The sequence below is a fragment of the Rana temporaria genome, chromosome 6 (genome assembly GCF_905171775.1).
Source record: "Rana temporaria chromosome 6, aRanTem1.1, whole genome shotgun sequence".
Taxonomy (NCBI): Eukaryota; Metazoa; Chordata; class Amphibia; order Anura; family Ranidae; genus Rana; species Rana temporaria.
The window spans coordinates 3,173,978-3,246,066 of record NC_053494.1 but is presented as its reverse complement, the minus strand read 5'-3'; the positions used below and the strand labels follow the sequence as shown (position 1 = coordinate 3,246,066).

The 72,089-nt window shown below is 43.6% G+C and overlaps 4 protein-coding genes across 4 annotated transcripts in view; all 4 read right to left on the bottom strand.

Annotated features, from left to right (window-relative positions):
* The window catches only part of LOC120942558, an 8,140-nt gene extending 5,101 nt beyond the window's left edge, over positions 1 to 3,039 (bottom strand). The window contains exon 1 of the mRNA XM_040355535.1: positions 2,750 to 3,039. Within this exon, the coding sequence (XP_040211469.1) occupies positions 2,750 to 3,026 (277 nt within the window). The 5' untranslated portion in view covers positions 3,027 to 3,039. The remainder of the gene's footprint in view (positions 1 to 2,749) is intronic.
* Positions 3,040 to 13,564: 10,525 nt separating this feature from the next.
* LOC120942821 (olfactory receptor 24-like) lies at positions 13,565 to 18,035 on the bottom strand. Its single transcript, XM_040355747.1, has 3 exons — positions 17,902 to 18,035; positions 14,543 to 14,820; positions 13,565 to 14,436 (listed from the first exon to the last, which is right to left on the bottom strand). The coding sequence occupies exons 1-3, from the start codon at positions 18,033 to 18,035 to the stop codon at positions 13,565 to 13,567; spliced, it is 1,284 nt and encodes a 427-aa protein (XP_040211681.1).
* Positions 18,036 to 22,803: 4,768 nt separating this feature from the next.
* LOC120942820 (olfactory receptor 1J2-like) lies at positions 22,804 to 23,871 on the bottom strand (the record flags this gene model as incomplete). The annotated part of the gene is made up of 1 exon (XM_040355746.1): positions 22,804 to 23,871. A coding segment is annotated over one exon (957 nt), but the record flags the coding sequence as incomplete, so codon positions are not given.
* Positions 23,872 to 42,259: 18,388 nt separating this feature from the next.
* Positions 42,260 to 43,192, bottom strand: LOC120942819 (olfactory receptor 1361-like). Its single transcript, XM_040355745.1, has one exon. The coding sequence runs from the start codon at positions 43,190 to 43,192 to the stop codon at positions 42,260 to 42,262; it is 933 nt and encodes a 310-aa protein (XP_040211679.1).
* Positions 43,193 to 72,089: the final 28,897 nt, after the last annotated feature.

Here is a 72,089-nt window from a genome sequence, read left to right as displayed (position 1 = left end):
GCGAACAATGGTGGAAACTCCTAGCACAGCCAAGGCTGGAACAGAGGCTACATTTTCCTTAAATCACATTAGTCTGAGCCAAACAACAACTCAGAACCCACTAACTTTAGAGCAGTGCCTGATCAACAAGAGCAGGGCGCTACACAGGCATGAGAACACACCTGAAATCCAGATGCATTTCGTGTATGTAAACACTTCCTCAGGGGCGGAGGTTCAAATTTAATACAGGGTGGAATGCAATGGTACGTGGTAGACGTGGGTCCAGGACCAGAGAGTTGTCTCTCCTGAGAACTGAGGTGTACTGAAGCAGCGCACAAGTTTAGCGCCTGTGTACTTATCAGTACAGGTGCTATGTTAAATTTAGTGGGATGAGAGACTTACTTACTCTCATCCATGTTGATTTATTTAAATTCGGCTGTCGCCAGCCCTGAACTGTCCTGTGGGTCATTCTGTTCTGCAGAGATGCCGTTTCATCTCTGGATGGTAGGTGGCGCCAGAGGGGTCCAGGCGGAGCCGCTTCTCCCCAGCAGCCAATTAGAGGAGTTTTTCCTCGCAGAGCATGCTGGGGAGGGGCATTTCTGTTGCAGGGCATTGCTTGGGGTTCTTCGCGGGTTCCTAGTTCCAGGTGCGGCACCCACCTTTAAGGTGTGCGCACATCACGGGCCCCGGCGATATGGCCTACCAGGCCGGGGCGCACATGCTACGCGGAGTTCCTGACTCTGGGCCCTCATGGCACAGAGCATCTGATGCTGTAAAGGAGCCCCAGTGACTTACTGGGTCCCCCACCTCTATTGAGAAGATCCCAAGCGAGTTGTGCTGTTTGGTGGGGGATCGGCCTGAGGTGAACCCGGAGGTAGGTTATCCAACAGGGCTTGAACGAACCATCGGGGATCTGGGTACTGGACACTGGCAGGTTGTATGCGGCAAACTGTCAGTCGGTAGCCCCAAATTATGCACTGGGAGGATTCGCTCTACTATCCAAACTTTTAAAGTACTAGGCCTGTAGCAGAGGTCTCATCCTAAGATCCTAATTCCATTAGAACCAAGTCTGTGGCAGAGACTTGTTCCTTCCCAGGAGAGCTAAGTGACACTCTGGCTGCCAGGCCTGTGAGAGGGGCCTGTCCGGGGGCACTTTACTCACTCCGGCTGAAGTGGCGAGGTGGAAAGCTTTGCTGTTGGAGGCAGGACTGCTTCTGTTCATCCATTGCCTGTATCTGAAGGTTTATTCCTTTTCATTAATCTGTCCTATCTACCTCAAGTTGACTGTTGGTCGTGTTGGGCCAGAAATAAAGCATTGAAAACGTCAACCAACAGTCTGGACATTCCGTTACTGCTCTCATTGCCATCATCACCATAGACACATCACAGAGGTAATTTAAATACGCCGATCCCAAATCTAATCAGCGGCTCCTTCGGGGGTAGCGCTACACAAGCAAGGCACAGATTGCCGATCTTCATAATAAACCGGAAATGGTGGATACAATTGATAACTGCCGAGGAGTCTTGAGTGACAACATAGGCACAACCGCTCCAGTGACACGTAGCATCTCTGAGTGTATGGCAAGGTTGAACCGGGGGTGGAGGCACATACCATGTGCTTCATTTAAAGTCCCCAAACTCCCCCCTATTATTTTATTTGGTAGTAAACTCTGTTTTATCACTTATCCCATAATAAGGCTTACATGTAGCTACTGTGAATGTCTCCTACACTTGCACCATTTAAGAGATATTCAGATTACATGCAGCCGGGGACGACACAGGCGTATGCACTCGGAAGGTCCAGCTTACCGTGCCGGACCTTAAGAGCCTATGCCTAAACTGCTGCCCTCCTTTGTGTGTGTTGGAGTGACGTCATCACGCCCCCAGCCACTCATGTAGCTGTGTACTTGGAAGGAAGACCGGGTGAAGATGGAAGACCTTAATTTCATCATCATATCCATAGATGTGATCCAAGTATTTACCTCCCTGACACTGGCCAACTACTACTAGACACTCAAGATAGAGGGCCGGATTCAGATACATTGTAGTATCTTTTGGCGCAGTGTAATGTATCTCAGATACATTACGGCGCCGTAAATTAGGGCGCAAGTTCCGTATTCAGAAAGAACTTGCGCCCTTAGTTACGGCGGCGTAACGTATGAGGTCCGGCGTAAGCCCGCCTAATTCAAATGTGGATGATGTTGGCGTGTTTTAGGTAAATTACATGTGACCCAGCGTATTTGACGTATTTTACGAACGGCGCATGCGGCGTTCGTGAAAAAATCCCAGTGCGCATGCTCGAAATTATGCCGCAAATCGTCATTGCTTTAGACGTGAATGTAACTTACGCAAACGACGTAAAATTTAAAAAATTTGACGCGGGAACGACGTCCATACTTAACATAGGATACGCCTCATATAGCAGGGGTAACTTTACGCCGGAAAAAGCCTAACGTAAACGACGTAAAAAAATGCGCCGGGCGGACGTACGTTTCTGAATCGGTGTAAATACCTAATTTGCATATTCATCGCGGAAATATACGGAAGCGCCACCTAGCGGCCAGCGTTAATATGCAGCTTAAGATACGACGGTGTAAGAGACTTACGCCGGTCGGATCTTAGGGAAATTCTGGCGTATCTTGCTTTCTGAATACAGAAAGAAGATACGCCAGTGCTTCGTAGCACTTACGCGGCGTATCAATAGATACGCCGATGTAAGGGCTATCTAAATCAGGGCCAGAGAATTTAAGTAATGTGAATGTTCTCTCACCCAGCTCATCATTCAGGTCCTTCAGCTCTTCATCATAGAGGGAGTCTGGGACGTTGGCGATGTTGAGGTGGCCTCTCTTCTTGGTGTGGTATAAGATGGCGAAGGAGCATTCTTTCAAAGCTTCGGTGAATATTCGGACGTCATTCGTGACGTAGACATTGAGAACATATTCCACCAAGCTCTGAAACATGGCCGTCCGGAGCAAATTAACCAGCCATTTGTAATTTTCTTGCCCATCCCTCGAGAAGATCCCAACCGTGAGTCTTTGGGCCGCCATCTGTTTTCCTCTTTCCTGCAGAAATAAATAAATATATATATATATATATATGTGTACCCGCCCTCTGTAGTCATGTGATGAGAAACGTTATCACAAGTTTATTGTGTTGCTAGGAAACGAGAAGTAGATGAAGAAGTCGAATCGCATTCTTCCACGAAACAACCAGAATTGGAATCCCATCCAGAATTCCGTGCTATTTTTTGTTTTGTATAGATTAACCACTTACTGGGAACTTTCACCCCCTTCCTGCCCCAGACAATCTTCAGCTTTCGGCGCTCTCACACTTTGAATGACAATTGTGCGGTCATGCAACACTCTACACATATGAAATCTGTATGATTTTTTTTCACACAAATAAAATAGAGCTTTCATTTGGTGGTATTTAATCACCTTTGCCTTTTTTTGGGGGGGGGGGGAGGACTGACATAAAAAAAAAAGTGGTGGTGGCTCTACCTGTTTGGGACCGATGATTGGTGATTTTTTCCTCCCATTTTTCCCATCTTCTGTTTACATCACGTGATCAGCTGTCATCAGCTGACAGCTGATCACGTGATAAGGGGGAGGGATCGGGCCCATACTCCAATCTATGATCAGCCTCGCTGTCATTACTAGTGTAGTGCTCACCCCTGAAGGAGCCGCTGATTAGTTTTGGGTCTACTCTCTGACCTATCCACCCCTCTAACCCTATCCACAGGCTCGAACCCTCCTTTGGCACACCAGATAAATGCAATTGTATTGCGAGTCCCCTGCTTGGCTGGGACCACAATAACACATGTGAAATATACAATGACAATGCAATAATGTCGTCACCTTCTTTAACGTGCAGCTCTCAGAAGTAAACACACCTCACACAATCAATATAGTAAACCAAGGGTAACTTTACTTGGCATGTGATAAGAGAGATAAAGAGATTAAACAACAGATTGAACACACATAAATATATGTATATGGTTGACTCTGCAAACGTCCTTGCAAGAGTCAATAAAAAAAAAAAAACTAAAATGTTAATACTATTAAAACGGAGCTCCACCCTAAAGTGGAACTCGCACTGATTGGAACCCTCCCCCCCTCCGGTGTCACATTTGACACCTTTCAGGGGGGAGGGGGGTGCAGATACCTGTCTAAAGACAGGTATTTGCACCCACTTCCGGCCCAGCATTCACGGGCAAAAGACGGGCATTGCATCACATCCCGTCGCCCCCCCCGTTGTGTGCTGGGAACACTCTGCTCCCAGCACACAGCGGGAGCCAATCGGCGGGCGCAGCGCGACTCGCGCATGTGCTGTAGGGAACCAGGCAGTGAAGCCGGAGCGCTTCACTTCCTGGTTCCCTCACAGTGGATGGCAGGGGGCAGCAGAGTGACGAGCGATCGCTCGTCCTCTGCTGCGGACGGCGCTGGACTCCAGGACAGGTAAGTGTCCTAATATTAAAAGTCAGCAGCTGCAGTATTTTTAGCTGCTGGCTTTTAATATTTTTTTTTGGCCGGACATCCGCTTTAAGTCTACAAGTAGCTATAGGTAGTCTATGCTTGCGAGCTCCCCCTAGTGGGCAATTCTGTAAAACACAGTTGCAGGTAATCTTGACCAGGCCTGGCCCAGACAACTCCGGAATGTTCCTCAGTGGTAAAGTCTATAGTGGATACGTTGGTGCACTTTAACTTATTTGTAATCCAAAAGGTATGCAGGCCTTGTTAAAGGGTATGATCAATACAGGTGCTTGTGGACCGATCTTCAAGTCAGCATCGGTCAACTTGGATAGCGTGACTTTCAGATGTTAGGCCTCTGTGTTAGATCAGTGAACAATACGTTGCTCTGGTATGTGGAGCACTACGAGTCACAAGGCTGAGATAATATTGAAACTTGGGCAAGTGCCCTCTCACCCGAGCAGGCCCAGTCCGCCTGAGTCCCTCATGAAAGATACGCTGATCAGTTGCCGCTCTGCAACGCACAGTCTCCAGTATCCTGCTCTCCACTGTTACCACCGTCAGCTGGTTAGTTTCTCCGGTATCTTGGAAGCACGAGCTGGAGGCACTTGATCTGGTCTCACTCCGGATGGTTGGATCCCGCCCCAGGCTTCAGGCCTAGTTGCTTGGCTGTAGTGCTCTGCCTCGTTCCGCAGAGGGGAGAGCGCTGATCCCAAGAGAGCGAATTCCGCTCCTCCCCGCCTTTAAGTAACCTCCCCCATAAAGCTGTGCGGGGGTGCAATGTTCTCTGGGAAGCCGATGCATTATGGGAACCATAGTCTATTTCTACTAATGTCAATGGAGTCCGTTTTCTCCCAATCCTTCAAATCCCACAATGCATTGCTTTAGGAAAAAGTATAACATATTTATACAACGTGACTGTAACTCCCGGGGTATTTAGGTATGCATAACTATCAAATAGTCCCTGATGGTATGACCCCGCTACACAAGCATAAAACGTAAATAAATAAAAATTCCAGCATATACCCCATAGCTTGTAGACATGATAACTTTTGCGCAAACCTATCAATATACACTTATTGAGATTGTTTTACCTAAACATGTAGCAGAATACATAACAGCCTAAATTTATGAAGAAATTCAACTTTACTTTTTTTATTTTTTATTGGATATGTTTTATAGCAAAAAGTCGAATTTTTTTTTTTTATTGTTTGTCATTTTTTTTTTGTTTATAGCGCAAAATAAAATAAAAAAATCTTAGAGGTGATCAAATCCCACCAAAACAAATCTCTATTTGTGGGGAAAAAGGACATAAAATGGATTTGGGTTCAGCGTCGCACGACCGCGCAGTTGTCAGTTAAAGTAATGCAGCACTGTATTGCAAAAAATGGCCTGGTCATGAAGGGGGGGTGGTAAAACCTTTCCGGGGCTGAAGTGGTTAAACAGCCCATAATATTGCAGAGAGACCTCTGACCGGCTATTGTAAACAATAGCTTCTTCCCATGTATTGATTAGATCTCTCTGCACCTTTCTGTCTATTACGTCTATTGAAAAAATGTGTGGTAATGTTTTAGGTAAGGTAATGTTTATTTCATTTTACACAAAAAGAAAACTTCCAACTTCTCCACTTTTAAAATCCACAAGAATTAGTGTGATTGGGAAATAAGCAATACAGTTAAAAATATAAAACAAATAATACTTAAAGTAGTTAAAGTATTTTTTTTTTTTTTTTTTTATAGGTAAGGTAATGTTTATTTCATTTTACACGAAAAGAAAACTTTTTCCACTTTTAAAATCCACAAGAATCAGTGAGATTGGGAACTAAGGAGTACAAATAATAATAATAATAATAATAATAATAATACTTAAAGTAGAACTATAGATAAAACTTTTTTTTTTAGGTAATGTATTGTTTATTTAATTTTACACAACAATACATTTTCTAACTTCTACTTTTAAAATCAACAAGAATCAGTGTGATTGGGAAACAAGCAGTACAAAAAAAAATAAATAATAATAATACTTAAAGTAGATCTATAGGTAACATTATTTTTTTTTTTAGGTAAGGTATTATTTATTTAATTTTACACAAAAAGAAAACTTCCAACTTCTCCACTTTTAAAATCCACAAGAATCAGTGTGATTGGGAAACAAGCAATACAGTACAAAAAATAAATAAAAATAAAATAATACTTGAACTATAAGTAAAACTTTATATATATTTTTTTATAGGTAATGCATTGTTTATTTTATTTTACACAAAAAGAAAACTTCTAACTTCCACTTTTAAAATCCACAAGAATTAGTGTGATTGGGAAATAAGCAATACAGTTAAAAATATAAAACAAATAATACTTAAAGTAGTTAAAGTATTTTTTTTTTATTTTTTTAGGTAAGGTAATGTTTATTTCATTTTACACGAAAATAAAACTTCTAACTTTTCCACTTTAAAAAAAAATACAAGAATCAGTGAGATTGGGAACTAAGGAGTTCAAAAAATAATAATAATACTTAAAGTAGAACTATAGATAAAACTTTGTTTTTAGGTAATGTATTGTTTATTTAATTTTAGACAAAAATAAAATTGCTAACTTCTATTTTTAAAATCCACAAGAATCAGTGTGTTTGGGAAACAAGCAGTACAAAAAAAATAATAATAATACTTAAAGTAGATCTATAGGTAAAATGTTTTATTTTTTATTTTTTAGGTAAGGTATTATTTATTTCATTTTACACAAAAAGAAAACTTTCAATTTTTCCACTTTTAAAATCCACAAGAATCAGTGTGATTGGGATACAAGCAATCCAGTACAACAAAATAAAAATAAAATAATACTTGAATGAATGAATGAAGAACTATACTACTAAAATAGAACTATAGGTAAAACTTTATTTTTAGGTAATGTATTGTTTATTTCATTTTACACAAAAATAAATCTTCTAACTTCCACTTTTAAAATCCACAAGAATTAGTGTGATTGGGAAACAAGCAATACAGTACAAAAAAAAAAAAATAACACTTGAACTATAAGTACAACTTTATATATTTTTTTTTATAGGTAATGTATTGTTTATTTTTATTGTTTATTTTATTTTACACAAAAAGAAAACTTCTAACTTCCACTTTTAAAATCCCCACGAATTAAAGTGATAGGGAAACAAGCAGTACAAACAAATACAAATAATAATACTTAAAGTAGAACTATAGGTATTTTTTTTTTTTTTTTGATAACCCCTTTCAGATTTTTTGTTCTTCTTTATTGTGGAGATTTCCCCGCACTTCCTGTTCTATAGCCAAACAGGAAGTGCAAATGAAGGGAATTCCTTGGGAATCACTAGAACTCGTGTCCCCATTGGAAGATTTCCCATTACTTTCCCATCATTTGGGATTTTCTTTTACTTTCACTTTCAATGATAATTGTAAACAGGAGGAATAGAGAGGAGGAATAGAGAGGAGGAGTAGAGAGGAGGAGTAGAGAGGAGGAGTAGAGAGGAGGAGTAGAGAGGAGTAAAAGAGAAAAATCATGGACAGCTCTGTTTCCCTTTTTATAGGAGGTATAGATCATTAGCTCCCCAGTTCTGACGAAGTTCCTAGTCTTAAGGAACGAAACATGTAAACTCTTGGGGAATAGGGACCCCCCGATGCACATTTTGAGCCTCATTGCTTCTCCTTTCATGAGCTCGGTAACATGGGTAACTTGAGCTATTAAGCAAATATATGAAGGATATCGCATGGCGACATGAACGGCACTCTATGGATATAACCAGTACGCTCGACCCGGAGCTACTGCTTTTAGGAGACCGAATATTCTTTATTCTCAGTTTGGATATTGGCAACATCTAATATCACCAGAGACACCGTATAATTCAAGTCCTATACTGGATATTTAAATATCAATTCACCTACAACCGCTGCACTGATGAATAGTGCTTCAAGTTCTGTGTAAAGCACACAAATGGATGGATCGGCTGCAATCCCTCTTGGCAGCACGTGAGTACAGATTGGATGCGATAGCTACGATTCTGAGCTACAGATGACAGCTTAACAGTGAGTAATACTCCAATTTTTCATTGTTGTGGAACACTATCCTATTATCTGCTCACCAGCTCATACATCTATCATGTATTTGTGCTTATCTGCTACTAGCTCACGGAGTACGAGCAGTTTAACAAGACACAAGCATCATATGGACATGCCTATCTGAAATCCTTGAATGGACTTTACCCATACGCTATGGGAATCCGTTTATTATCAGTGGCAACACTGTTGCATTCCTCTCAAGTGCAGTTTAGCCACTAGCCGACCGCGCACCGCCGTTCTACGTCGGCAGGTCGGCTCGGCTGGGCGAGAGCACGTAGTATAACGTCCTCTCTCTCTTAGCCGCCTCCGGCGGCGCACGCGCGCCCCCCGCTCGCCCCCGACTCCCGTGCGTGTGCCCGGCGGGCGCGATCGCCGCCGGGCACACGCGATCGCTCGTTACAGAGCGGGGACCGGGAGCTGTGTGTGTAAACACACAGCTCCCGGTCCTGTCAGCAGGGGAAATGCTGATCTTCTGTTCATACAATGTATAAACCGAGGATCAGTGTTTCCCCTAGTGAGGCCACCCCCCCCACAGTAAGAACACACCCAGGCATACTTAACCCCTTCCCCGACCCCTAGTGTTAACCCCTTCACTGCCAGTGGCATTTTTATAGTAATCCAATGCATTTTTATAGCACTGATCGCTATAAAAATGCCAATGGTCCCAAAAATGTGTCAAAAGTGTCCGAAGTGTCCACCATAATGTCGCAGTACCGAAAAAAAATCTCTGATCGCCGCCATTACTAGTAAAAAATATATATTAATAAAAATGACATAAAAATACCCCCTATTTTGTAAACGCTATAACTTTTGCGCAAACCAATCAATAAACGCTTATTGCAATTTTTTTTTAAGAAAAATATGTAGAAGAATACGTATCGGCCTAAATTGAGGAAAAAAAATGTTTTTTTTATATATTTTTGGGGGATATTTATTACAGCAAAAAGTAAAAAATATTATTTTTTTTCAAAATTGTCGCTCTATTTTTGTTTATAGCGCAAAAAATAAAAAACGCAGAGGTGATCAAATACCACCAAAAGAAAGCTCTATTTGTGGGAAAAAAAGGACGCCAATTTTGTTTGGGAGCCACGTCGCACGAGCGCGCAATTTCTGTTAAAGCGACGCAGTCCCGAATCGCAAAAAGTTCTCTGGTCTTTGGGCAGCAATATGGTCCGGGGGGTAAGTGGTTAGGTGAATTTTGACTTTGAAGATCTTTATTACAGTGCCTCCAATACATATTCTTTGAACGTCTCCTTAATATTTACTGTTTGATGGAATTTGGACATTTTACTACGCCAGACGTGGCGATCTATTTGAAGAGGATAATTCCCAGCTAGCTGACAAGCTTATGGTCCCCCATATTTCTTTCATTGTCTTTTCGTTTGCCATTAACCATTAATGGAGCAGTGCTTATATACCACTAATTAGTGGAATCTATTCATGTCCCCATTTTGAGATATCCTTTCTTATTGCATTTTCCCACTTAGACAGTGGCATTTTTCACCTGTTGTTACAGGGAACCACTGCCTGGTGTGGAAATTATTAGGAAATTGTGAGTAGTTGGGTCTCGTTTGTGCTTTTGGGCGGGGGGTCTCTGTATGTTGTGTGGAGGGTGAGTGGGCTACATATAGCCTCTGATCTCCTATTGGGATGATCAAGTCTTTTTCTCTTGTTAGTCACTGGTAAATGCCGTCTTTTTGAGTGGGTATTTTTGGGGTACTCCATGGGTAGGCTTATCCCATTTTGGGTAACCTGTGTTTTTAATGCCTTACATACGTATGTTCTGTTTTGATATTTACCATAATAAATTTGTAGTAAACTCTTCAGGGTGTGCAGCAGTCTATTTTTGTTTTTTGTTTTATTTTTTTGTTGCAGGAGTAGAGAGGAGGAATAGAGAGGAGGAATAGAGAGGAGGAGTAGAGAGGAGGAATAGAGAGGAGGAGTAGAGAGGAGGAATAGAGAGGAGGAATAGAGAGGAGGAATAGAGAGGAGGAATAGAGAGGAGGAATAGAGAGAGGAATAGAGAGGAGGAGTAGAGAGGAGGAATAGAGAGGAGGAGTAGAGAGGAGGAATAGAGAGGAGGAATAGAGAGGAGGAGTAGAGAGGAGGAGTAGAGAGGAGGAGTAGAGAGGAGGAATAGAGAGGAGGAATAGAGAGGAGGAATAGAGAGGAGGAGTAGAGAGGAGGAATAGAGAGGAGGAGTAGAGAGGAGGAATAGAGAGGAGGAGTAGAGAGGAGGAATAGAGAGGAGGAGTAGAGAGGAGGTATAGAGAGGAGGAATAGAGAGGAGGAATAGAGAGGAGGAGTAGAGAGGAGGAGTAGAGAGGAGGAGTAGAGAGGAGGAATAGAGAGGAGGAATAGAGAGGAGGAATATAGAGGAGGAGTAGAGAGGAGGAGTAGAGAGGAGGAATAGAGAGGAGGAATAGAGAGGAGGAATAGAGAGGAGGAATAGAGAGGAGGAGTAGAGAGGAGGAATAAAGAGGAGGAATAGAGAGGAGGAATAGAGAGGAGGAGTAGAGAGGAGGAGTAGAGAGGAGGAGTAGAGAGGAGGAGTAGAGAGGAGGAATAGAGAGGAGGAATAGAGAGGAGGAGTAGAGAGGAGGAGTAGAGAGGAGGAGTAGAGAGTAGAGAGGAGGAGTAGAGAGGAGGAATAGAGAGGAGGAATAGAGAGGAGGAATAGAGAGGAGGAATAGAGAGGAGGAGAGAGGAGGAATAGAGAGGAGGAATAGAGAGGAGGAGAGAGGAGGAATAGAGAGGAGGAATAGAGAGGAGGAGTAGAGAGGAGGAGTAGAGAGGAGGAATAGAGAGGAGGAGTAGAGAGGAGGAGTAGAGAGGAGGAGTAGAGAGGGGGAGTAGAGAGGAGGAATGGAGAGGAGGAATAGAGAGGAGGAATAGAGAGGAGGAATAGAGAGGAGGAATAGAGATGAGGAATAGAGAGAAGGAATAGAGAGGAGGAATAGAGAGGAGCACCGTCACATGCCACCGCCGCTCCCCTTCCATGGGTGATGGACAGGAAGGCAGCCTTACCTTAGGAAATGAGAAGAAGGGGTAGGGCTGCTGCTCCTATCTCCAGCCGAGGGAAGAACCGGGACTCCTCCAGGCCGAACAGACAGGCTTCTCCTCCTGGGCCAAACAGGAAGTGGTCCTGAGACTCCCTGGATCTGCTATCTGATTGGCCAGGAGAAGCAGGAAGACATTAGTGAATAAACACATAGAAATCCATGCGTCTGGTGCCCTGCATGTAGATTAGGGGCCGGGCGCCCATGCGCCCCCTAATAGATGGGCCATCACTGGTCAGACCACACTTGTGTGCCTTTCCTTTAGACACCTGTACCTCCAACCAACAGTAAGCAAGCCATTCATGACAGTTTTGCTTACATTGTAATCATGCGATCGCTATGATTGGTCATAGCAATCACATGGTACCCTGGCTGCTCACAGCAGCAGGGTACTAAATGCCGTGATCTTCTGTGTCACAGGACCTTGTTGCTGAGTGCTCCAAGGGTCTCTGGGCATCTCAGGGCAGAGCACCCTCTGTCTCCAACTCCAGGGGTACTCTTCTCTCAGCCGCAAGGGGAGCCCTCTCGTCACCTCAGCCTCCAACCTGGTACATAACATGTATATATATGTGATCCTGCTCTTGCACCTGCAGGGGACACATATGTGCCAGTGACAGGCTACTTATGCTATGATAATTCACAGCAGCAGCCGATCTGTAGGTGCCAGGCACTCAATGCTCTTCGGCACCCGCCAATCGTTGGTAAACTACACAAAACAGGGATCTGTGAACAAGGCTGTTCAAGTAGAGGTGCCCCATGTGTAAGGCATTGACCCCAACCAACATGCCTAGTGTATCCTAGAAGAATCCACCCCAGGGTAGGGCTCTCATGTGACCCTTGCTTGGTACCCAACGAGTAGGGAAGCATGGCGGATGTGACAATGCCTACGACCCCTGCCCTACTACCCTACAAGTGGCCACAATGTGCAAAGATTAAAGGGGATCAAGGTTAATAACAAACATTTTTTTATTATTACTACAGTAAAACCTTGGTTTGAGAGTAACTTGGTTTGAGAGTGTTTTGCAAGACAAGCAAAATGTATACATACATTTTGACTTGATATACAAGCAATGTCTTGATAAAAGAGTAGAGTCATGTCACAACTGAGTATAAAAGAGAAGAGAGGCACCTCTAAGTGTAGCAATATGTTTACTTTTAATGAAGATACAACATTTAACAATATATTGCTACACTAATGGGCCGTACAGACGACCGAACATGTCTGCTGAAACTGGTCCGTGGACCAGTTTCAGCAGACATGTTCGGTCGTGTGTAGGCCCGAGCGTGCAGGATTCCAGCAAACATTTGCCCGCCGGGCCTTTTCCCAGCGGGCAAATATTCCTGGACTTGTTTTAAAACAGCCCGCTGGAATCCTGCCTGCTCGGACATGTTCGGTCGTCTGTACAGACCTACCGTACATGTCCGAGCGCCCGCCATCCCTCGCATGCGTCAAATGACTTTGACGCATGCGTGGTAGCATTTAACTGGCAGGGCCGCCCCGCGTATTGTTTATGCGCGGATTTCTGTACGATGGTTAGTACAGCCATCGTACAGAAATCCCCGGGCAGACATGTACGGTGAAAACGGTCCGGCGGACCGGTTTCATCGTACATGTTTGCCGGTGTGTACGCGGCCTTAGAGGCGCCTCTCTTCTCTTTTATACTCTGGAGCTCCTGCTGGATTTTGTTTCTAATCCCCTTGTGGAGGCTTCCATTTGTGGATGGACATTTTATGGTCACACAACCAATCACATTGCTATAATCTTTTTATATGGACTATAAACTGAAGGACATTATGAATAAATGGTTGTGGAACGAATCATCTGAGTTTCCATTATTTCTTATGGGGGAACTCTATTTGATATACAAGTGTTTTTTTGATTACAAGCATGTTTCTGGAACAAATAATGCTCGCAATCCAAGGTTTTACTGTATTTAAATTACTATATTGTTATGCAGTTCTTCTTTAGTGACAGTTCATGGTATGGAGTCCAATCTAGATATCATTTTTTGAAGAGCTCCTTTTAGGTCCCTGTTTCTCAGGCTGTATATAATCGGGTTGAGGAGAGTGGTGACAACTGTGTAAAATACAGACAGCAATCTGCCTACCAGAAAATCCTTAGTTTTGGGATGAAAGTAGTTGAAAAAAGCCGTCCCGTAAAAGATGAAGACCACCATGAGGTGGGAGCTGCAGGTGGAGTAAACTTTCCGTCTTCCATCCTTCACTTTCACTTTCAGGATGGTTTTGAATATATAGACATAGGAAAGCAAAGTAATGAAAAAGCCAGTGGCTCCAATACTTATAGCATCAACATATATAAGTAAGTAATTGGGGAAAGTGTCAGAATAAGACAGTTGAATCAGCTGATATAATTCACAGAACAAGCCCGGGATGGTGCTGGGGTCAGGGAAGGCCAGTATAAGTGCAAGAAACATGTGCAACAAAGAACAGACAAATCTGAAGAACCAGGAAAAGAACATCACCTGAACACACAACTCGTGGCTCATTATGGTTGCGTACCGCAAAGGATGACAGATGGCAACATAGCGATCATAGGACATCACTGTAAGTATGGAGGACTCAGTGCTGAGGAACCAGGTGAAGAAGAAGACCTGAGAGATACAAGTTGGGTATGAAATCAGCCGGTTTCCAGTAAAGATGTTGAAATTCAAATGAGATGTGGAAATGGAGGAGTTGGAGATGTCTAAAACTGAGACATTTCCCAAAGAAAAGTACATGGGGGTCTGTAGATGGGAGTCTGAGACCACCAGAGAAATGATGAGAAGATTCCCAACCACTGTGGCCACATAGATGAGGAGAAATACCGGGATCTGAGAATATCTGAGGTCTGAAAGGCCAAGAAAAATGAATTCAGACTGAGAAGTTTGATTTCCCATCAGAACCAAATAATTCAGAGAGGAGCGATGAGGTGAGGAATCAGGAAGACATTGTACCGGAGAAGATCTTGTACTGGAGAAGACCTTGTACTGGAGAAGATCTTGTACTGGAGAAGACCTTGTACTGGAGAAAACCTTGTACTGGAGAAGACCTTGTACTGGAGAAGACCTTGTACTGGAGAAGATCTTGTACTGGAGAAGATCTTGTACCGGAGGAGACCTTGTACTGGAGAAAACCTTGTACTGGAGAAGACCTTGTACTGGAGAAGACCTTGTACTGGAGAAGACCTTGTACTGGAGAAGGCCTTGTACTGGAGAAGACCCCCTTCACTGGACTGTAAAGGATCGTTCACATCAAGATTTTAAAAACAAATAAAATGCAGTTATAGAATTTTATACTTTAGATCAAGTTGAATGTTTTGCATGGAATTAAAAACAAAATGAGTATCAAAATCTTCTTCACTGAAAAAAGGATGAGGTCTGTGTACGGGAATGCAGGGGATGGAGATGAGGAATATATAACACTGTATGATTGTCAGGAAGGATCGATCACAATGTAGAAGAATATTTCTTGAATAAAACAGCCGACACCTTCCTGTTGTAGACGGATACAATGTGTCCTGTAGAGGTCGTGATATCAGGTCTTGTGTTGGTCGGGTTCCTTCAGCCAGTTCTATAGAGGAGATCGGAGTGTTGGGTAGAGAGGACACACAGGTTCTCCCCCCATCCTGCACCATCTCACCGTATATAAAAGCATTCAGAATCTCCCTGAGACCTCCATCCATATCCCCTCATGTCTCATTACACTGCCGAGATCTCACCGAGGCCTCATGTGCCAGACGATCCAAAAATATCTTTGTGTTTCTTTTTTTTTTTTATAGAAATGTATTTTCCTCTTTACTGTTATTGTAAATAGTGAATAATGTACTTAATTGGGCATGGGGTAAATTAGGGTCTCCATCCATTGTGTTATAAATAAATGTCATGTTTCATGGGTGAAGCATGGAGGATGTTTTCGGTAGCCTTGAGGTCAGTGCTCTGTGAAGGACACTCAAGTCCCTTCCACCCCAGACTCTTCCAACCATGTATTTTTGGAGCTGATGTTTTTCATAGGACATAGTCATGCTGGAAGAGAAAAAAGGTCTTGTCCAAACTTTTACCCCCATATCTGGAAGGAGCACAATCATCTAAAATGTTTTTGCATGTTGTAGTTCTATCAGGGCTCTTCACTGGAGACACCTGAACTCCATCAATTGGAGGAGGAGTGTTCATATATTGCCCATACAGGGGGTCCCAGAGTTACGAACATCCGAGTTGCGAATGACTCCTACTTACGAACGGGGTGTTAGTGAGGAGTTCCAAGAATTCTGCACTTCATCCTTAGCCATCTGTGCACATAAACGCTGAAAAACAACCTAATTACCTGCCTGCCTGTTCCTCTCCATACCCTGATGCGTCCTGTACCTGTATTGCAGCGATCCCGCACACCCGCCACCATCTTCCTGGCCTGTGCCTTGCTAAAGTGACCCGTTCCTGGCCTGGCTGCGAGTTAAGGCCCCCCCCCCCCGTCATCCTGCCTGCCCATCCACAGGCCTGGTACAGTCCGGTGGCCTGCCGGGCCGCTAAACCTGCCTGTCGCAGCAGCGGCCTGGTCCGGCCTAGTGCAGCCTAGTGAAACCTTCAGATCACCGTTCTTTCCTGCGCCGCTGTTCCGACTTACAAACAAATTTGACTTAAGAACAAACCTACAGTCTCTATCTTGTTGGTAACCCGGGGACCCCTTGTATAGAGTCCACTATATATTTGTTTATCTACAATATCAACATATTAGTGTTATTAAGAATTTTATTTTAAAGAACAACTCAAAATCTGTGATTCTACATTTCAAACATTCCCCCACCCCACACACACTTTGCCAGAATCAATGAGGTCTTTTTTGAAGGTGGGTCACATGTTCTTTCCTCTCTCCAGCATCCCAGGACTGATAGGGAGAAATTAAAGGGATTGTATTGTTTTGTTTTTTAAATAACAAACATGTCATACTTACCTACACTGCGCAGCTTGTTTTGCACAGAGTGGCCCCGATCCACGTCTTCTGGGGTCCCTCGGCAGCTCTCTCAGCTCTTCCCCGCTTCTGGTACCCCCCCCCCCCAGGAAGCAGGGTTTCCTTGCATTCACGCTCCAGAGTCCTGTATCCGGCGTCCATAGCCGCTGACTACAGGACTCGGCCCTGCCCCCGGCCCTTACATCATTGGAGTTGATTGACAGCAGCGCGAGCCAATGGCTGTGCTGCTATCAATCTGTCCAATGATGAGCGGGCTGAGAAAAGGCAAGAAGCAAGCGCGTTCAAGGGCTCAGATAAGTAAATGGTGACTCGGGGGGGGGGGGGGCTGGGCGTAAGTAGCGGATGTTTTTTCACCCTAATGCATAGGATGCATTAAGGTGAAAAAACATGGAGGTTTACAACCCCTTTAATGACACCAGAGGCGGCTGGTGATATTTTTTTTGGGGGGGCGGAAATCAACGCACCCACAGCCACCCCCTAACCCACACCACCTCCCCGGTCAGTTGGTCACTAACCACGCACTTACCCCATCTATGTCGCTTCCTTCAGGTGGTGGCTTCCCCTGCATCTCCTCCTCCTCAGTAATCACAAGGGCTTCCCCCGTGCATCTGTTCCCTTCTCCTCCTAGGCGCCCAAAAGGATCGCTTCTCAGGAAGACAATAGCAAATATTAATTCGCTATTGTCACACAATTGGGTGGGCTGGGGCACAGTGCCCTGAGCCCACCCTTTTCTAAAAACAATAATAAAAAAATATTAATTATTAACTAAAAAAGAGATGGGAATTTATGCGCCCGGCACCCTGCATGTTGATTAGGGGCCGGGTGCATGGATTTTGGGGGGTGGTTCACCTGCGCCCCTTATGGACTAGCCGCCACTGAATGACACCGTTATGCCACAGTAACCTGCAGCCTATTGGAAGGCTTGAGGGTGGGATGAGTAGAGTTTATGGGTTACTACTATGATTAATGGGATTGTAGGATTGAAGCGTACATCGCTTTGCCTTGTTTACTTTTGGTAAGTTAATATTCACATTGCAAAGTGAAAATGTTCTATCCTGTGAGTAACCCATACCTTATGTTTGCTTAGCTTCCACCCTTTTATTACCCTGGCAATCTCCCTTTAATGTTGAACTCCAGGAAGATATTTAAGACACAGATTATTACAGCTTTGAAATTAAAACTAGGTAGGCAAGCATTCCATTGTGACCTCTTCCTCCATCTCCACCTGTTCTATCCCCCCCCCCACCCCTTCCTCCACTTCCACCTCCAGAGTCATGAGTTTCTCCATGTGGTATCCAAAAGGTTGGTACTTTTACTTTTACTTCAGTCTTATCATGGTAAAAGTACCAACCTTTTGGATACCACATGGAGAAACTCATGACTCTGGATTACAAAACTTGGTATAGCACCTCCATGAGACAAGTCTACAGCAAAGGGCTCGTACTCCTCCTCATTCCTCATTTTCTCCATCTCCTCCTGCTGCATCCACTAAAACAACTGCAGAGGAGGATTTCAGAGGCATGTAAACAAGGCAGATTGCCGTTAGGACAGGGGAGAAGATTGAGATCTTGGGCCAGATTCACGTAAATCAGCGGATCTTTAGATCCGCTCGATCTACCTGATTTAAGATCCGCTCCCGCAAGTTTGCGAGGCAAGTGGGTAATTCACAAACCACTTACCTCCAAACTTGCGGCGGCGGATTGTAAATCCCCCAGCGGAATTCAAATTCCGCGGCTAGGGGGAGTGTACTATTTAAATCAGGCGCGTTCCCGTGCCGATTTAAATGAGCATGCGCCGTCCGCGGAATTTCCCAGGGTGCATTGCTCCCACTGACGTCGCTAGGATGTCAGTGGTTTCGACACTTACGTAAACGACGTCCATCCGTATTCGAGAAAGACTTACGCAAACGGCGTTAAAAAATTTAAAATTGACGCGGGAACGACGGCTATACTTAACATTGGCTGCGCCTCATAGAAGCAGGGGTAAGTAAACGCCGGGAATGCTGCTACGGAAACGTCGTAAGAACACTGCGTCGGGTCCGCGTACGTTCGTGAATTCGTGTATCTCGCTGATTTACATATTATTCAACGTAAATCAGCGGGAACACCCCCGGCGCCATTTTCAAATTGAAAATAAGATCCGACAGTGTAACACATTGTAACACTGTCGGATCTTAGCCATATCTATGCGTATCTGATTCTATGAAGATAGATAGGACCAGTTTAAGTCAGAGATACCATGGTGTATCAGGAGATACACCATCGTATCTCTTTGTGAATCTGGACCCTTGTGTTTCTGATAAACACCCACAGTTACCAAGCACCTCCTAGGGACACACTTATTTTTTGATCGCCCCTGGTGTTAACCCATTTCCCAACCAGTGTAACTTTATTAGTGTCACTGGTCCCCAAAAAAGTGTCAAAAGTGTCAGTTAGGTGTCCGATTTGTCCTTCGCAATATTGCAGTCCTAAAAATCGATGATTGCCGCCATTACTAGTAAAAAATAAATAAATAAATAAATGGCATAAAGATATCCCATCATTTGTAGACAGGATAACTTTTGTGCAAACTAATCGATATGCGCTTATTGGGATTTGTATTACCATAAATATTTACCAGAATACATATCGGCCTAAACTTATGAAGAAATGTGTTTCTTTTACATTGTTTGGAATATGTATTATAGAAGAAAGTAAATTATATATATATATATTTTTTCAAAATCGTTAGTGTTCTTCTGTTTATAGCTCAAAAAATAAAAACCGCAGAGGCGATCATATACCACCAAAAGAAAGCTCTATTTGTGGGGAAAAAAGGACGCCAATTTTGTTTGGGAGCCACGTCGCACGACCGCGCAATTGTCAGTTAAAGTAACACAGTGCCGTATCGCAAAAAATGGCCTGGTCATGGAGGGGGGTAAAATCTTCTGGGGTTGAAGAGGTTAAGGACATATAAGGGTTTTTTTTTTCATGAATATTGTCCTGCAACAATGTTTTTTTTTCTCAACCCTAATGCCCCATACACACCATCACTTTATGTGATGAAAAAAAATGACGTTTTTAAAAACGTCACTTTAATTGACTGTGTGTGGGGGAAAACGTTGTTTTATGTCTTGTAAAAAACGACCAAAAAAAATTGAAGCATGCTTCAATTTTATGTGTCGTTTTTCAAAAGTGCACTTTTTACTTCACAGAAATTGACCGTGTGTAGCAAAAAACGTCGTTTTCTAAGACGTTTTTTCATCCGCGCATGCCCAGAAGCTACTTATGAAGCGAGCTTCAATGGTAAAACGTGGTGAGAACGTAACCTCACTTTGCTAGAACATTGTGAGAAAAACGATGGTGTGTAGGCAACTTCGTCTTTGAAAATTGAAGTTTCAAAAACGTCATTTTTTACTTCACAGAAAGTGTCGTTTTTTTTCATCACATAAAGTGATGGTGTGTATGCGGCATTAGACAATTAAACATAATAAAACTAAACAAAAGCCACTTCTTTTTTTTTTTTTGAGCAGTGTTAGTTTAAAAATAAATAGAGTTACTGCACATACAAAGTGTGTGTTTTATTCTGTAATTTATTGTAGATTAAAATAACATTAAAAGTATGATTCTGGCACAACACAATGCACATTTATTTACAAATGAAGTAAAGAAGTTTTTGTTTTTTTTAAATGCTGTGCTTTTTTTTCAGTGTGATACGTGAAAACATATTAATGAACAAAGCAAACAAATACAGAAAAAAAGTTTAAATATTAGTTAATAAAATAGAAAAAAAAAAACATTTTAATTGAAAAGAGAAGGAGAATAAGGAGTTAATTAGGACTCATTAGAGTTAACTAAGGGTTAAGGGGTTCAACAGAGGAACATTTAATTTTAAAAAGTCTTTTTTTATACTTCTTCCCTTTGATCTGTAAACAAAAAAGATAAAAAATGAAACAGTGTTTCAATGTAGCTTTCTGTATCTGTGGCTGAGCAATGTTGTTGATAATGGCAAAAAACAAAAGAACAAAAGCTGGACAGCCGCACTCCAAAATTTTCTTTAAAAGAGATGTCTTTATTTTCAACTGTGCATACAGTCACTGCAAGCCCACAAAAATCAGTATGGCCAACGTTTCGCACTGGCGTCAGTGCTTAGTCTTAAGCCATGACTAAGCACTGACGCCAATGCGAAACGTTGGCCATACTGATTTTTGTGGGCTTGCAGTGACTGTATGCACAGTTGAAAATAAAGACATCTCTTTTAAAGAAAATTTTGGAGTGCGGCTGTCCAGCTTTTGTTCTTTTGTTTTTTGCCATTACCGCATTGCCAGCACCCTGGTGGTTCAACAACCCCTGATCATCACGAGGCTCACCTGGAGCGGTGAGAATTCTGTCAATGTTGTTGATAAACATTGCCAGACTTAGATAGGAAGTGAACAGAAGTCTCCTTGTGGGTGTCACAGGCAGCAGTTCACAGATTTTTTTTTTGTTGATGTCCTTCACATCTTCTATTAACAAAACCCATTTGCTGGACAAGAATTGGGGGGACAATCTTCCCCACACAGTCATGTAAACATTTATTTTCTTTTAGCAATCTCTTAAATGGTAAAGAAACATTTCTCTTCAATTCCTCTTGAAATTAATTAAAACATAAATACAACATTACATTTAGCTATTCTAAAAATGATTTCATTTAAATAAAAAAAAAAATCCCAGTTGGCCGCTTCCTCTGTTGAGGTGAGGGAATAAACGGCGGGAAACGAGTTCATGAAAAAGATGATATTGTATCATAAAAATATCACATAAAAAATAAATACAAACAATTCATGTCTTATCTGTATTTTACTAATTCCTACCGTGTATGATGAAATATTATTTTATATACAGTATAAAATTTTGATAAATCTTAGCATTTATGTGATCAATATTTTTTTTTACTGATAAATCTGATAACAATTTTAACAATATTGACCACATAAAAAATGCAGTCCAGTCCAGTCTATCTGCTGGATTCACGTAGGGCGGTGTATGTTTTAGCCGGCGTAGCGTATCGTATTTACGCTACGCCGCTGTAAGTCAGAGAGGCAAGTTGTGTATTCACAAAGCACTTGCCTCCTAAGTTACGGCGGCGTAGCGTAAATGGGCTGGCGTAAGCGCGCCTAATTCAAATGTGGAACAGGGGGGGCATGTTTTATGTTAATGATTCGTGACCCGACGTGATTGATGTTTTTAACGAACAGCGCATACGCCGTCCGTGGACATATCCCAGTGTGCATTGCTCCAAAGTACGCCGCAAGGATGTATTGGTTTCGACGTGAACGTAAATTACGTCCAGCCCCATTCACGGACGACTTACGCAAACAACGTAAAGTTTTCAAAATTCAAAGCGGGAACGACGTCCATACTTAACATTGGCTAGGCCAGCTATTTGTTCGACTAACTTTACGCCTGAAAACGCCTTACGTAAACGGCTTATCTTTACTGCGACGGGCAAGCGTACGTTCGTGAATCGGCGTATCTCGCTGATTTACGTATTCTAGGCATAAATCAGCGTTCACGCCCCTAACGGCTGGCGGAACTAGACAGCTAAGATACGACGGCGCAGGCAGTCGTATCTTAGCTACATTTAAGTGTATCTCAATTTGAGAATATACTTAAATGTACGACGGCGCAGATTCCGAGTTACGACGGCGTATCTACTGATACGCTGGCTTAACTCTTTGTGAATCTAGCTATATGTCTTTCTAATCCCAACTGTATATGATGAAATAACTTTTTTTATTTTATATACATCATTGTGTTAAACATTAACTGTTATGTTTTCTTTTTTAATTATGGTAAATCTGAAAATTATTTTTACAATATTGATCATATAAAAAAGTCCAGCCCAGTGCAGTCTAGTCCTAGATACAAAGTGAAAACACACAATAAATGATTGAAGGGGGGGGGGATACATTGGGACTTTATATGAGGTAATGGGGTCAATTACCTCCATCCCTATAAATTGTATGAAAGAGAACAGGAAAGAGCGGGACTTTGTATACATCTGGTCCATGGCCGGGTCTATAGTAACATGGCAGAACCACCGGATTGCATACTGTGGTCCTCGATCACAAGGGAGAAGGGTGAGCAGTGGGAGAGAAGCATCCCTTCCCATTACCTGTAAAAGCAATCCAGTGGCTAATCAGCTGCTAGGATGCCTTCTACAAAAAAGAGAACCGCTGCCTGAAAATAAAGATACCAGAATGAAGTCTGTAGCTGCAGGCATCATCCCATTATAACCACCTCAACCTAAGCACGTCCATGGAAGTCCTACGGTTGAGAAGTGGCTAATTACATGCCATCCTCAGACTGTGAATATTGTTGTGCCGTTCTCCTTCCATGACAGTTCATGATCTGGAGTCAATTCTGGATAGAGTTTTCTGAAGAGCTCCTATCAGGTCCCTGTTTCTCAGGCTGTATATAATCGGGTTTAGGAGAGGGGTGACAACTGTGTAGAATACAGCCAGCCATCTCCCTGCCTGAAAAATCGTAGTTTTGGGTTGAAAGTAGTTGAAAAAAACAGTCCCGTAAAAGATGAAGACCACCGTGAGGTGAGAGGTGCAGGTGGAGTAAGCTTTCCGTCTTCCATCCTTCATTGTAATTTTCAGGATGGTTTTGAAAATGTAGACATAGGAGAGGGAAGTAATGAGAAATCCAGGGACTGAAAAACAGGCAGCTTGAAAATATATAAGAAAGTAATTGAGGAAAGTGTCAGAAGATGACAGTTGAAACAGTTGATATAATTCACAGAACAAGCTTGGGATGGTGGTGGGGTCAGGGAAGGCCAGTCTTAGCGCATAAAGTGTATGCAACAAGGAACAAGCAAAGCTGAGAACCCAGAATAAGAAGGCCACCTGAACACACAGGGGAAGCCTCATTATGGATGTATAATGCAAAGGATGGCAGATGGCAACATAGCGATCATAGGACATTATATCAAGTATGAAGCACTCAGTGCTGCAAAACCAGGAGAAGAAGAAGACCTGAGAGATACACGTTGGGTATGAAATTAGTCTGTTTCCAGTAAAGATGTCAAAAGACACATGTAATACGGAAGTGGAGGAGTTGAAGATGTCTAAAACTGAGAGATTTCCCAAGAAAAAGTACATGGGGGTGTGCAGGTGGGAGTCTGAGACCACCAGGGAAATGATGAGAAGATTCCCGGCCAGTGTGGCCACATAGATGAGGAAGATCAGCAGAAATACCGGGATCTGAGAATATCTGAGGTCTGACAGGCCAAGCAAAATTAACTCAGACTGAGAAGTTTGATTTCCCATCAGAACCAAATAGTTCACTTTACGAAGAGAGGGAGCGATAATGTGAGGATTCGCATTGTATTATATAGAGGAATGGAGAACGGCACCTGCTAAATAAGATGGATGTCAGGAACCAGAACCCCGCCCTCCAGGCTCAATATAGAAGTCCAAATGAGGGGTTGAAGCATAGAAAGAGTTAATTTAGGTTCAAATATAGCAATACATGGCAACAGATTTGGGCAATAATCCCTTAGTCAGGCCAAAAAGGAGATCCACAATAACAATCAATAACAGTGAACATATACTAGCAAGAGTGTAAGCCCGGGAATAACATGTTCCAGTTTATTCCATCATTAATTGATACAAATCAGGAGAAACAAACTAACAATGAGTTGAAAACAGAAAGTAAAAGCTGACAACTGCTGTCATACTCCCACCCTCATTGAACAACAATATCCGGTGATGGTCTAGTGAGAGTAATATATGCAAAATGTAATTTTAAAAGTAATAAACTTATACCATTTTTTCAAGCAGCTTGGTCCACCCGTAGCTTCTTTCAAAGGGGGTTGTTCTTCTTGTCTCACCCTTTCATTTTTTTGGATTATATAAATAAACCTAAAAAAATAACAAATTACCATATAAATAATCAAAAATAAATCATGAGAATCAATATGTTATACAAGTACAAATCTAATTCATGATTCAAACCCAATGGATATCACAGATTTAGTTGGTGGATCCAGAAATCTCGTTTTTAGAAGCAATTCCCGGTCACCTAGTCCTCTTTAACTTGGGAATAGAACCGATAAGAATATATTTTATCTGGGATACCAAATGTCCAACATCAATGAAATGTCTCTCTACAGGTTGTCTATACATTTCTCCAGGGCTTTTTTTCTTACAGAATAGGTGCAGGAACTCCCTTCCCAGTCACCTGTTGTGTCCCCCCCCCCTACCCACCTCTGAGCACCATTCCTTGGTTCCACCCCCTACCCACTGCTGAGCACCATTCATTGGTACAACGCTCTACCCACCTCTGAGCACCATTTGTTGGTTCCACTCCCTACCCACCTCTGAGTGAGTGAGTGAGTGAGTGAGTGAGAAACGTATATAGCGCAACACATGCAAACTGAATCGCCTCTGAGCACCGTTCCTTGGTTCCACTCCCTACCCATCTCTAAGCACCATTCCTTGGATCCACCCCCTACCCACCTCCGAGCACCATTCCTTGGTTCCACTCCCTACCCACCTCCAAGCACCATTCCTTGGATCCACCCCCTACACACCTCCGAGCACCATTCCTTAGTTCCACTCCCTACACACCTCCAAGCACCATTCCTTGGTTCCACCCCCTACCCACCTCCGAGCACCATTCCTTGGTTCCACTCCCTACCCACCTCTAGGCACCATTACTTGGATCCACCCCCTACCCACCTCCGAGCACCATTCCTTGGTTCCACTCCCTACCCACCTCTAGGCACCATTACTTGGATCCACCCCCTACCCACCTCCGAGCACCATTCCTTAGTTCCACTCCCTACACACCTCCAAGCACCATTCCTTGGTTCCACCCCCTACCCAACTCCGAGCACCATTCCTTGGTTCCACTCCCTACCCACCTCCAAGCACCATTCCTTGGTTCAACCCCCTACCCACCTCCGAGCACCATTCCTTGGTTCCACCCCCTACCCACCTCTAAGCACCATTCCTTGGTTCCACCCCCTACCTAACTCTGAGCACCATTCCTTGGTTCCACCCCCTACCCACCTCTGAGCACCGTCCCTTGGTTCCACTCCCTACAAATCTCCGAGTACCATTCCTTGGTTCCACCCCCTACCCACCTCTCAGTAATGGATACAGAACCAAGTATCAATTAGTGGTGCTAAGTAATTTGTTAATGATAGGCAGTAAAATAGCTCCCCTATAGCCAGCAACAATGAATCTCCCCCAGCAACAATAGACTCTGAACAGCTAGCAACAATAGACCCCTCCCTCAACAGTTGATGTCTCCCAGCAATGATTGTCTCCCAGTAGCTAAGAGCCCCCAGCAACAATAGATCCCCTACCAGCGACGACTGACCTCCCCAGCAACAATAACCCCCCCTCCCCCGTAAAAATAGGTCCTGTCCAGCAACAAAAGATCCCCCAGCAGCCACCATTAATAGACCCTCTAGTACACCCCAGCACCCCTTGCCATTACATACATTCAGAGCCGGAGGTGCCGGAACTGCGTTCCCCCGCATTCCTGCTGAAAAAAAAAGCCCTGCATTTCTCTCTAATGACATACTTACAGGTGTATCTCATAAAATGAGAATTTCAATAATTCAATTAAAAAAGTGAAACCCATAATTATTATATTACACACAGATTGATATACAGTATGTCAACAATGTCATTCTTTTAATTTTGATGATTATGGCGTACAGCTAGTGACAACCCACAATTCACTATCTCAGAAAATTTAAATATTACATAAGACCAATAAAAAAACTTTTTTTTTATACAGAAATGTTGTCTTAGTGAGAAGTCTGTCCATGTCCAGTATAGGATGCACTCAATACTTGGTCGGGGCTCCTTTTGCATGAATTACGGCTTCAATGCGGCGTGGCACGGTGGAGATCATCCTGTGGCACTGCTGAGGTGTTATGGAAGTCCAGGTTGCTTTGCTAGCGTTCTTTAGTTTATCTGCATTGTTGGGTCGGTCTGGTGTCTCTCATCTTCCTCTTGACAATACCCTACAAATTCTCTATGGGGTTTAGGTCAGGCGAGTTTGCTGGCCAATCAAGCGCAGTGATCCCATGATCATGTGACTAGGTATTAGCAGTTGTGTGGGAGGTTCCAAGTCCTGTTGGAAAAATAAAACAGCATCTCCATAAAGCCGGTCAGCAGAGGGAAGGATGAAGTGCTTTAGAATTTCCTGCTAGAGAGCTGCACTGACTTTAACCCCTTCCATACCGGGGGGCACTTATACGCCTTCCTGCCCAGACCAATTTTCAGCTTTTGCATTTTGAATGACAATTGCGCGGTCATGCTACACTGTACCCAAACTAAATTTGTATCATTTTGTTCCCACAAATAGAGCTTTCTTTTGGTGGTATTTGATCACCTCTGCGATTTTTATTTTCTGCAAAAAAAAAAATTAAAAGACCGAAAATTTTGAAAAACAAATGCTTTTTTTTGTTTCCATTACAAAACTTTGTAAATAAGTATGTTTTCTCCTTCACTGATGGGCCTGCACTGACGGGCACTGATAAGGCGTCACTGATAGGCACCGATGAGGTGGCACTGATGAGGTGGAATTGATGGGCACTGATGGGCACTAATATGCAGCACTGATGGGGCACTGATAGGTGGCACTGATAGGGGGCATGGATGGGCACATATAGGCTGCACGGATGGGCACAGATAGGCGTCACGGATGGGCACAGATAGGCAGCATGGATGGGCACTGATAGGTGGCACAGATGGGCATGGATGGGCACTGATAGGTGGCACAGAAGGGCATGGATGGGCACTGATAGGTGGCACAGGTGGGCATGTATGGGCACTGATAGGTGGCATGGATGGGCATGGATGGGCACTGATAGGTGGCACGGATGTACTGTATTATATTGTACTTATGGATGCCAATCAGTGCCAAACAACAATGCCTGCCAATCAGTGATGCCCATTGTGGGCACTGATTGGCATCCATTGTGGGCACTGATTGGCATCCATTGTGGGCACTGATTGGCATCCCTGGTGGTCTAGGGTGGCATACCTGGTGGTGAGCATCCCTGGTGGTCTGGTGGCATCCCTGGTGGTCTAGTGGCATCCCTGGTGGTCTAGTGTGGGAATCCTAGTGGGGCTGTGCTGATAATCGATCAGCACAAACCCCCCCTGTCAGAGGAGCAGCCGCTCGGCTGACAGACGCGAGTGAGGAAAAGCCGATAACCGGCTCTTCTTGTTTACATCGTGATCAGCCGTGATTGGACACGGCTGATCATGTGGTAAAGAGTCTCCGTCAGAGACTTTTTACCTAGATCGGTGTCAGACTGACACCCCGCAACAACGATCGCCGCGATGCGCGCCCCGGGGGGCACGCAGGGGTTAAATATCCTGAGGACGTCATATGACGTCCAGTCAGGATATTGAAACCACTTTGCCGACGTCTTTTTGCAATAGGGCGGGCGGCAAGTGGTTAAACTTGATAAAACAGAGGACCAACACCAGCAGATGACACGGCTCTCCAAATCATCACTGACTGTAGAAACTTCACACTGGACCTCATGCAACTTGGATTCTGTTCCTCTTTACTCTTCCTCCAGACTCTGGAACCATGAGGTCCAGTGTGACGTTTCTACAGTCAGGCAGTGATGATTTGGGGAGCCGTGTCATCGGCTGGTAATGTCCTATAGACAGACAGATCAGCCTGAGAAGATTTCATCCAATCATCAATAAAAGGGAGATTTTAGTGATAAAACTAACCAGCCTCCATTCCTCCGAGTTGTAGAGTGATCAGTAACCCCCCTCATCTCATCTATGGAGCTCTTATTTCTCAGCTCTCTAATGCCATCATTCATGGAATCCAATATTTGGATGAGTGTCAGTTACAGAAGATTTTCTCAGGTGACACCGGACATCCAACAGTAGATCGGATCCATTCTTTATTCTCATCTAATCTGAGAGATTTTCCTAAAAAAAGTACATGGGGGTGTTTCAGTGGGAGATCAGCAGCAAAATAATGAGAAGATTCCCGGCCAATGTGAGCGAATTTATTCAGGAGGTTCAGCAGAAATACCGGGATCTGAGAATATCTGAGGCCTGACAAGCCAAGCAAAATGAACTCAGAATGAAAAATGTGTCTTTCCATCAGAGCCACACAATTCACTAAGAGGGGAGCGATAATATAAGGATTCAGGAGGAGACCCCCTTACCTGGACTGTGAAGGATCATTCCCACAAAGACATTAATATAATACAAATAAAATATATTTCATGAATTTTCACATTTTTATCAGTGAATATTTTGTACAAAATTGTAATAAAAATAGTTATTATAATTTCACACAGAGTCATGTCTGGTTCACTAAAAAAAGAAAAAAAGGAATAGAACATAAACTTTTATTAATGTGAACTTCTGAGCTTTTTCCATTTTTTACATCATCCATTCCACATTATGAAGATTTTTATCAATACTTTAAGATATTTATTGTTATTGTGATCAGACCCAGTAACCAATAATAAGAAAACATTGATCAACATTTCTTAATCATTTCAGTGCATGAAATGGGCAGGTTCCTAAATATGTTCAATTTACTTCTATATAGTTTTGATGTATACTGCAGTGTATCAGTGTCCCATCAACATCTGTCACAGTGTACAAGTGTCCCATCAACATCTGTCACAGTGTACAAGTGTCCAATCAACATCTGTCACAGTGTACAAGTGTCCAATCAACATCTGTCACAGTGTACAAGTGTCCAATCAACATCTGTCACAGTGTACAAGTGTCCCATCAACATCTGTCACAGTGTACAAGTGTCCAATCAACATCTGTCACAGTGTACAAGTGTCCAATCAACATCTGTCACAGTGTACAAGTGTCCCATCAACATCTGTCACAGTGTACAAGTGTCCAATCAACATCTGTCACAGTGTACAAGTGTCCCATCAACATCTGTCACAGTGTACAAGTGTCCCATCAACATCTGTCACAGTGTACAAGTGTCCCATCAACATCTGTCACAGTGTACAAGTGTCCCATCAACTTCTGTCACAGTGTACAAGTGTCCCATCAACATCTGTCACAGTGTACAAGTGTCCCATCAACTTCTGTCACAGTGTACAAGTGTCCCATCAACATCTGTCACAGTGTGCAAGGGTCTCATCAACATCTGTCACAGTGTACAAGTGTCCCATCAACATCTGTCACAGTGTACAAGTGTCCCATCAACATCTGTCACATGTACAAGTGTCCCATCAACATCTGTCACAGTGTACAAGTGTCACATCAACATCTGTCACAGTGTACAAGTGTCCCATCAACATCTGTCACAGTGTACAAGTGTCCCATCAACATCTGTCGCAGTGTACAAGTGTCCCATCAACATATGTCACAGTGTACAAGTGTCCCATCAACATCTGTCACAGTGTACAAGGGTCCCATCAACATCTGTCACAGTGTACAAGTGTCCCATCAACATCTGTCACAGTGTACAAGTGTCCCATCAACATCTGTCACAGTGTACAAGTGTCCCATCAACATCTGTCACAGTGTACAAGTGTCCCATCAACATCTGTCACAGTGTAAAAGTGTCCCATCAACATCTGTCACAGTGTACAAGTGACCTATCAACATCTGTCACAGTGTGCAAGGGTCTCATCAACATCTGTCACAGTGTACAAGTGTCCCATCAACATCTGTCACAGTGTACAAGTGTCCCATCAACATCTGTCACAGTGTACAAGTGTCCCATCAACATCTGTCACAGTGTACAAGTGTCCCATCAACATCTGTCACAGTGTAAAAGTGTCCCATCAACATCTGTCACAGTGTACAAGTGACCTATCAACATCTGTCACAGTGTACAAGTGTCCCATCAACATCTGTCACAGTGTACAAGTGTCCCATCAACATCTGTCACAGTGTACAAGTGTCCCATCAACATCTGTCACAGTGTACAAGTGTCCCATCAACATATGTCACAGTGTACAAGTGTCCCATCAACATCTGTCACAGTGTACAAGTGTCCCATCAACATCTGTCACAGTGTACAAGTGTCTCATCAACATCTGTCACAGTGTACAAGTGTCCCATCAACATCTGTCACAGTGTACAAGTGTCCCATCAACATCTGTCACATGTACAAGTGTCCCATCAACATCTGTCACAGTGTACAAGTGTCACATCAACATCTGTCACAGTGTACAAGTGTCCCATCAACATCTGTCACAGTGTACAAGTGTCCCATCAACATCTGTCACAGTGTACAAGTGTCCCATCAACATCTGTCACAGTGTAAAAGTGTCCCATCAACATCTGTCACAGTGTACAAGTGACCTATCAACATCTGTCACAGTGTACAAGTGTCCCATCAACATCTGTCACAGTGTACAAGTGTCCCATCAACATCTGTCACAGTGTACAAGTGTCCCATCAACATCTGTCACAGTGTACAAGTGTCCCATCAACATCTGTCACAGTGTACAAGTGTCCCATCAACATCTGTCACAGTGTACAAGTGTCCCATCAACATCTGTCACAGTGTACAAGTGTCTCATCAACATCTGTCACAGTGTACAAGTGTCCCATCAACATCTGTCACAGTGTACAAGTGCACATCAACATATGTCACAGTGTACAAGTGTCCCATCAACATCTGTCACAGTGTACAAGTGTCCCATCAACATCTGTCACAGTGTACAAGTGTCCCATCTACTTCTGTCACAGTGTACAAGTGTCCCATCAACATCTGTCACAGTGTACAAGTGTCCCATCAACATCTGTCACAGTGTACAAGTGTCCCATCAACATCTGTCACAGTGTACAAGTGTCCCATCAACATCTGTCACAGTGTACAAGTGTCCCATCAACATCTGTCACAGTGTACAAGTGTCCCATCAACATCTGTCACAGTGTACAAGTGTCCCATCAACATCTGTCACAGTGTACAAGTGTCCCATCAACATATTACATTATTTATGTAAGAGAATGTGTCAGAGAATTTCACCCAATGACACCGGAACCTCCAACCAAACATTGGATCCATTCTGTATTCTTTGGCCCAGATTCTCATTCGGACTTACGACGGCGTATCGCCACGTACGCCGTCGTAAGTCCGAATGAGAGCCGTCGTATCTATGCGGCTGATTCTTGGAATCAGTTACGCATCAATTCGGCTTAGATACGAGCGGCGTAAGTCTCTTACGCCGTCGTATCTTAGTTGCATATTTATGCTGGCCGCTAGGTGGCGCTTCCGTAGATTTCCGCGGCGAATATGCAAATTTGCTAGATATGCCGATTCACAAACGTACGTGCGCCCGGCGTATCAAGATACGTTGTTTACGTAAGACATACGCAGGCATAAAGTTACCCCTCTTAAAGCAGGGGTAAGTCATGTTAGGTATGGACGTCGGAAACGTACGAACAGCGTCGTATTTTACGTCGTTTGCGTAAGTCGTCCGTGAATGGGGCTTGGCGTAGGTTACGTTCACGTCGACTAAGAATTGAGCGGGCGCAATTTACTTTGAAAATTCAACATAATACTGAGCATGCGCGCGCATGTGCCATTCGTAAAAAGCGTAATTTACGTGGGGTCATGATTAGTTTACATAAAACACGCCCACCTCTTCCTCATTTAATTTAGGCGCGCTTATGCCGGCACATTTACGCTACGCCGCCGTAACTTAGGACGCAAGTGCTTTGTGAATACTGCACTTGCCTCTCTAAGTTGCGGCGGCGTAACGTAAATACGATATGCTACGCCCGCTTAAAGTTACGCCACCCTACGTGAATCTGGGCCGAGTCTTTTCCATTTCCCACCATGTAAAGTCTTATGCCGCGTACACACAATCGGGCTTTTGCCCGGTCAAAAAGCACATAGGAATTCCGCCGAAAATAAAACATGTTCTATATTTAAACTCCGATGGAATTCATCGGAATTTCCGATACAATTTCTCCAATGGGGCACACACGGTCGGAATTTCCTATGGAAAAAAACCCCAGGCAAAAAACCCCAGCAGAGCCATGATCCAATTTGCTACAGCAGGGGAAAAAAATCCTTCCTGATCCCCCGAGAGGCAATCGGATTTTCCCCGGATCAACTTCACCTATAAATGTCAGTACTCAGTTATATTATGTGCATTTAGGGAAGAATCCAGGCCTTTCTTATAGCAATCTACTGATCTGACCAGAACCACCTCTGGAGGGAGTCTGTTCCACATTTTCACACCTCTTACTGTGAAGAAACCTTTCCGTATTTGGAGATGAAATCTCTTTTCCTCTAGACGTAAAGAGCGCCCCCTTGTCCTCAGTGATGACTATAAATTGAATAACTCAACACCAAGTGCACTATATACACCCCTTATATACATGGCGATCATATCTCCCCTTATTCTCCTCTTCTCAAGAGAGAATAAATTCAGTTCCTCTAATCTTTCCTCATAGCTGAGCTTTACATTAGTGTGTAAAGATCTGTAACATGATAAGAAGGAATTCTCGGGGGTGTAACGCTGGCTGTGATCACTTTTATGACTCGGAGTAAAAACTGAACTCCGGGAACAGATCATGATTTATCATTACAGGTCCTCTTTTCTGAGAAATACACGGACTGGGGTCATCAGATTTCTGGGATTCTCTTTCACCGTCCCAAACTGATGTGGGAGCCAATCAGAATATAGCAGGAAAGTGTGATAAGACTCAATGGGGGAAGATTTACTAAAACTGGAGCACACAGAATCTGGAGTATCTCTGCATAGTAACCAATCAGCTTCCAGGTTTTATTGTCAAAGCTTAACTAAACAATCTGAAGTTAGAAGCTGATTGGTTCCTGTGCACAGCCTCCCCAGATTCTGTGGGCTCCAGTTTTAGTAAATCTCCCCCATTGTTATCACTCACCTGTATATTCAGAATCTCTTATTGATGATGGATGGGGTCTGTGTACGGGAATACAGGGGATGGAGATGAGGAATATATAACACTGTATGATTGTCAGGAAGGATCGATCACCTTGTAGAAGAATATTTCATGTATAAAACATCCAACACCTTCCTGTTGTAGACGGATACAATGTGTCCTGTAGAGGTCGTGTTATCAGGTCTTGTGTTGGTCGGGTTCCTTCAGCCAGTTCTATAGAGGAGATCGGAGTGTCGGGTAGAGAGGACACACAGGTTCTCCCCCCTCCCTGCACCATCTCACCGTATATAAAAGCATTCAGAATCTCCCTGAGACCTCCATCCCCATCCCCCCCGTGTCTCATTACACTGCCGAGATCTCACCGAGGCCTCATGACACAAGACGATCCAAAAATATCTTTGTGCTTCTTTGTTTTTGTGCCAACATTTTAAGAAAGTTATTTTTGTATTTCTTGTATTGATAAGTTAATAATGTAAAGTCCATTCTTACAGGCACAGGGCTAATAAGGTAGGGTGACCAGACATCCCCTGTTTCAGGGGACAGTCCCCTGATTGAGGACACTGTCCCCGGGCCGTCTTTAATATGGTTTGGGCCCTGGGCAAACATTTTTTTGGGCCCCCCTCCAGCTTATTTTGGGCCTGGCTGGTTCACATGTATGTTTTGGCGGTCCTCATTTGTGCAGGTACAGCAGCCTATTGATTTGAATGGGCCGCCATGCCTTTGTTTCCTGCAGAAAAAAGGTGCATTCAGCATTTTAAAAATACAGTTGCCTTGAAATCCATTCTGCTTTTGCACCATGCTACTTACCTGCAGTTCTTGCACACACAAACGCACTGCGTTTTTAAAAGCGTGACCTAAACGTCTAAAAATGCAGCACGTCTGACAGTGCGGGAAATGCAGATAAGTCACAGCAGACAGCATAATAGACAGACAGTGCTGTATTTCAGTGCTTGATGGGCATAGGTGTGCCGTGTGTGCAGCCTATTACATGAGGCATGCACTTTTATTTGCAGGAAACGCAGGCATGGCGGCCCATTCAAATGAATGGGCTGAAGTGCCTGCGCAAATGTGGGCCGCCAAAACACATACATGTGAACCAGCCAGGCCCAAAATAAGCCCATCAAGCAGTTAAATACAGACAGTAATGCCATGTGCTCTGAGGCCTTACTCAGCCTGGACTGCAGGTCTGGTCTCTGATTTAAAGAGTTCCTCTATTTTACACATGGCATGGCATGGGGTCCCATGGTGCTAAAGCAGAATGGACAGACGATGCTGTGACCCCCATGCCATGCCATGTGTAAAATAGAGGAACTTTTTAAAACACTAACCAGACCTGCAGTGAATCATCAAATATTATAAAGACTTTGGGCACACTCTACAGAAAACTTCTATATACAATATAGATTAGCAAACAGTGACATACCTTGAGGAGCAGGACATGAAGAAGTCAGCCTCGGGAAGAGCAAACTGGGGATGTTATAAAATCACATTCTAATTTACTTTTATATACAAGCAGCACCCAGTGGCAGGAAGGGAGAAGTGCACGCCTAAAGGGAAGCCAGGGGTGCTGTACATTTTAAAACACTGGGAAGGGAAGCAGTACTGTCACTGGCTGCGTGCCGCTGATGATTTTCAGCCTGATTTGTGGGCACCACAGGGGCTTAACGGGCGGCAGGGCCGCCATCAGGAATTATGGGGCCACTTACACAGCTTCAGGCATGGGCCCCCTGGAGCAGAGAACCGGGGGGGTGCTGCCGCCTGAAATTGAGAAGCGGGGGGGCTGCCACGAATTTAGAAGCGGGGGGCCCTTTACAAAAAAAGAAATAAATAAAGAAAAATATATATAAAAAAAGGGGCGTAGCCATCCGGGGCCCTGGGGACCTCTGGGCCCTTTAATAAAAAGAAAAAAAGGAATAAATATATATATATAAAATATATGAATATTTTTTTTACAAAAAAGGGGGCTGCCATCTGGGGCCCTGGGGACCTCTAGGCCCTTTAATAATTTTTTTTTTATGAAAATAAATTACAAAAAAAAGGGGGTTGCCATCCGGGACCTCTGGGCTCTTTAATAAAAATATATATATATATATATATATATATATATATATATATATATATATATATATATATATATATATAAAAAGAAACATTTATAAAAAAAAAGGGGGTGGGGTTGCCATCCAGGGCCCTGGGGACCTCTGGGCCCTTTAATAAAAAAATAAAATAAAAAAAATATATAAACAAAAATAAAAAAATAAACATTTATTAAAAAAAATAAAAAAGGGTTTTGCCACATGGGGCCCTGGGGTCCTCTGAGCCCTTTAATAATATATATATATATATATATATATATATATATATATATATATATATATATATATATATATATATATATATATAAACAAAAAAAAATAAACATTTATAAAAAAAGGGGGGGTTTGACACATGGGGCCCTGGGGACCTCTGAGCCCTTTAATAACATTTTTTTTATATAAAAAAAGGGGGGGGTTGCCATCCAGGGCCCTTTAATAATAATAATAATAATAATATATATATATATATATATATATATATATATATATATATATATATATATATATATATATATATATATATATATATATATATATATATATATATATATATAAAAGAAATACAAAAATAAAAAATATATAAAAAAGGGGGTCCCTGGGTACCTCCGAACCCCTAAAAAAATTGGCCCTTTAATAAAAAATAAAATAAAAATATTTAAAAAAAAAATGTATAAAAAAAAAGGGGGGGTTGCCATCCGGGCCCCTGGGAACCTCCGGACCCCTTACAGGTGTACTGCCTGTACCCCCCTGATGGAAGCCCTGTGTGTAGTTCAGATTTATGGGTGGTAAAGCAGCCAGGAGAACAAAAAGGACTAAAGTTGCCAAAAAATTGCTTCCTGGCCGTTCCCATATTGCTTGTGGGCATGTGAAGCCCACAAGCATTATGTTCCGGGATACAGTTCAGCTGAGGGACCAGCATGCACCGCCCGTTAAGAGCCGTGGTATTTGTACATTGAAATCATCTCCCCTCTCATCGTCTCTTTTCCAGAGAGAATAAGTTCAGAGCTCACAACCTTTCCTCATCACTAATATCCTCCAGTTTATTTATTAGCTTTGTAGCCCTTCTTTGTACTCTCTCCATTTCCAGTACATCCTTCCTGAGGACTGGTGCCCAGAACTGGACGGCATACTCCAGGTGCGAACGGACCAGAGTCTTGTAGAGGGGAGAATTATCCTTTTATCTCTGGAGTTGATCCCTTTTTTAATGCCAATATTTTTTTTGCTTTGTTAGCAGCAGCTTGGCATTGCTGAGCCTGTCATCTACTAGGACCCCCAGGTCCATCTCCATCCTAGATTCCCCCAGAGGTTCCCCCCCCAGTGTATACATTGCATTCATATTTTTGCCACCCAAATGCATTATTTTACATATCTCTACAGTGAACCTCATTTGCCATGTTAATGCATAGAATGCACCTTCTGACTTTACAACCAGTTTAACTAAACAACTCTTCCAGCTTACAGAAATGGGTCAACAGGCAAGTGACCATTGATTTATATCAACCTAGAGTAGATAGGGCCACAGCTATGAGTCATATTGAAATTCCGAGGGTAACAGTGTCACAAATGATCAGACGTCATCCTTGTTCTCATCTTTTTATGTAAAATACGATAGTAGAACCATGGTATAAAATAAAGGTCAGTAAAGATCAAGGAAATGATGGAGGGAAATTGAGATAAAGGAGGTGGGGCATAGGTAGGGTGGTTAGGTAGGGGGGAGAGAAGGTAGGGTAAGAGAAAAAGAGGGTGAGGGGAGGTGTATGATGGGTGCACTGAGTGGGGGGAGTGACAAAGAATTAGTGGAATTCCCCTAGAGGGTGCCTCAATACTGTCATCATTTTTATTTGCTATATTTATGATACCTCTGGGAAATGATCCAACACCATGGTCTTAGCTAGCGCTGCTATGCAGAGGACACATATATCTACCTCTTTCAGACCAGACTCCGGTCACCTAGCACAATATACTGATAGTGACTTTATAGGCTGCATAATCCGCCTACACCATGTCCTCCTAGGAGATCTAGAAGTCACTTGTGTTTTCTATATTACACAGTTTCATTCAGTAGAACCAAGGCCGTCTTTTCTCATGGGTACTTCTGGGCACTGCTCAGGGGCCCCAGATGAATGGGGGCCCCTGCAGTCCCCCCCAGAGGGGGGGAATTACATGTGGATAGAGCGGGTGTTCAGTGCATTGGTGGGGGGAATTACTGGAACAAAACTTTGGTGGCTCACCCTGCCAGGTCAAGCTACAGGTTGAGCCACAAAAGATTGCTTCTTGTTATTTCCCCCACCACACTGATCACTATCAGGTTTCCATGACTTTTATCTATATTGCCGGGACCCGACAATTCATGAATAGCCGCGAGTAGTTTTAATTTATTTATTTTTCCTTTAGAAATGACACTTTGTGCAGGGACAGTTCTAAACACGGGAAACATGCGCCACTTTACAGGCATACTATAGACACCCCCTAGCTATGAAATTTAAAGGAATATTTCACTTTTAATGTTTCACTTTAAGCATTATTAACCACTTCCTTACTGGGCACTTAAACCCCCTTCCTGCCCAGAGGACTTTTTACAATTCGGCACTGCGTCGCTTTAACTGACAATTGCACGGTCGTGCGACGTGGCTCCCAAACAAAATTGACGTCCTTTTTTTCCCACAAATAGAGCTTTCTTTTGGTGGTATTTGATCACCTCTGCGGTTTTTATTTTTTGCGCTATAAACAAAAATAGAGTGACAATTTTGAAAAAAAAATAAAAAAAATTGAATTGTTGCTGTAATAAATGGCTCAATTTTTTTTAAAAAAAACATTTTTTATCCTCAGTCTAGGCCGATACGTATTCTACATATTTTTAGTAAAAAAAAAAAAAATCGCAATAAGCGACTGGTTTGCGCAAAAGTTATAGCGCCTACAAAATAAGGGACAGAATTATTATTTTTTTATTATTATTTTTTTTACTAGTTATGGCGGCGATCTGCGACATTTATTGCGACTGCGACATTATGGCGGACACATCGGACACATTTTTGGCGCCATTCACATTTATACTGCAATCAGTGCTATAAATATGCACTAATTACTGTATAAATGTGACTGGCAGGGAAGGGGTTAACACTAGGGGGTGAGGAAGGGGTTAAATGTGTACCCTAATATTAGTGTTCTAACTGTGGGGGAAGGGGGGTGACTGGGGGGGTGACCGATCTGTGTCTCTATGTACAAGAGACACAGATCCGTCTCCTCTCTCCCCTGACAGCACCGCTGTCTGCGAGAGCCGGGAATGAGAGATGATCTCATATGTAAACATATGAGATCATCTCTCATTGGCCGCACAGATCGCCTAGGAAACGGCCGCTCCGATTGGCCGTTCACGGCGATCTGTGACTGGCTGTGTCCGAGGGACACGGCCAGTACAGAAGTTCCCCGCCGCGCGCTCGGGAGCGCGCACGGGGAACGCGGAAATGAGCTGCCGTCAATTGACGGCGGCTCAGAGATTTAGAACCACCCTGCGGCCGTCAATAGTCGTACGGCCGTAGGGAAGTGGTTAAAATCACTGCTCCCGAAAAAACTTCAGTTTTTAAAACTTTTTTTTGCATTGATACTGTACATGTCTCCTGGGGCAGGACCCGGGTCCTTAAACCCTTTTTTTGACAATAACTTGCATATTAGCCTTTAAAATTAGCACTTTTGATTTTTCACCTGCATGACCCATAGACTTTAACGGTGTTGGAACACATTTTTTGCCTGTTCGCATGTTCTGCAGAACCGGGGGGTGTTCGGCTCTTCCCTACTCTTCATCCCGATTATGTCATTTGTACAAGTACATATTAGTATTAATTTAATTGTTTTTGTAATATTTTCTAAGCAAGAAATTACTTTCTCGTGAATCTTATAAATTTATGCATGAGTGTGTGTATATATATTTGTGTGTTGTAGCTCTGACAAAGGGGAGTGTGCAAGCCCCTAAAATGTGTTGATTTGTTTGTATTGCTAATCATCTCATAAACATTATTAGCACTGAATGCCTTTGCTGAATTCTGAATATTTAGATCGTCCATGTTTGGCCAATGATGTCACCACTCTCCTGTCCCTTCCATTATAAAGCTAATGACAGCTCAGAGAGCTATCATTTGACTTGTGGTGGTATCGTGGTGTCAGGGTCCGGATCTGAACCTGAGACTTCTGTTGTGTCTGGCTGTAGCTCTTCTTGCTGTGCCAACTGACACACTGGATCGTTCACTATCTGATCTCTTAGGACAATCTTACCAAGTCCCTTGCTTTTTGTTAACCTTGAACTCAGCCATGAAGCCATGTCCCTGCACTCTATTTTCCAGATTATTGTGCTCTCTCCAGCTGATATCTTGCTTCTTTGCATAACTGCAGCTGTCCATATCGCCACTACCACTCATTACTGACCTTTGACTTTTTCCACATCTATGCTTCTGCTGGATCCCAACCTGCAACCACTTGTTTCTTACCTTTGGCTTCTACTGACAGTAGGGCAATCCCGAGGACCTGGTATAATATGCAGCAAAACCAATCTTCACCCTCAGGAGTCTGGTGATGACCAATTAGTGCTTAGACCCGAACCTCAGGTGAGTCTGCGTCATCCTTCAGGGTAACCTGCTTGAATACCTATCCTGTTGGTCGGTGGGAGTCTCTGTACTGCTATGGCTACTCCGAGTCTGACCCATGACAGTTGACTTGTGCTGGGTCAGCAGTTTTTTTATTCATTTGGCAAGTCAGCAGGTTGTGGACATTTCGAATCATTTTTAATGTTAAACTTTAATCTTTCATTTTATTTTATTTATGTTTTTGTTTTGTTTTTTTGCATTGGTACATATTCCCCAGAGTAGTGCCCATTCCCCCATAATATTGTTGATACTACTTGGCTATTAGCCCAGAAAACTGCCATTTCTAATTGGATAGATTTGTCTCCTATTAATTGCCTTGGAGTTCGGGTTTGGCATATGAGCGTTTTTGAATCTCACCGAACCCTGCTAAAGCTTAACCAATGACTTTGGCTTATCTCTGAACATATAATTACTCTACTCTTATACCTTAACCGACCGGATAAACAGTAAGTAAGGTATGTACAAACCAACAGAGTGAAGAAGGCGAAGACACCGGGGTATAGGCTTTCTTTAGGTTTATTGATGCTCTCACAATGGTGACATTCCATTACAGTGACACCTGATTACAATGTTCTCTTTGATTTTATTTTAGGCAACAATATGTCTTACAGTTGTGATATTCTGCACTTCTATCAGATTGTAATGTTTGGACATCTTTTGTCTCTACATAAAAAAAATTAAGAAATGTCTCACCTATCTAAAATGAAAATCTGGCAAATTTGTTTAAAATACAAGCCGTCCTGAGACTGAGAACATTGTTGTGGGGTTCTCCTTCAGTGACAGTTTAGGCTTCATTTCCATGGACGTTTTTGGATGTTTTTACAGCCACTTTTCTGAGCGTTTTTTGCAGCTTAAAAACGGCTCTCCATGTTTGGCCTCATGCCCACCATGACGTTTTTGAGCTGTAGATGGCTGAGTCGTTTTTAAGCTGCAACAAAAAAAAACAGGATCAGTGCGTTCTGAAGCTCCAGCGTTAGAGCTGTAAAAACGCCAGACGTTAAAAAACGCTCAAAAACTCGCAAAATGCTACCGCTGCGTTTCTGAGCTCCAGCTAAAAAAAAAAAAAAAAACATGGACAGGCGTTTTTAACCAGTTCCCGACCTCCTCATGTACATTTACGTCGGCAGAATGGCACGGACAGGCACAATCACGTACCTGTACGTCCTCTGCTAGACGTGGGTGGGGGGTCTGATCGGGACCCCCCGGTACATGCGGAGGTCGGGTCCGCTCGGGGAGCGATCCGGGATGACGGCGCGGCTATTTGTTTTTAGCCGCTCCGTCGCGATCGCTCCCCGGAGCTGAATAACGGGGAGAGCCGTGTGTAAACACGGCTTCCCCGTGCTTCACTGTGGCGGCGCATCGATCGTGTGATCCCCTTTATAGGGCAGACTCGATCGATGGTGTCAGTCCTACAGCCACACCCCCCTACACTAGTAAACACACACTAGGTGATCCCTAAATGTTACAGCGCCCCCTGTGTTTAACTCCCAAACTGTAACTGTCATTTTCACAATAAAGAATGCAATTTAAATGCATTTTTTGCTGTGAAAATGACAATGGTCCCAAAAATGTGTCAAAATTGTCCGAAGTGTCCGCCATAATGTCGCAGTCACGAAAAAAATCGCTGATCGCCGCCATTACTAGTAAAAAAAATAAAAAAAATAAAAATGCAAAAAAACTATCCCCTTTTTTGTAAACGCTATAAATTTTGCGCAAACCAACTGATAAACGATTATTGCGAATTTTTTTTACCAAAAATAGGTAGAAGAATACGTATCGGCCAAAAAGTAAAAAATATTGCATTTTTTTTTAAATTGTCGCTCTATTTTTGTTTATAGCGCAAAAAATAAAAACCGCAGAGGTGATCAAATACCACCAAAAGAAAGCTCTATTTGTGGGGAAAAAAGGACGCCAATTTTGTTTGGGAGCCACGTCGCACGACCGCGCAATTGTCTGTTAAAGCGACGCAGTCCCGAACTGTAAAAACCTCTTGGGTCTTTAGCCAGCATATTGGTCCGGGGCTTAAGTGGTTAAGCTGTAAAAAAGGCTAAAAAAAGTGGCTGTAAAAACGTCCATGGAAATGAAGCCTTATGGTGTGGAGGCCATTCTGGATAGAGTTTTCTGAAGAGCTCCTATCAGGTCACTGTTTCTCAGGCTGTATATAATCGGGTTGAGGAGAGGGGAGACAACTGTATAAAATACAGACAACAATCTGCCTACCAGAAAATTCTTAGTTTTGGGATGAAAGTAGTTGAAAAAAGCCGCCCCATAAAAGATGAAGACCACCGTGAGGTGAGAGGTGCAGGTGGAGTAAGCTTTCCGTCTTCCATCCTTTATTGTAATTTTCAGGATGGTTTTGAAAATGTAGACATAGGAGAGGAAAGTAATGAGAAAGCTAGTGACTTCAATAATTACAACATCAAGGTATAAAAAAAAATAGCTGAGGAAAGTGTCAGAAGATGACAGTTGGATCAGCTGAAATAGTTCACAGAAAAAACCTGGAATGGTGGTGGGTTCAGGATAATCCAGTCTTAATGTCAAAAGTATGTGTACCAAGCAACAAACAAACTTTAAGAGCCAGAAAAAGAATGTCACCTGAACACACAAGTGAATGTTTATCACGGTTGTATAATGCAAAGGATTACAGATGGCAACATAACGATCATAGGACATCACTGTAAGCATGCAGGACTCAGTGCCGGCAAACCAGGTGAAGAGGAAGACCTGAGAGATACAAGTAGGATATGAAATCAGCCGGTTTCCAGTAAAGATGTCAAAAGACACATGTGATATAGAAATTGAGGAGTTGAAGATGTCTAAAACTGAGAGATTTCCCAGGAAAAAGTACATGGGGGTCTGCAGGTGGGAGTCTGAGACCACCAGAAAAAAGATGAGAAGATTCTCGGCCAATGCGGCCACATAGATGAGGAGGATCAGAAGAAATATCGGGATCTGAGAATATCTGAGGTCTGACAGGCCAAGCAAAATGAATTCACACTGAGAAGATTGATTTCCCAACATAACTAAATAATTCACTAAGAGAAGGAATGATAATGTGAGGATTCAGGAAGACATTGTACTATATAGAAGAAAGGTGAAGAGCGCCTGCTAAATAAGATGGATGTCAGCAACCAGAACCCCACCCTCCAGGCTCAATATAGAAGCAAAAAGTCCAAATGAGGGATTACAGCATAATAAAGAGTTTATTTAAGTTAAATAAATAGCAATATATAATGGCAACAGTTTTGGGTAATAATCCCTTAGTCAGGCCAAAAAAGAGATCCACAATAACAATCAATACAGTGAGCATATACTAGTAAGAGCGTAATACCAAGAATAACATGTTCCAATCTATTTCATCATTAAGTGATACAAGTCAGGAGAAACAAACAATGAGTACAAAATAGAAAGTAAAGCTGATGGTCGCTGCCATACTCCCATCTACATTGTACAAAGACTTCCAGTGATTATATACATAAGCCTATAAAAATAAAAATCACAAATCACCATATAAAGAGCCAAAAATAAATCATGCAAATCAATATGTTATACAAAGAAGTACAAATCCAAGTCATGATTCAAACCCAATGGATGTCTGTGATTTAGTTGGTAAATCCAAAATATCTCTCTTTTTTAGACTCAATTCCCGATCACCTTCTCTTTTTAACTTGGGAATAGAATCTATAAGAATATATTTTATCTGGAACACCAATATCAATGAAATGTCTCTCTAGAGGTTGTTCTATACATTTCTCTCCAATGACATACTTCTACCCAGCAATCCTTCCCTTCACCTGCTAAAATGTCTCCATGACATAACAAAAACCACATGGACATCAGATCATGTAAATGATGAACTCATACAGGTGTGATCATTATTTATTTAATCAGATCATTACTCCACCCGTATTTATATGTATTCTTATAATAATAATAATAATAATAATAATAATAATAATATTTTTAAATTTAAAAAATATATAATTATTAGGCCCTGTTCACACCTGTGCATTTTACATGCACTTTGGGTGAGGTGCGTAAAATGACCCGACCTATATGCTGTCACCCCTCATTTGGACATTCTCATCTATATATATATATATAAATATGAACATTTGTGTTGCCACCAATTTACTGTTAAAAAGATTATAATGAACATAAACATCTCTAAATATATGTGTATATAACATAATATATATTACTTATATAAAGATCTGACATATACCGCAGTGCTGTACATAGATCACTGAGACAGTCACTTCAGTCTCTGTACCAGAGGAGCTTACACTCTAATGTCCCCTCCCCCCACAGTCACACACTACTATTATTATTATACATTTATATAGCTCTGACATATACTGCAGTGCTGTCTCTGTATACATTACATTCAGTAATAAAGAAGCTGACTGCCAATATAAGAAAGTATGATTTACTTATTGATTGATGTATTGGTAAATACATTGATTATCATTAAACATAGTTTGGATACAGCGGACAACATTCTGGTAAGGACCCGGTAATGACCAATAGAGAGAGATGAGAGTGGTTGTGGGATATGAATCCCCTGAGTATTATTATAATATGTTGGGTTCAGTAGCTGTGTATAAAGTCAATGGAATGGAGGTTGTGGAGTTTATTCATGGATCCTCATTATTTAGAGTCCTGAATTGTGTGATGTCCTACAGACAGACAGATCGGCCTGAGAAGATTTTATCCGATCATCAATAAAAGGGAGATTTCAGTGATAGAACTAACCAGCCTCCATTCCTCCGAGTTTTTTAGATTGATCAGTCACCCCCCTCGTCTCATCTATGAAGCTCTTATTTCTCAGCTCTTTAATGACATCATTCATGGAATCCAAGTTTCAGTCACATAATTGTTCATCAGATGACATTGGACCTCCAACGGTACGTTGGATCCAATCTATATTCTCGCCTAAACTTGAGAGGTTTCCCACATAAAAGTTCATGGGGGTCGGCTGGTGGGACTGTGAGAACAGCAGTAAAATAATGAGAAGATTCCCGGCCAGTGTGGCCGCATTGAGGAGGAGGATCACCAGAAATACCCGGATGTGAGAATATCTCAGGCCTGACAGGCCAAGCAAAATGAATTGAGAATGATAAGTGTGTCTTTCCATCAGAACCAAATAATTCACTTGACAGGAGAGAAAATGTGAGGATTTTAAAGGATCATTCCCACCAAGACATCAATATGATACAAATTAATAAATGTCATGAATTTTCAATTTTAGATGAATGAATATTCTGTACAGAATTGTAATAAAAATTAGTATTATAATTTCACACACGTGTCACATCAAATATACTGTATAAGGGGTCCATATAGTGAACTTGGTGTTGAGTTATTCACTTTACAGTCATCACAGAGGACAAGGGGGCGCTCTTTACAACTAGAGGAAAAGAGATTTCACCTCCAAATACGGAAAGGTTTCTTCACAGTAAGAGCTGTGAAAATGTGGAACAGACTCCCTCCAGAGATGATTCTGGCCAGCTCAGTAGATTGCTTTAAAGTGGAGGTTCCCCCTAAAACAAATTTCTAACAATACATTCGGAAGACTGCTTACACTGCGGGTAGGCTGGCCTTTTTTTTTTTTCGTACATACCTCGATATCGCCGTTTCATCCCTCGGCTTCCGGGTATGAGTCTTGCTGGACCTAGTTGATTGACGTTCCTCCGACCGGCGCTTACTGCGCATCACGACTTTCCGACAGAAGCCGAACGTCATTGCGCAGGCGCCGTATAGAGTCGGCTCTATACGGCGCCTGCGCAGTGACGTTCGGCTTCTTTCGGAAAGTCGTGACGTCAAGTATGCGTCGGTCGGAGGAACGTCAATCAACTAGGAACGCCCACCGCCACAAGACTCATACCCGGAAGTCGAGGGATGAAACGGCGATATCGAGGTATGTACGAAAAAAAAAAAAAAAAGCCAGCCTACCCGCAGTGTAAGCAGTCTTCCGAATGTATTGTTAGAATTTTTTTTTAGGGGGAACCACCCCTTTAAGAAAGGCCTGGATACTTTCCTAAATGTACATAATATAACTGAGTACTAAGATTTATAGGTAAGGTTGATCCGGGGAAAATCCGATTGCCTCTCGGGGGATCAGGAAGGAATTTGTTCCCCTGCTGTAGCAAATTGGATCTCATGCTCTGCTGGGGTTTTTTGCCTTCCTCTGGACCAACTGTGGTGTAGTTGGGTGTATGGGATTGTACTGTGCTTTTTATTTTTTTATTTTTTTTATGGTTGAACTGGATGGACTTGTGTCTTTTTTCAACCTGACTAACTATGTAACTATGTAACTACAGTATGTCTCACTGAAAAAAAAAAACATAAACATTTATTATTGGGATCTTTGTGGCATTTTCTACATCATTCATTCCTCATTGTGAAGATTTTTATTATTACTGAGATATTTATTGTTATTGTGATCAGACCCAGTAATCAATAACAAGGAAACATTTATTACATTTTTTTACACATTTCAGTGCATGAAACGGGCAGGACCTTAAGGCTGCTTTCACACTGAGGCGCTTTGCAAGCGCTATAGCGCTAAAAATAGTGCCTGCAAAGCGCCCTGAAAGAGCCACTCCCTTCTCTCCAGTGTGAAAGCCTGAGTGCTTTCACACTGGATTGGTGCGCTGGCAGGACGGTAAAAAAAGTCCTGCCAGCCGCATTTTTGAGGCCCTGTTGGAGCGGTAAATTCACCAATCCTAAAGCGCCCCTTCCCATTGAAATCAATAGGCAGCGCCTCCGACTTGACCGCCTGCGTTTTGCAGGCAGCTTTAACCCTTTTTTGGCTGCTAGCGGGGGTTAAAAGCACCCTGATACCGGCCAAAAATCATGGCAAAAACAACAGTAAAGTAAAAATAGCGGCACTTTACCACCTACACTCGCGACACCCCAGTGTGAAAGTACCCTTAATATATTTATTTTACTTCTATATAGCTCTGACATATACCGTAGTGCTGTACAGAGAGCACTAAGACCCCTTTCACACTGGGGGCGTTTTTCAGTCGCTTTGGCGCTAAACAAAGCACCTGTAAAGCGCCTGAAAGAAGCCCCATCTGCTGCTGCCAAGGCACTTTGCAGGCGCTTCCTATTAATTTCAATGAGAAGGGGCACTTTAGGAGAGGTGTATTTACAGCTCCTAAAAAGAAGCTGCTTGCAGGACTTTTTTTGACGCCCTGCCAGCGCAATGCCTCAGTGTGAAAGCACTCGGCTTTCACATTAGGGTTGCAGATGTAGCTTCTTTTCAGGCGCTTCGCATGCGCTTTTTTTTAACGCTAAAGTTCCCTAAAAAACGCCCCAGTGTGAAAGGGGTCTAAGCCAGTCACATCAGTCTCTGTACCAGTGGAGCTTACACTCTAATGCCCCCCCCCCAGTCATACACTACCCGTGTTTCCCCGAAAAATAAGCCCGGGTCTTATATTATTTTGGGCAACCAAAAAGACACTAGGGCTTATTTTCGGGGTAGGTCTTATCATGCCGGGGGGGTTTTTCTCTCACTTCTGCCTGTCGGAAATCACCTGTGGAACTGTGTAAAAAAGCTGGTAAATTCCTAAAGTTCACAGCACCACATATTGCAAAATGTGTATGTCTGCGCTATACCGAAGGTATTTGGCACAACTAGATCATATAAACACACACACACACAGTCTAAACTATATAACACTGTAGTATAACACCAGTATTTCACCAGCACTTTAAACTAGGTCTTATTTTCGGTGTAGGGCTTATATTGCAGGTTTTTATGAAAATCGGGGTAGGTCCTATTTTCGGGGAAACACGGTATTATTGTACATTTATATAGTTCTGACATAAACTGCAGCAATTCAGTGTCACATCACCATCTGTCACAGTGTACCAGTGTCCCACCAATAAATAAATAAAACATTTAAAGCGCCCCCGTCCCCCCTGTGTTTGCGTACAAAGGTGAACACATGTGTTGGTCCTGTACACATACATACAGTGCCTTGCAAAAGTATTCACCACCTTGGCATTTTACCTATTTTGTTACATTACAGCCTTTAGTTCAATGTTTTTTAAATCTGAATTCTATGTGATGGATCAGAACACAATAGTCTAAATTGGTGAAGTAAAATTAGAAAAATAAATACATAAAACAATTTTTCAGAAAAAAAAACATGATAATTGCCATGTGCGTAAGTATTCACCCCCTTTGTTATGAAGCCCATAAAAAGCTCTGGTGCCACCAATTCCCTTCAGAAGTCACATAATTAGTGAAATGACGTCCACCTGTGTGCAATCTAAGTGTCACATGACCTGTCATTACATAGACACACCATTGTGAAAGGCCCCAGAGGCTGCAACACCTAAGCAAGAGGCACCACTAACCAAACACTGCCATAAAGACCAAGGAACTCTCCAAACAAGGAAGGGACAATGTTGTTGAGAAGTACTAGTCAGGGTCGGGTTATAAAAAAATATCCAAATCTTTGATGATCCCGAGGAGCCCCATCAAATCTATCATCACCAAATGGAAAGAACACGGCACAACAGCAAACCTGGCAAGAGACAGTCGCACACCAAAACTGGCCGGGCAAAGAGGGCATTAATCGGAGAGGAGCACAGAGACCTAAGGTGACCCTGGAGGAGCTGCAGAGTTCCACAGCAGAGACTGGAGTATCTGTACATAGGGGGACAATAAGCCGTATGCTCCATAGAGTTGGGCTTTATGAGGGAGTGGCCAGAAGAAAGACATTACTTTCAGCAAAAAACAAAATGGCGCGTTCTGAGTTTGTGAAAAGGCATGTGGGAGACTCCCAAAATGTATGGAGGACGGTGCTCTGGTCTGATGAGACTAAAATGGAACTTGTTGGCCATCAAAGAAAGAGCAATGTCTGGCGCAACCCAACACATCACATCACCCAAAGAGCACCATCCCCACTGTGAAACATGGTGGTGGCAGCATCATGCTGTGGGGATGTTTTTCAGCAGTCGGGACTGGGAAACTGGTCAGAGTTGAGGGAAAGATGGATGGTGCTAAATACAGGGATATTCTTGAGAAAAACCTATAGCACTCTGTGTGTGATTTGAGGCGAGGATGGAGGTACACCTTCCAGCAGGACAATGACCCCAAACACACTGCTAAAGCAACACTTGAGTGGTTTAAGGGGAAATATGTAAATGTGTTGGAATGGCCTAGTCAAAGTCCAGACCTCAATCCAATAGATAATCTGTGGTCAGACTTAAAGATTGCAGTTCACAAGCGCAAACCATCCAAAATCTCAGTGGTAAGATGAGGCAAGCTCATAGAGACTAATCCCAAGCGACTTGGAGCCAAGGATGAGCCGAACACCCCCCTGTTTGGTTCGCATCAGAACTTGCAAACATACCAAATGTTTGTGTGAACTTTAGAACCCCGTTAAAGTCTATGGGACTCGAACATTTGAAATCTAAAGTGTTAATTTTAAAGGCTAATATGCAAGTTATTGTCCTAAAAAGTGTTTGGTGACCCGGGTCCTGTCCCAGGAAACATGTATCAATGCAAAAAAAAAAGGTTTAAAAATGGCAGTTTTTTCAGGAGCAGTGAATTTATTAATGATAAAAGTGAAACAATAAAAGTGTAATATTACTTTAAATTTCATACCTGGGGGGGGGGTGTAAAGTCAGCATGTGAAAAAGCGCATGTTTCCCGTACATAGAACTGTCCCTGCACAAAGTGTCATTTCTGAAAGGAAAAAAGGCATTTAAAACCGGCTTTGCGGCTCTAGTGAATTGTCGGCTCTGGCAATTCAGAGAGGAGTCATTCATAAAAAATAAAAATAAAAAAGCTGGGGTCCCCTCAAATTCCATTAACAGGCCCTTCAGGTCTGATATGGATATTAAGGGGAACCCCGCCGTCAATTTGAAAAAAAATGGCATGGCGTCACCCAAAAATCCACACCAGACCCTTATCCGAGCACGTTAACCTGGCCGGCCGCAGAAAAGAGGGGGGGACAGAGTGCGGCCCCCCCTCTCCTGAACCGCACCAGGCCACATGCCCTTAACATGGGGAGGATGTCCCCATGTTGATGGGGACAAGGGCCTCATCCCCACAACCCTTGCCCGGTGGTTGTGGGGGTCTGCAGGCGGGGGGCTTATCAGAATCTGGAAGACCCCTTTAACAAAAGGGACCCCCAGATCCTGGCCCCCCTATGTGAATTGGTAATTGGGTACACTGTTCCTCTACCATTTCACGAAGGAAGTGTAAATAGTTAAAAAAAAACACACAGACACCGTAGAAAAAAATCCTTTATTAATAAAAAAATAAAAAAATCCAGCGATGTGAATCCACTCTCAGCCCGGCCCCCCGCTCCAACGTCTTCTATCCAGCGATGAATTATCTCTCCAGCGACGGATTATCAGCGGTCCGGTCCAGCAATGCAGAAGATCCACCCGTCCAGAGCGCAGCAGGCGAGCTCCTCTCTCCGCTGGACACAGCCCAGCGGAATGACGCGCTGGAGCTGTGACATTACTTATATAGGGGAAGCGGCCACCCGTCACATGACCCTGCCCCCTCTGACGCACCCTCGTACGTCACTGGGAAAGCCCGGTCTTTCAGGGTCTTTCCCAGTGACGTATGAGGGTGTGTCAGAGGGGGCGGGGTGACGGGTGGCCACTTCCCCCATATAAGTAATGTCACAGCTCCAGCGCGTCATTCTGCTGGGCTTTGTCCAGCGGAGAGAGGAGCTGCCTGCTGCGCTCTGGACGGATGGATCTTCTCATCGCTGGACCGGACCGCTGATCACCCGTCCGTCGCTGGAGAGATCATCAGTCGCAGGATAGAAGACAACGTTGGAGTGGGGCCCGGGCCGAGAGTGGATTCACATCGCTGGATTTTTTTTTTTTGTTAATAAAGGATTTTTTTCTACGGTGTCTGTGTGTTTTTTTTTTTACTTTTTACACTCCCTTCGGGAAATGGTAGAGGTACAGTGTACCCCATTACCAATTCACATAGGGGGGGGGAGGATCTGGGGGTCCCCTTTGTTAAAGGGGTCTTCCTGATTCTGATAAGCCCCCTGCCCGCAGACCCCCACAACCAGAGCATGTGGCCTGGTGCAGTTCAGGAGAGGGGGGGGCCGCACTCTGTCCCCCCCTATTTTCTGCGGCCGGCCAGGTTAACGTGCTCGGATAAGGGTCTGGTGTGGATTTTAGGGGGAACTCCACGCCATTTTTTTTTTAATTTGGGGTGGAGTTCCCCTTAAAATCCACACCAGACCTGAAGGATTTGGTATGGATATTTGGGGGGAACTCCGCACCATTTTTTTTTAAATTGACGGCGGGGTTCCCCTTAATATTCATATCAGACCTGAAGGGCTTGTTAATGGAATTTGGGGGGACCCCCAGCTTTTTTTTCTGAATTGCCAGAGCCGACAATTCATTAGAGCCGCAAAGCCAGTTTTAAATCCCTTTTTTTCTTTCAGAAATGACAATTTGTGCAGGGACAGTTCTATGTACGGGAAACATGCGCTTTTTCACATGCTGACTTTACACCCCCCCTAGGTACAACATTTTAAGTAATATTACACTTTTATTGTTTCACTTTGAGCATTATTAAATTCACTGCTCCTGAAAAAACAGCCATTTTTAAAACTTTTTTTTGCATTGATACATGTCCCCTTGGACAGGACCAAGGTCCCCAAACACTTTTTAGGACAATAAATTGCATATTAGCCTTTAAAATTAACACTTTCAATTTCTCCCATAGACTTTAACTTTTCGAATTTGCCGCGAACACCCCTAGTTGTTCGTTGTTCGCCGAACAGGCGAACAGGCAATGTTCGAGTCGAACATGAGTTTAACTCAAACTCGAAGCTCATCCCTAACTACCTGTGATTATAGTTGCCATTAAAAGGACTCAGGTAGCGCTAAATAGCTGTGGGTTAGGGGCGAAAATCACTTGTCTTGCCTTGGGTGCTGACAACCCACGCTACAAAAATAATTTTACCCGTAGGGGTCCCCACAACTTGGGAAATGTTATCAAGGGGTCACAGCACTAGAGGGTTGAGAACCACTGGTCTATAGGCATAATCACTGATTTATTCCAATTAATTTCAAACCCTGAAAATTTCCCATAAGCATCAATAAGTGAGATGGCCTTAGAGAAATATATGTATCTCCTAAGAATATTAAAGCATCGTCAGCAAAGAGGGCAATGTTTTCCTCTGATCCATTTCTGCGAAATCCTACCATATCCAAACAGTTTCGGATAGCCTCTGCCAATGGCTCCACAGCCAACGCAAAGAGGAGCGGAGACAGGGGGCAACCCTGTCTCGTTCCTCTTTCCAGCAGAAATGGAGAGGAAACTGAACCATTAATCTGTACTCTTGCACTCGGGGCGCTATATAGCAATTTTATCCACCTTATAAATTGTGGTCCCATTCCAAATTGTTCTAGACATGCCCATAGGAATTCCCATTCTATACTGTCGAATAATTTGGTTGCATCTAATGACATGATGGCTCTATTCCCTCCCGGAGTGGGAGGGAAAACTAATGACGCACGGATGGAGCGTCCCCACCGGAAGTGACGTTTGCGCTCCACATGATTAAGGAACCAGGAAGTAAGCTGCAGGAAGGATTCCAAAGCGGTCTTCAGGGGTCCAACTAACAGTGAGAGTTGCAAAACATCCACACAAATTATATATTTGCCTGACTATTCATTTCTGTTTGGTACGCATGTAAGGGGGCTTGTATATATGTTTTTGGGTGACATTAAAGTTATCAAAACAATATTGCGCTATATGGATTTTTCCTTCCCTTATATACCTGCGGATAAAATACCTGGAGAGTGAAAATCCATACGGTGATCAAGGAGATAGAGTGGTATGCTGTTTTAATCTACCATCTGAAAGTGACAAGTGAGGAGTTACACTGAAATGCTGTTTTAAAGTAACCATCTGGTGAGTGTTTTCCCCGAAGGGGACCCCATATCCCCCCCACGTGGTGAATTATTTTTGGTGATTGAAGCACATACTGTTTTTTTTTTTTTTTTTTATTATATACATTTACTTATTTTCTTTCGGGGTTGGTGTGTGGAATAGGGAAGGGAGAAAGGGTGAGATAAAAAAAAAAAGCGGGGGGGGGGGCTAAGTCATTAGTGGCTTTATGGCCTGACAGAGGCCTCAGATTTCAAACACTTGGTAAAAGTGTATTTAGGGGAGGGGGTAACAAGGAATAATGAGCGATAAGCTATAGAATGGCTTTTTAGAAGCCTCATATCTAAGGGATCACTTTTTTTATTTGTATTTATTTATTTTATTTTCTGTTTGGTGTTTGGAGGGGGGGAGAGAGCCACAGGGAATAAGTGAGGGTGAGGGGGGATAATTTTTCTCCCCTTTTTATTTTTTTATTTTTTTTCTCTTTATTTCCCCCGGGGGGGGGGGGGTATGGGATACAGATAAGGATGTTTATTGTACAAGGATGTGATACAATGTAATATATTGTTAAATGGAAATGTTGAAAAACTAATAAAAATTTTGATAATAAAAAAAAAAAAGAAGCACATACTGTTGATACTTCTGATCTGGTCATCCTACACAGCTTATACATCAAACCAGGGGTTTGCAGCGCTGCTGCAGGACTATTAACAAGCTCTGTGCGGGCTGGTTTTATTTTTTCTGCTTTTACCTATTCCCTTTATTGTCTACAGGTAATTGTAAGTTTAGAAACAGTCGTCTAATATTGTTACAAAAAAATTGGATAGTGGCGCTGAAAAACAATAGAAAAAATGTAGCTAAAAATACAAACTCGTTATACAAAGAAAGGAACCTCCTGAAGATGAACAAATAAATGTAAAAAACTATAATAAATAAATAAAACCTTGGGATTGGACTGGAACATGGATGTAGTAAGGGAGAAAAATGCAGTCCTTTGCAAAAGCAGATGGTGTTAGTCTGTAATCCGGGGCAATATTGTTAGCTGCTGATCTATTTGGAATAAAACCCGATTGGTCCCGCTGTACCAATTTACCGACGTACTTTGAGAGTCTAATTGCTAGAATTTTTGCCGAAAGTTTGACATCAAATGTCAACAAGGAGATTGGACGATATGCATCAGGTTTAGTTGAATCTTTTCCTGGGTCAAAATAGAAATAATTACTGCTTCATTCATCGAGGGGGGTAGAGACCCCTCTTCAAAAGCATAATTAAAAACTGAGAGTAAGTCAGGTAACAACACCTCTCCGTATATTTTGAAAATTTCCCCTGGTAGGCCGCCTGATCCCGGCGATTTATTATTAGATAGGTTTGCTGCTGCCTCTCTCAGTTCCTCCATTGTTAATGGGCTCTCTAAGGCCCTGTACACACGATCAGTCCAAACTGATGAAAACGGACTGAAGGCCCATTTCATCGGTTAACCAATGAAGCTGACTGATGGTCTGATGTGCCAAGGTGGTGACAAAAAACACAACGACGTGCAGAGAAAAATGAAGTTCAATGCTTCCAAGCATGCGTCGACTTGATTCTGAGCATGCGCGGGTTTGGAACTGGTGCTTTTGCGTACTAACCATCGGTTTTGACCTATCGGTCAGGCGTCCATCGGTCCAATTTTAAAGCAAGTTCTCTGTTTTTGGACCGAAGGACAACTGACCGATGGGGCCGTACACACGGTCGGTTTGGACCGATGAAACTGATGAACTTCAGTTTGTTTTCATCAGTTTGGACCGATCGTGTGTACGGGGCCTAAGGCCTCCTTTTCATCTTCTAGTAATCTCGGTAGATTAATATTCTGTAAAAATTGTTCCATATCTCCTTTCTGACCTTTCTTCTGACTGCTATATAATTCATGGTAAAACGTCCGAAGACCTCCAAGATCTCGGATGAATCATTAATCTTCCTACATAAGGAGTCTTGAATTTCTGTTATAATGGTTGCGGGGTTCTGTGTCTTAAAGTGGGAGGTTCACCCAAAAAATTCATTTTTAACATTACATTCAGCCGAGTTGTCCTAATGACAATCGGCTGTTTTTTTGTTTGTTTTTTCGTACATACCGTATTTCACCGCCGCTTTCGGGTTTGTCTTATGCGAGACTGGGCGTTCCTATCTGATTGACAGGCTTCCGACCGTCGCATACTACGCGTCACGAGTTGCCGAAAGAAGCCGAACGTCGGTGTGCAGGCGCCGTATAGAGCCGCACCGACGTTCGGCTTCTTTCGGCAACTCGTGATGCGCTGTATGCGACGGTCGGAAGCCTGTCTATCAGATAGGAACGCCCAGTCCCGCAGAAGACATACCCGGAAGCGGCGGTGAAATACGGTATGTAGAGAAAAAAAAAAAAAAAACAGCCGATTGTCATTAGGACAACTCGGCTGAATGTAATGTTAAACATTTATTTTTGGGTGAAAACTCGCTTTAACTACAGAGGCCAACACATGTCCTGTTCCCTCTCCCTCCTCAAAATATGGTTGCTGCAGAAAAAATCTTTTGTTTTCAGCTCTCTTTTTAGTTACCTGTGCGTATTTTTCCTGACTATGGGCCAGATCCACATAGAAATGGACAGGCGCAGCGTATCAGAGATACGCCGTCGTATCTTACCTGGCTTTAAGTCGAATCCAGGAAGATTTTGCGCCGTAAGTTAAGGCGGCGTAGTGTATTTCTGGCGGCGGATTTCAAATTGGGCGGGTAGGGGGCGTGATTCATTTAAATGAAGCACGTCCCCACGCCGATTGAACTGCGCATGCTCCGTTTTGAAATTCCCCGCCGTGCTTTGCGCGAAATGACGTCGCAACAACGTCATTCTTTAAACTTAGATGTGAGTTACGTCCATCCCTATTCACGGACGACTTACGCAAAAAAAAAAATACCAGCTTTAACTATACGCTAGAAAAAGCCGACTACAGACGACGTTAGAAAATGCGACGGCCGCGCGTACGTTCGTGGATCGTCGTAATTCGCTAATTTGCATACTCGACACGGAAAACGCCACCCAGCGGACGCCAAAGTATTGTATCTTAGATCCGAAGGCGTACGAAGACGTACACCTGTCGGATCTAACCCAGATGCCGTCGTATCTTGGTTTGAGGATTAAAAACAAAGATACGACGTGGGAAATTTGAAAGTACGCCGGCGTATCAGTAGATACGCCGGCGTACTTCATCTGTGGATCTGGCCCTATGTATCCACGGGGTTTGGTTATCTTTAGTGGGCTTAAGGGCATACAATAATTCAGCTTGCGTCATATCATCGGCCAGTGTTTTTTCCCAATTCCCAAACTGTTTCTTTTTTTTGATATTTGAGAGATAAAGAGTCCTCTAAGGTAGGCTTTCTGTGCATCCCAGTATATAAAGGGTGAGACTGTAATGCCGCGTACACACGATCATTTTCCGGCATGAAAAAAACGATGTTTTCCAACTTCATCGTTAAAAACGACGTTGCCCACACACCATCGTTTTTGAAAAATGATGAACAAGGGGAAGTTCTATTCGCCTTTGGGCTGCTTTAGCTGATTCCATGTTAGTAAAAGACGATTCGCGCTTTTCTGTCTGTTACAGCGTGATGAATCTGCTTACTCCGTTATGAGCAGTAGTTTTACCAGAACAAGCACCCCCGTCTCATAACTCGCTTCTGGGCATGCGCGGGTTTAAAACGTCGTTTTTGCCCACACACGATAATTTTTAACAACACGAAAAACAACATTTTAAAAAATGACGTGAAAAAATGCAGCATGTTCAAAAAATTTTTTTTTCGTTTTTCAGAAGCCAAAAAACGATGTGAAGCCCACACATGATCATTTTAAATGACGTTTTTAAAAACGCCGTTTTTTTCATGCCGAAAAACGATCGTGTGTACGCGGCATAATTAATTTGCTGAAAGATTTTAATCTGTGAATTAATTACATCTGAAGAAAGAGATGTCACCCAATAGGGATTAAAGGGTCACTAAAGGAAAACATTTTTTTTAGCTGAAATGACTGTTTACAGGACATAGAGACATAATAGTTAACTGATTCCTTTTAAAAATGATTAAAAATAGATAAAAAAACAATCATATAATGTGCCTGCAGTGTAGTTTCGTTTTTGCTGTTGTTTGCTGGTTCTCTGATGTACAGAGAGCCACTAGAGGGCAGTCAGCCAATAGAGAGCAGTGATACTTTGTCTAAAACTCCTCAGCACCAATCCAGTTTCGTTTTACACACAGCTCCTTGATTAGTGACCACCGTGGGAAATCTCCCAGTACTGTGGTTATCAGGAAACAGGCAACCAGGAAGTGTCCAGAACAGAGAGAGATTTACAGCAACATGAAAGCAAAAACGAACAATGAGGACATGAAACCAGGACTGCAGTAAGGTAAAGGAAGCTATTTAGCAAAAAAAAAAAAATCCTTTAGTGACCCTTTAACTTTCCATAGTTTGTCCCCATTATTGGTCTTAAAGGAGAAGGATACGAACAAAGGAGAGTGATCCGATATTCCTCTAGCTTCATATTTAATCTCGCTGAGAAAAGGCATGACATGTTAAGGACCGACCTCCCATTTTTGACCACCCTTTTGTATGTCTGTCCCTCTTCCCCCCTTTTACCCAAATAACGACTGACACCAGTGTGGAGTAAAGTTGGCCTTGCGGCCATTTTATTTAACAAACTAAAATTACCATAAATAACCTTTTTAAATAAATAACTTTTTACACAACTTTAAACCTCCTGGTGGTCTGAGAGACCACAACTCCAATTGGCCACTGGGACACAAATAGGTAGATTCAGAAAGAGCTAGGACGGCTTATCAGTAGATAAGCCGACCTAACTCCGAATCTACGCCACCGTATGTTTAAGCGTATGCTCAAACAGAGATACGCTTAAACATATCTAAGATAGGCCGGCTTGCGCCGTCCTATCTTAGATTGCAATTTTTCAGATGGCCGCTAGGTGGCGCTTTCAATTGCGGCCGGCGTAGATTATGTAAATGAGCTTGTACGCCGATTCACGAACGTACACCCGGCCGCCGTAGTCGAATTACGTCATTTCCGTAAGTCCGTTGGCAGCCTAAAGTTATTCCACCTATGAGGTGGAATAACAATGTTAAAGTATGGCTGCCGTTCCCGCCGCGAGGTTCGAATTTTTTACGTTGTTTGCGTAAGTCGTCCGCGAATCGGGAGTTACATCGTTTACGTCCACGTCGAAATCAATAGGCCCGTACGGCGTACTTAGCCGCAATGCACACTGGGAAATGCAGTCGCCCAGCGCATGCGCAGTGACAAAAAACTTCAAAAACGTGAGGTCAAGCCTCATTGACATGAAACACGCCCCCGCCAACACATTTGAATTAGGCGCCCTTACGCCCGCTCGTTTTAGGCTACACCGCCGTAAATTAGCAGCTAAGTATATTGAGAATCAATACTAGCCTAGCTAATTTACGGCAGTGTAGCCTAAACAGGCTAGGCTACGCCGCCCTAAAGTTAATCCATTGTACCTGAATCTACCTATAACTGTTTAACTTCGGCCTCAGTCGCAAGCCCCGGACTCAGAGGCAATACACCTGTCCGTAGTGACCTACACGTTAACTCCTTCCTGGTCAACCCGCTTTGACCGAAAGGTACACGTAACCCCCATATCACCTATGGGTACAACCGTTTTTCTTAACTTCCTGCTTTTCTTCCTCTCCAGAAACCCCAAACACCGCCAACCCTGTCTGCTTGCCCACCACATGGGAGGGTGGGTGGGACGATTCCTCCTTGTTGTAAGATGGAGGAGTGACGCTACGTCACTTCCTCCCTGCAAGCCAGTGTTTAGCAGCCCCTCCTTCCCCTTGGCCATACCTCCTCCCTTAAAGCGGCACTGCTCTCTTTTCCCCCCAGCCACTCATACCCCCTTAAAGCGGCCACTGACAACTCCTGCTTCCTTGCGGTCCCCCCCTGTCATGCCGTCCCTCCTCCTATCGGTTCCCTCTCAGCTCTGGGACTCTCTGTATAGAATGAGATCCCAATGCCATATCTATTCTCGAGAGAGATTTGTGTGTGCTTGAAAAACAAGAGAACTGTCTAACCAAAGGGTTTTGCAGCCTTTGCAAGTCAATCAGACCCATCTCCTTTATATATTTAGCGAGGGTCGTAGGGCCCCCCGGATATTGTTTATCTGTTGCAGAGAGCATATCAATTGATGGGGGTCATACACTTATTAAAGTCTCCAATTATTAACCAGATACAAACAGAACAAATTCTTTCAGTATTTCTGGTGTATAGGGTGGAGGGATATAGATATTTGTCAGTACACAACTCCGCCCCGCAACCAAGCATTCCAAAAAAATATATCTACCCCTATCGTCCTTCTTAATCTGCCTACATTTAAAATCTATTGTATTGGCTATAAGTATAGATACCCCCCTAGAATAAGATGTATATGTAGAATGAAATTGAGTTCTAAACTGTTTGTTCCTCAAGTAGTATAATGTACTTGGGAGTAAATGCGTTTCCTGTAAAAATATTAATGAGAGCAGGCCCGTCGGAACAGGACAGGCAAAGCAAGCAAGTGCTTGGGGCCCCGAGCTGGCCAGGGGCCCCAGCAGGAAAGGCCCTTGCCCCGCCGCTGCACAGCCGCTTCCTATAAGTGCTGCAGCCTGCTGTAGCGTGGCCAGGCTCCTCCTGCAGTCCGGCCGGGTACTGTAACCGCACGGTACAGGAGATTCAGTGTCCTGTTTCCAACCGGTCTGACAGGAAGTGCACACACTCAGTGCTCACTTACTTTTAGTCCGACCGGGAACAACAAACTGAATCTCCTGGCGTGCGGTATGCGGTAGGGAGGGGGGTAAAAAGAACATGGGGGAGGGACGCTTATCAGAAGTAGTACTACCCGACATTCGGCAGCAGCAGCACCCCCCCCCGCTTAACAGAAGAAGTACTACCCGGTTTCTATACACTTATCAAATTGCTAAAAAAAAAATGCTTGCACAGCGCCTCTAGGCCCCTCCCCCGCTTATCAACTTGCTTGCAAGCAATGACAGAAGTACATCTCGGTGTTCGGTGGCAGCTGCCCCCCCCCCCTACTTAAACTCAGCAACACCCCACCATCCCCCGCTTCGTGCTTGGGGCCCCCAAATTCCTTCAAACGGCCCTGATCGAGGGTGCAGCTCTTGTCAAAGATGTAAAGACTACTTGTCGTTTAGAGACAGAGCCCAATCCTCTAACATTCCATGAAACTATTACATCCTCTTGAGAGCTTCTAAAGCACTATCATTATTAAATACAACATTATAGTTAGCCATATCATATATAGAGGGATAGAGGGAAGAGAAAGACAAAGTAACCCAATAACAACATAGGATTTATATAGTTTAGATCTTCTATCCATATCACATATCATGGAATATAAGAAGGAGAAGAGGTATGAGGAGGAGGAGAGGAGTAGAGTCACAGAGGTAGCCCTTAGTACTAGACAAAAGGGTTAACTTAGTGCGCAAATATCCATTGATAAGGTGTATATACACTACTAACAAGTACAAATACAAGGACAAACATATATACAGAGAGAGACAAACATCACATTAAAAAAAGGAAAAATAAAATAATTGATTAAAGAAAAAATAATGAACAACAAAACATTCACTGGGGTTATATGATCCAAGAGAACCCCAGAGAACAGAGCTCCCCCGACCCCTATGTTAGAATACACCATCCAGTAATCTATACATTGTATTAACATTTTTTATACATTTCAGTGCATGAAATGGCCAGGACATTAAATATATTTATTTTACTTCTATATAGCTCTGACATATACCACAGTGTTGTACAGAGAACACTATGCCAGTCACATCAGTCTCTGTACCAGAGGAGCTTACACTCTAATGTCCCCCCACACAGTCACATCAGTCTCTGTACAGAGGAGCTTACACTCTAATGTCCCCCCACACAGTCACATCAGTCTCTGTACAGAGGAGCTTACACTCTAATGTCCCCTCCCCCCCACATCACATCAGTCTCTGTACAGAGGAGCTTACACTCTAATGTCCCCCCCCACATCACATCAGTCTCTGTACAGAGGAGCTTACACTCTAATGCCCCCCCCCCTACAGTCACATCAGTCTCTGTACAGAGGAGCTTACACTCTAATGTCCCCTCCCCCCTACAGTCACATCAGTCTCTGTACAGAGGAGCTTACACTCTAATGTCCCCTCCCCCCTACAGTCACATCAGTCTCTGTACAGAGGAGCTTACACTCTAATGTCCCCTCCCCCCACAGACACATCAGTCTCTACAGAGGAGCTTACACTCTAATGTCCCCTCCCCCCCACATCACATCAGTCTCTGTACAGAGGAGCTTACACTCTAATGTCCCCTCCCCCCACAGTCACATCAATCTCTGTACCAGAGGAGCTTACACTCTAATGTCCCCTCCACCCACAGACACATCAGTCTCTGTACAGAGGAGCTTACACTCTAATGTCTCCTCCCCCCACAGTCACATCAGTCTATGTACAGAGGAGCTTACACTCTAATGTCCCCCCCCCCCCATCACATCAGTCTCTGTACAGAGGAGCTTACACTCTAATGCCCCCCCCCCACAGTCACATCAGTCTCTGTACAGAGGAGCTTACACTCTAATGTCCCCTCCCACAGTCACATCAGTCTCTGTACAGAGGAGCTTACACTCTAATGTCCCCTCCCACAGTCACATCAGTCTCTGTACAGAGGAGCTTACACTCTAATGTCCCCCCCCCACCCCACAGTCACATCAGTCTCTGTACAGAGGAGCTTACACTCTAATGTCCCCTCCCCCACACAGTCACATCAGTCTCTGTACAGAGGAGCTTACACTCTAATGTCCCCTCCCCCCCCCCCACAGTCACATCAGTCTCTGTACAGAGGAGCTTACACTCTAATGTCCCCTCCCCCCCCCACAGTCACATCAGTCTCTGTACAGAAGAGCTTACACTCTAATGTTCCCTCCACACAGTCACATCATTCTCTGTACAGAGGAGCTTACACTCTAATGTCCCCTCCCCCCCACAGACACATCATTCTCTGTACAGAGGAGCTTACACTCTAATGTCCCCTCCCCCCCACAGTCACATCAGTCTCTGTACAGAGGAGCTTACACTCTAATGTCCCCTCCCCCCCCACAGTCACATCAGTCTCTGTACAGAAGAGCTTACACTCTAATGTCCCCTCCCCCCCACATCACATCAGTCTCTGTACAGAGGAGCTTACACTCTAATGTCCCCTCCCCCCACATCACATCAGTCTCTGTACAGAGGAGCTTACACTCTAATGTCCCCTCCCCCACATCACATCAGTCTCTATACAGAGGAGCTTACACTCTAATGTCCCCTCCCCCCACAGTCACATCAGTCTCTGTACAGAGGAGCTTACACTCTAATGTCCCCTCCCCCCCCCCACAGTCACATCAGTCTCTGTACAGAGGAGCTTACACTCTAATGTCCCCTCCCCCCCACAGTCACATCAGTCTCTGTACAGAAGAGCTTACACTCTAATGTCCCCTCCACACAGTCACATCAGTCTCTGTACAGAGGAGCTTACACTCTAATGTCCCCTCCCCCCCACATCACAACAGTCTCTGTACAGAGGAGCTTACACCCTAATGTCCCCTCCACACAGTCACATCAGTCTCTGTACAGAGGAGCTCACACTCTAATGTCCCCTCCCCCCACATCACATCAGTCTCTGTACAGAGGAGCTTACACTCTAATGTCCCCTCCCCCCCCCACATCACAACAGTCTCTGTACAGAGGAGCTTACACCCTAATGCCCCCCCCCCCACATCACATCAGTCTCTGTACAGAGGAGCTTACACTCTAATGTCCCCTCCCCCACAGTCACATCAGTCTCTGTACAGAGGAGCTTACACTCTAATGTCCCCTCCCCCCACATCACATCAGTCTCTGTACAGAGGAGCTTACACTCTAATGTCCCCTCCACACAGTCACAAACTAATTTCATATATGTATATAGTCCTGACACATACCGCAGCATTTCAGTGTCCCACCAACATCTGTCAGGCCTCGTACACATGGCCGAGTTTCTCGGCAAAAACAGCAAGAAGTTTGCTGGGGTTTTTTTTTTGCTGAGGAAACCGTCGAGGATCTCGTCGGGCCAAAAAGTGAACATGTTCTCTATTTCCCTGAGGGCAATGGGAAAATTTGGCTCGCCGAGATCCTCGGCGGCTTCACAAGGAACTCGGCCGTGTGTACGAGGGCCTCACAGTGTCCCACCAATAAATACATAAAACATTTATAGGCACAGGTCAGGCTGCATTTTATTGGCACATTTGTCTTATGGAGAGATAAATACGGTATATGGAAAATGTTATAACAGAAGATTTATTCTAAATTCTCTTTCTTTTGTTTATATCACAAACAATAAAACCCCCGTTGTGATTACATGGGACTAAAAGAAAGCTTCAATGTCTCAAAAAAGAATAAACAATGTATATGTGTACAAGTGTTGTATGACTGAGAAATGATCATTAGAAATGTGACAGCGCTGAAAGCTGAGACTTGTCCTGGGCAGGAAGGGGGAGGAAGTGTCCGGTATTGAGGGGGTTAATGACATTGTTCATGGAATCCAATATTTGGATGAGTTCCGGCGTCAAAGAATTTCATCCAATGACACCGGAACCTCCAACCAAACATTGGATCCATTCTGTATTCTTTTAGCCAGATTCAGGTAGGGGCGCATATCTTTAAGGCGGAGTAGCGTACCGTATTTATGCTACGCCGCCTTAAGTCAGAGAGGCAAGTACTGTATTCACAAAGTACTTGCCTCCTAACTTACGGCGGCGTAGCATAAATGGGGCCGGCGTAAGCACGCCTAATTCAAATGAGGATGAGGGGGCGTGTTTTATGCTAATGGAGGGTGACCCGACGTGATTTATTTTTTTTCCGAACGCCGCATGCGCCGTCCGTGTACATATCCCTGTGTGCATTGCTCCAAAGTACGCCGCAAGGACGTATTGGTTTCGACGTGAACGTAAATTACGTCCAGCCCTATTCAGGGACAACTTACGCAAAACGATGTAACATTTTGACGCGGGAACGACGGCCATACTTAACATTGACTAGGCCAGCTATTTGATGGAATAACTTTACGTCGGAAAATGACCTTATGTAAACGGCGTATCTTTACTGCGACGTGCGCACGTACATTCGTGAATAGGCGTATCTAGTCATTTACATATTCTACGCCAAACTCAATGGAAGCGCCACCTAGCGGCCAGCCTAAATATTGCACCCTAAGATACGACGGCGCAGGCTGACGTATCTTAGATAGGTTTAAGTGTATCTCTGTTTGAGAATACACTTAAACTTAGGACGGCGCAGATTCCGAGTTAGGTCGGCGTATGATTATCTCGGTGATACGCCGGCGTAACTATTTGTGAATCTGGCTATTTGTCTTTTCCATTCCCCAGCATGTAAAGTCTTATTATTGTGTAAATATCTGTAACATGATAAGAAGGAGAAGCAGCAATTCTCAGGGGTGTCAGTATAACGCTGGCTGTGATTTAACTCGGAGAGTAAAAACTGAACTGGAATCATCAGATTTCTGGGATTCTCTTTCACCGTCCCAAACTGATGTGGGAACCAATCAGAATATGCCAGGAAAGTGTGATAAGACACAATGGGGGAGATTTACTAAAACTGGAGCACACAGAATCTGGGGCAGCTGTGCATAGTAACCAATCAGCTTTCAGGTTTTATTGTCAAAGCTTAACTGAACAAGCTGAATCTAGAAGCTGATTGGTTCCTGTGCACAACTGAACCAGATTCTGTGTGCTCCAGTTTTAGTAAATCCCCCCCATTGTCATCACTCACCTGTATATTCAGAATCTCTTATTGATGATGGATGAGGTCTGTGTACGGGAATACAGGGGATGGAGATGAGGAATATATAACACTGTATGATTGTCAGGAAGGATCGATCACCTTGTAGAAGAATATTTCATGTACACCTTCCTGTTGTAGACGGATACAATGTGTCCTGTAGAGGTCGTGATATCAGATCTTGTGTTGGTCGGGTTCCTTCAGCCAGTTCTATAGAGGAGATCGGAGTGTCCGGTAGAGAGGACACACAGGTTCTCCCCCCTCCCTGCACCATCTCACCGTATATAAAAGCATTCAGAATCTCCCTGAGACCTCCATCCCCATCCCCCCCGTGTCTCATTACACTGCCGAGATCTCACCGAGGCCCCAGGACACAAGACGATCCAAAAATATCTTTGTGTTTCTTTGTTTGTTGCAAACTTTAATATAGTTCTTTTTCTTTTTCTTATATTGATAAGTGAATAATATAAAGTCCACTTTTATGGACATAGAGCCAATCAGAGTCTCAATCTTTTTTTTTTCATAAATAAATCAGCAATATAGATAAAAGTAATTGAAAACAATGGCATGGGTTTCCCCCAGTCCATTACCAGGCCCTTCAGGTTTGGTATGGATATTAAGGCCAATTTTTTTTTAAATGGTGTAGGGGTCCCCCTCAAAATCCATACCAGACCCTTATCCAAGCACGCAACCTGGTAGGCCGCAGGAAAAGAGGGGGGACGAAAGAGCGCCCCCCTCCTGCACCGTACCAGGCCACATGCCCTCAACATGGGGAGGATATCCCCATGTTGATAGGCACAAGGACCTCATCCCAACAACACTTGCCCGGTGGTCTGCGGGCGGGGGTCTTATCGGAATCTGGAAGCCCCCTTTAACAAAGGGGACCCCCAGATCCCGCTCCCCCTATGTGAAAAAACACAGTACACAGCTTGGGACAAGTCCTTTATTAAAAAGAAAAAAAAATTCCAGTGATGTAAATCCATTCTCAATCTCCAGCAATGTAAATCCATTCTCGAGAGAATACAAAGAGAAAAAAATCAACAACGCCGACACGATCCTGCCTCCATGGGAGGCACCCAACGAATGACGCTTTCCAGCCTGACCGCTCTTATATAGCTGAGGGTGGGGCCACCTGTCACATGTGCGGGTGCCCCCTGTCCCTTCTGAAGCAACCGGGAAACGCCAGGATTACCCCTGCGTCAGAGGGGGCGGGGTCACCCGTAGATGTCACTGGGTAACTCCGGAGTTTCTCCGCTGCGTCGGGGGTGGGAGGGGTCACCCACGCACAGGGGGGCAGGATCGTGTCAGCTTTGTTGTTTTTTTTTCTACGTATCCTCGCTGGAGATCGAGAATGGATTTACATCACTGGAATTTTTTTGACACTTTTGACACTTTTTTGGGTGAAATGGTATGGGTCTTCCAGATTCCGATAAGCCCCCCACCCGCAGACCCCCACAACCACCGGGCAATGGTTGTAGGAATGAGGCCCTTGTCCCCATCAACATGGAGATATCCTCCTCGTGTTGAGGGCATGTGGCCTGGAACGGTTCAAGAGCAGGGTGCTCTCTCTTGCCCCCCTCTTTTCCTGCGGCCTGCCAGGTTGCGTTCTCGAATAAGGGTCTGGTATAGCTTTTTGTGGGGAACACCACACCATTTTTTTTATTTTGGCACAGGGTTCCCCTTAAAATCCATACCAGGCCTGGTATGGATTTTGAGGGGGGCCCCTACGCCATTTAAATAAAATGGTGCAGGGTTCCCCTTAATATTTATACCAGACCCAAAGGGCCTGGTAATGGACTGGGGGAACCCATGTCGTTTTTTTCAATGACTTTTATCTGTATTGCCGGGACCCGACAACTCATTATAGCCACAAGCAGTTTTAAATTACTTGTTTTCCTTTAGAAATGACATTTTGTGCAGGGACTGTTCTAAACACGGGAAACATGCGCCACTTTACAGGCATACTATAGACACCCCCCAGGTACGATATTTAAAGGAATATTTCACTTTTATTGTTTCACTTTAAGCATTATTAAAATCACTGCTCCCGAAAAAAACTTCAGTTTTTAAAACTTTTTTTTGCATTGATACATGTCCCCTGGGGCAGGACCCGGGTCCCCAAACACTCCTCTGGGGCAGGACCCGGGTCCCCAAACACTTCCCTGGGACAGGACCCGGGTACACAAACACTTTTTAGGACAATAACCTGCATATTAACCTTTAACCACTTGACAACTGGGCACTTAAACACCCTTAATAACCAGACCAATTTTCAGCTTTCGGTGCTCTCACATTTTAAATGACAATAACTCAGTCATACAACACTGTAACCAAATGAAATTTTTGTCCTTTTTTTCCCACAAATAGAGCTTTCTTTTGGTGGTATTTGATCACCTCTGCGGTTTTTATTTTTTCCGCTATAAATGAAAAAAGAAAGAAAATTTTGTAAAAAAAAATGAATTTTTCTTCATTTCTATTATAACATTTTGCAAAAAAGTAATTTTTTTTCATAAATTTGGCCTAAAATGTATACTGCTACATATCTTTGGTAAAAAAAAAAAAAAAAATTGGGTTATTATTTAGTCTGGGTGAAAGTTATAGGGTCTACAAGCTATGGTACCAATTACTGAAAATTGATCAATTTGATCACATCTGATGTACTGACAGCCTCTCTCATTTCCTGAGACCCTAACATGCCAGAAAAGTACAAATACCCCCCAAATGACCCCTTTTTGGAAAGAAGACATTCCAAGGTATTTAGAAAGAGGCATGGTGAGTTTTTAGAAGTTGTAATTTTTTCCCACAATTCTTTGCAAAATCAAGATTTTTTTTTTCCACAAAATGTTCATATTCGCCGGTTATTTCTCACACACAGCATATGCATAACACTAATTACACCCCAAAACACATTCTGCTATTCCTCCCGAGTATGCCGATACCAAATGTGTGAGACTTTTACACAGCGTGGCCACATACAGAGGCCCAACATGCAGGGAGCACCTTCACATGTGTGAGACTTTTACACAGCGTGGCCACATACAGAGGCCCAACATGCAGGGAGCACCTTCACATGTGTGAGACTTTTACACAGCGTGGCCACATACAGAGGCCCAACATACAGGGATCACCTTCACATGTGTGAGACTTTTACACAGCGTGGCCACATACAGAGGCCCAACATGCAGGGAACACCATCAGGCGTTCTGGAACACCCAGACCAATTCTGAGATTTCTCTCCTACATGGAAAAATCATCATTTATTTGCTAGAAAATTACATAGAACCCCAAAACATTATATATGCTCTTTTAGCAAAGACCCTAGAGAATACAATGGCGGTTGTTGCAACTTTTTATCGCGCACGTTATTTTCACAGCAATTGTTCGAATGTGTTTTTTTGTAAATAAAACGGTTTTGTGCTTTTAAAAAAAAAAAAACATTAAAGTTAGCCCAATGTTTTTGCATAATATGAAAGATGAAGTTACGCCGAGTCAATAGATACCCAACATGTCACCCTTCAAAATTGCACACGCTTGTGGAATGGCGCCAAACTTCGCTACTTAAAAATCCCCATAGGCGACGCTTTAAATATTTTTACTGGTTACATCTTTTTAGTTGGAGAAGAGCTCTAGGGCCAAAAGTATTGCTCTTGCTCCAACGTTCGCAGCGATACCTCACATGTGTGGTTTGAACACCGTTTTCATATGTGGGCGGGACTTACGTGTGCGGTCGCTTCTGTATACGAGCACGCAGGAACAGGGGCGCTTTAAAAAAAAAAATATTTTTATTGTTCATTTCACTTTATTTATTTTAGTTTGATACGTTTTTCCCCAAAAATAAATGTTTTGATCACTTTTATTCCTATTACAAGGAATGTAAACATCCCTTGTAATAGGAATATAGCATGACAGGTCCTCTTTACAGTGAGATGTGGGGTCAATAAGACCCCACATCTCACCTCTAGGCTGGAAAGCCTGAAAAAACTAAAAAAAAATAAAACGATCCTGGTTTCGATCGTAGCGGTGAGTCAGAAGAGGCACCAGAGGGAGAAGGGAGGGGAGACGTCCCCTTTTGCCTCCCGTAAGAACGATCAAGAGGTGGAACAGCCCCCATGATCATTCTTATGGTGTAGGGAATCGCCGGCTGAAAAAAATGATATCTGAATGATACCTGTAGCTGCAGGCATCATTCAGATATCCCTGCACAAAGTCAAGGACGTCATGACGGCCGGTGGGCGGGAAGTGGTTAAAACGCATTTTTTTCCCATAGTATTTTCTGGGTACTGCAGAGTATTAGCCGGGGTATTGCAGAATATTGGTGTTGGGGAATTGCAGAGTATTGGTGTTGGGGTATTGCAGAGTATTGGTGTTGGGGAATTGCAGAGTATTGGTGTTGGGGTATTGCAGAGTATTGGTGTTGGGGAATTGCAGAGTATTGGTGTTGGGGTATTGCAGAGTATTGGTGCGGGGGTACTGCAGAGTATTAGCCGGGGTATTGCAGAGTATTGGTGTTGGGGTATTGCAGAGTATTGGTGTTGGGGTATTGCAGAGTATTGGTGCGGAGGTATTGCAGAGTAATGGTGCGGGGGGTATTGCAGAGTATTGGTGCGGGGGTATTGCAGAGTATTGGTGCGGGGGGTATTGCAGAGTAATTGCGCAGAGTAATTGTGCAGGGGTATTGCAGAGTATTGCCGGGGAGTAATGCAGAGTATTGCCGGGGAGTAATGCAGAGTATTGCCGTGGAGTAATGCAGAGTATTGCGCAGGGGAGTAATGCAGAGTATTGAGCAGGGGGGGTATGCAGAGTATTGCGCAGGGGGGTATGCAGAGTATTGCCGGGGGTATGCAGAGTATTGCGCAGGGGGGGTATTGCAGAGTATTATAGGGGGTATGCAGAGTATTGTAGGGGGGGTATTGCACAGTATTGCAGGGGGTTTCAGGGATGGCTGAGCATGGATGGATGGATCTGTGATTGCAATAGTCACAGATCCATCCACAGCGCTGCTGACACCCGCGCTCCCCCCTCTCACACTGTACCGTTCGGTACAGAGAGAGGAGGGAGGAACCGGCGTCATCAAAAGACGCCGGTTTGTTTACATGTGATTGCTCTGTCATTGGACGGAGCGATCACGTGGTAAACGGCCGCTATCAGCGGCCATTTACCGCGATTCGTGATCGGCCGGGTCCTCTGGACCAGGCGGTCACGGATGTTCCCGTGTGCGCGCCCCAGGGGACGTGCGGGAGAGCGACTCTGGGAGGACGTACATTGACGCCCTCCTAGAGTTAACCACCCGCCCTGTAGACGTATATTGTCTATGGGGCGGTTACTAAGTGGTTAAAATTCGCACTTTTGATTTATCCCATAGACTTTTAAAGGGTGTTAGGCGGCTTTCGAATTTACCGCAAACACCCCAAATTGTTTGCTATTCGGCGAATGGGCGAACAGCCAATGTTCGAGTCAAACTTATGTTCAACCCGAACATAAAGCTCATCCCTAGTCAATATTCACATTGTAAAAGGGAAAATGGTATGAGAGAAAACCCTTGGCTTTGTTTTCTTAGCTTCCACCTTTTAATTGTCCTGCCAATCCTTTAAAGGTAACCTCCACTTCTTCTTGCCTCATTTCCTTTGCTTTCCTCCCTTCTCTTACTTTCTTCCTTATCCTCCTCTACCTTCACCTTCTCCTCTGCCTCCTACTTTTCAGGGGTGTTAGGCCGCGTATACACGGTCGGTCAAAACCGATGAAAACGGACTGAAGGACCTTTTCATCGGTCCAAACCGATCGTGTGTGGGCCCCATCAGTCAGTTTTCCTTCGGTCCAAAAATGTAGAACTTGCTTTAAAATTGAACCGTTGGACGCCTAACCGATTGGTCAAAACCGATGGTTAGTATGGAAAGCATCGGTTAAAGGTCCACGCGTGCTCGGAGTCGAGTCGACGCATGCTTGGAAGCATTGAACTTTGTTTTTTTCAGCACGTCGTTGTGTTTTACGTCACTGCGTTCTGAACCGAACGCTTCTTTAACCTATGGTGTGTAGGCACATCAGACCATCAGTCAGCTTCATCGGTGAACCGATGAAACGGTCCTTCAGTCCGTTCTTAGGGCTTTAGAAGTACCAGTGTTTTGGGTACCACATGTATGAAGAAACACATGACTCTGCTCCATAAAACTTGAGCGTGAGCAGCACCTCAATGAGACAAATCTTCATCAAAGGGCTTGCGCTTCTTATTCCCCCTTTTCTGCACCTCCCCCTCCACAAGATCCTCATGTTGCATCCACTGCAATGTCTGCTAAATCTAACGAGAGAGCGGGAATTCGGACGCATACAATGTCAGATGGGAAAGAGGGTCATACTGAGGAAGGGCAAGTGAAGGCTTGAAGCTCTGCAACTTTCTCCCACACCCACCTGCCTTCTCCAGCATCCTTCTCAGGTAAGGTGTCCTCCACAAATTCTTATAAGGAAGACAAATATTTCCAAAACCACCCCCATAATGGCAACTTTGAATAAGTGGATGGCTTTTCAGCGGCTCCTTTTACTCCCTGAATCACCCCTTTGAGTGAGTTTATAGCCCCGTGCTACACCACAGTGGAAGGTACCAAGCTGCCATTGTTTTGCCAAGAAAGGCCATCTCTGCCCTCCACTAGCATGAGGAATGCAATGAGGCAGCAGAAGGCAGAGGAGGAATAGAAGGAGGAGGACTACATTGTTGGCAATGAGGGAGAGAAAATGGAGCAGGCTTTCGGGGAAAATGTTACCCCTCCCAAAGACAAGTAGTTGCATGGGGGAGGGGTGAGATTTTGGGAGGAGGGGGGGGGGGTTGGGGTTCTCTGCTTCAGGCAATTTGTGGCAAATTAGGTATTTTATTCTGAAATGCCTGTGCCAGGATATGGGTCAATAAAGTGAGAGGCTGCTTTTTGGTGGTCACACTAAGGGTAGAATGGCCGTTTCACTGCCTCCAACCCAGTGGGAGCCCAAAATGCTGCACTGAGGAGGTGCTGTATAAAAACGTTTTTGTTGCATTTCCTAAAGGTGATAGGATCCTTCCTGGTGACCAGCATGCTTTCAGGTAGTAATGAGCTGAACACCCCCCTGGTTCAAGTTCAAGCAAACATGCAAACCCTAATAAAGTCTGTGGGA

Bases quoted from the DNA above. Each gene is read 5' to 3' on its own strand.
- LOC120942821 (XM_040355747.1), bottom strand. From the start codon at position 18,035: ATGCAGCAGGAGGAGATGGAGAAAATGAGGAATGAGGAGGAGTACGAG. The intron at 14,821-17,901 runs GTTGGTACTTTT...GATCCTTTACAG, and splicing joins CTCCATGTGGTATCCAAAAG to TCCAGTGAAGGGGGTCTTCT. The intron at 14,437-14,542 runs GTACAATGTCTT...TTGGCCTTTCAG, and splicing joins CCAGTACAAGATCTTCTCCG to ACCTCAGATATTCTCAGATC.
- LOC120942819 (XM_040355745.1), bottom strand. From the start codon at position 43,192: ATGTTGGGAAATCAATCTTCTCAGTGTGAATTCATTTTGCTTGGCCTG.